General features: G+C 44.1%; 1 protein-coding gene across 1 annotated transcript; it reads left to right on the forward strand.

Moving 5' to 3' along the window:
• Window positions 1-49,844: 49,844 nt before the first annotated feature.
• LOC147730525 (gamma-crystallin-1-like) lies at window positions 49,845-55,101 on the forward strand. Its single transcript, XM_086955336.1, has 3 exons — window positions 49,845-49,886; window positions 52,444-52,686; window positions 54,766-55,101. The coding sequence occupies exons 1-3, from the start codon at window positions 49,845-49,847 to the stop codon at window positions 55,036-55,038; spliced, it is 558 nt and encodes a 185-aa protein (XP_086811462.1). The 3' UTR covers window positions 55,039-55,101.
• The last annotated feature ends 9,874 nt before the right edge of the window (window positions 55,102-64,975 follow it).

The raw sequence follows: 64,975 nt of genomic DNA on the forward strand, positions 1-64,975 counted from the left end.
CCCCCCCCTTCGTCTTCTTGAGCAGCACGGTATAGTCTGGAGAGCAGTTTAACTCTGTCTGTCGTGGTGTAGATTAATTGCAAAGCGCTCAGTGCTAAGGGTTCCTCCGGATATGTAGGATATAAGGAGTGTATGGCCGCACGGAGTCTAACATAAATAAAGGTAGCCATGACCACATTCGTGGATTGCTCCGTCACAGTTTGCAATGGAAGGAACTTGGCCCCTGGGAAGAGATCCCCCATAGTGTGGAGACCAGCACCCTGAAGGACCTGTAAACCACCAATTTCACTCGGCACCGAGATATCCGAATGATACAACAGCGGCATGCTAGGAGCGTAGAGCGGCAACCTGCCAGCCCTCCTACCGAGCTCATGCCAGGCATTCGCAGTGGAACGGACTGTATCCACCTCACCCTTGTCGAACACCGAGTGAGTGTTACCCACCATAGCTCTCAACGGGTACGGCAGAGTAGCGCTGGCCTCAAGTGCCACGTGAGGAGTGTACGGGGGCGCATACACCCAATAGGCCTCAAAGTACGCCTGTGCGCACAAGTAATATAGCTTCATATCCGGCATGGCAAAACCACCCAGTGCGTAGGGCTTAGTCAGCACATCCCACGTCACTCGCGGCTTCTTGCCAGCCCAGGTTAAGGTAGTCAGCAAAGAGCGCAGCTGCGCAAAGAAATGTGAGGTCAGTCGAAGTGGTATGTTTACAAAAAGATACAAAAATTTCGGGAGGACGACCATCTTGATTAAAGACACGCGGTCAGCCAAGGTGAGAGGGAGCTTAATCCACCGAGATACCTGATCCTCCAGTTTGGAGACAGCCACGCCATAATTGGCTCTAATTACCTCCTGACTATCCCGATGAATCTGGATCCCTAGGTAGCGCACCGGATCCACAGCCCACTCCAGTGGAAATTCCAGAGGGAACGGAACTGTGACGTCTGTGAGAGGCAGCATAACAGATTTATCCCAGTTGATAGTCAAACCAGAATGCCGGCCAAACCGGATGAACTCCCGAAGGATAGGTTCAAGATGGCGTGCAGGCTCGCGCACATAAAGCACCATGTCATCGGCATACATGGACACAGCCAACGAACGAAGGGGGAATTTCAGAGCCGCGTCTGTATACCTTTGTCTCAGAACAAAGGCCAGTGGCTCCATCACTATAGCAAATAATAAAGGTGAGAGAGGGCAACCCTGCCGAGTGCCTCTCCGCACCGGGAACGAGTTCGAGACATGGCCGTTGACCCGCACACGGGCCACCGGGTCAGTGTAAAGAAGAGTCACCAACGATGTAAAAAAGAAGGGCACCCCCATGCGATGTAAAATAGCTATCATATACCGCCATGCCACCGAGTCGAATGCCTTCGCGGCATCAAGCATAACAGCCACTGCAGCCAGTTCCGGTTTGAGTAGATGTAATACAGCAAAAAGAGCCCTGAGATTGTGGGTGGTAGAGCGAAGCGGTATGAACCCCGACTGATCAGGCAGCACCATCACCGGGAGCAGCAGCCGCAGGCGAGTTGCAAGCACCTTAGCTATAATCTTAACGTCAGTGTTCATTAGTGAGAGGGGACGATACGACTCACAGTGGTCTGGAGGCTTCCCGGGCTTCGGCAATGCAACTAGCAGTGCCTCCCTCATTGTGGTCGGGACTGGCCCCGTTCCACAGACTCCTCCAGTACCATCGCTAAGTGTGGAAGCAAAAGATCAATATACTCCTTATAGAATTCGGCAGGCAAGCCGTCCGTACCAGCAGCTTTCCCATTAGGAAGAGCAGCAATCGCCTCCCGAAACTCCTCCTCGGTGATGTGGTGCATTAGAAATTCTTGCTGACCTCTCGAAAGCCAAACCAAGGCTATATCATCAAAGTACTGAGCTATTTCTTCCTCCGTCGCCGTCTCCTGATACTCATACATACCCTCATAATATCTTGCAAAGCAACTCAGGATGCCCGGCGTGTCAGTCACGACCTCCCCTCCGTCCACAATTTCCTGCACCGCACAATGCTTGGCCCATGGTTCCCTTATGCGATCCGCCAGCCCTTTCCCCGGTCTGCCCCCCTCCCCGTAATAGTGCGCCCTGGTGTGCTTGGATAAGAACTTCACCTCCTGATCGGCCAGCTCGTTGTATTCGGAAACCTTTGATCTAATGTCGGCTAGCAGAGCTTCCCCAGGGCAGTCCTCCAACTGCCGCTCCAACACCAGCAACTCCCTTTCCAACCTAGACATGGAGTCTCTCAGTGATGTCAGGACTCCGGATTGAAGGCCAATACACGCCCCACGAATAGTCACTTTAAAGGCCTCCCACACTGTGCACATACTATCAACCGTGCCGACATTTTTCTCAAAGAACTCTACAATGATAGTTCTGAGTCGCTCGCGGAGCACCAAATCGGTCAAGGTTCCCGGAGATAAGCGCCAAGTGAACGGAGCAGGCGTACACGACGGCACCTGCAGCAGCAAGCGAACCGGCACGTGGTCAGAGAGCGAGCGCGGCAAATGGTCAACCTCCAACACCCATCCACTCACATCCCGAGTCACCAACCAGTAATCCAATCGCGACCAGGTGTCGTGTGCTGAAGTATAACAAGTTCCCTCCCTCCTTCCCGGGTGCTTCAAACGCCATACATCAACCAATCCCAGTCCCTGCATACCCTCATGAACCTCAGCAGCCGCTTTCTTCCGTACCCAGGGCTTGTCCTGTTTCCTGTCCATTTCCCCATCCAAGATCACATTAAAATCCCCACTGCAAATTACAGCCGACTGTGGCAACATGTATACCTTATTCCAAAGTGCAACATAGAAATCGGGGTCATCCACATTAGGTCCATACACATTAATGAGCGTGACAGGGGAACCGCATAAAGTACCATGCACAATAATATAGCGCCCTTCCTTATCAATGTCTTCATGTATCGTAACAAATGGCACAGACTTTTTAATCAATATCATCACACCACGTGCATATGAGGAGTAGGTCGACGTCAGTCTAACCCCCGCCCATCTCCGACCCACAGTTTCCGCAGCTTTGCCCCATAGATGTGTCTCCTGTAAGAAAGCGATATGCGTACCATGCCTGTTTAGAAACGCCAACATTTGTCTAGTCTTTTGAGGGCGGTTCAACCCCCTCACATTCCAAGTAACACATGCAATTTTACCCCCTCCCGGCCATCCACCCAAAGTTGACAGGTATCCCTAAACCAGCAGGGCCACCCCCCCTGTCTAGAAGGAGCACAATGCATAGAGCCCAGCAACCTCCGAGACCCAGTAAGGTGAGTCACCCTGATCAGGTAACACAAGGCCCAGTCACTGTAGAGAGGTGTGGCTCACTGGTTAGAGGCGGCAGACCCGGAGGCTGAGAACGGCCCGGGACCAGGGTTCGATTCCCGACGCGGCAGGGTCGAGGACCAGGGTCAGCGGACTGATAATTCTCGCCTCGGTGCCCACTTTGGGCAGTGATCACACTCGGTAACTCTGGGCATTAAGCTTGCCTCATCTCTACAACGGCCCCCCACAGACGCCGGGGATGCCTGGCTTCACCTTGGAGATACCCAGCATGGGACCATCTCACAGGGAAAGCCAGGACGGGTTCCCGAGCGGTCATCCGCGCCAGGATACTCCGGTAGTAATTGAGCGCGCTACAAAACACCTTACACTTACACTTACACTGCCCAACCCCGGTCCAGCCCCTACATACCTCCCATCATATTCAATGCAATACTGTGACCACGTCCAGGATCGAAACATACCCCCCAACCCCCTGCCACCCACTTCAGCATCCCCAACCTGCCAAAGCCAACCCCAGCCCCCCTCCCCCAACAGCCCCAACTGTATGTTCAGAAATGTGTGGGGATCTCCCATATGTGGGGACGCAGTGGCGCACAGCTCCCGCCAGAAATCTGACGAGAGAGCGGACCGCGTAAGCTATAATGAATTCCCGCTCCCCCCCAACACTCAGAGCATTAAGGATCCCTGCATAGCATGTCCACCCAGCAAGTGCATCAGAGCAATCGGCTCTCTCGCCGGGATCACATCAAGTAGAAAATGAGCCCACTAAGCAAATATCAAAGGCCATATGAGTAATAACATACTAGTCGCACATCACCCTATGCATCGTCACAGTGGGGCACAATCCATAAGTCGATTTAAACACAGAATTTACAAGCCAATCCTCCTCAGCCCCACAAATGAGTCACAATGCAATATTAGTAGGAGTACCGTAGACAACCAGCAATAGCAGAGGCTCGCCGAATAAAACAGGGTGAAGAGCACAGCAAGCCAGAGATGGACATTGTACCAAGTTGTCTCGCAGCCAGTAGGGTTAACTCCGCCAGTTGAAAATCGCCTATTCTACATCCTCCATCCTTCCCCTTCCTGCTGTCCATTAGAGTCCCTTTTACGTTTTTTCTGTTTCTTCGCGTAGTCCATGGCCGCCTTAGGGGTAGCAAAGATTTTGTTGTCCGATGGAGGTCCAATTCGAAGACGCGCCGGGTACAACATGGGGTATGGAATGTTCTCGTCTCGCAGCAGTTGCTTCACTGGAGCGAACTCCTTGCGCGCTGTTTGCACCGCCACAGTAAAGTCAGGGAAGAACTCCAGCTTATTTCCCTGGTACTCAATGGTGCCCTTTTCCCTGGCCAGCCGAAGTATAACATCTCGGTCCCTGTAATTAAGAATACGAGCGATAACAGGGCGCGGGTTGGCTCCAGGCACAGGCCGCTTTGCCAGGGAACGGTGCGCCCGCTCCACGATGAAGACCTTCGATAACTTATCCGAGCCAAAAATTTCCACTAACATTCTCTCCATAAAGTCTTCCATCCGACCCACGTTGGTGGACTCCGGAAGGCCCGTGACGCGAATGTTGTTTCGTCTGGACCTTCCTTCCAACTCCTCGTTCTTCGCCTGAATCACAGCCAGCACTCTCTCCATGTTGAACACCTTAGTGGTCACCGTGGCCAGTCCATCCTCTGTAGCGGACACTCTCTGCTCCACCTCGCCCATTCGCTCGTTCTGCCGATCGAACTGTGTCGCCATATGGTCGAGCCTATGATTTACCGCCTCCATGGTGCATTCAATGGATTGCAGCGTTTTTTGCATCGTCACCAACGTGGTCTCCAGATTCGGGGCGCCGCCAACCGCCCCCGAAGTTTCAGCGTCCGGCGGTGATTGTGAGGAGGACGTCGCCGTTTTCTTCGCCTCAAAGTTGAGCTTGGGCTGATTACGCTCCGGCCTACCCATGGCGCCTCCACAACGCTTAACCTGGCCCAGGGATAGCAACCCACGCGGTCACGGGCCAAGTCCGTTCTCACCCCGGCAGTCGCAGTGCAGGGCTTAACAGTGTACTCAAAGCGGTAGGCCAAGAGCCGCAGGAGCTTCAGTAATCCTCTCAATCACATAGATTTGCAGCGCAAAGGGTCTTCCAATCACACCGGATAGGAGCACACCTCCAACTATCAGCCGCTGTATGTATTGTATGTATGTATTGGCATTTATATAGCGCACTACTTACCCGTAGGGTCCCAAGGCGCTTCGACCGCTGCGAAACCCTTCCTGGCTTCCCTGAGAGATGGTCCCTTAAGGGGTATCTCCAGGGTGAGACCAGGCATCCCCGGCGGTCTGGTGGGGCCGTTAGTGAAGATGAGGCAAGCTAATGCCCAGAGTTGCCGAGTGTGATCGCTAATCAGAGTGGGCACCGAGGCGAGAGAATTATCGAGTCCGCTGACCCTAGTCCAGAAACCTGCCGCGCCGGGAATCGAACCCTGGTCCCGGGCCGTCCTCTAACCAGTGAGCCACACTACTTCACTAGCTTTGTCCAACGCCGTTGCGTACCCCAGCCTGGCGAAGCTCGCTCGGCGAGGCCTAGCGCGGCCTAGCGCGGCCTAGCGCCCCCTCCGCAGCCCCGGTCTCACGTAGGCCAACGCCTCACTCACCTCCACCAGCGGGGCAGGATTCAAAGTCGCTCGGGCTCCAGGCACCAGGACGCCGTCCACCGAGCTCCGTCCACGCCCGCGGCTCAGATCACAGGACACCAGCCGGAGTGGCCGTACAGGCAGAGCGGATCTCAACCTCCAAGCCGGTGGGCGGACCATGCAACCAGCACAGGCGCCTCCGGTCGTCCGGCAGCCAGCCAACGGCAAGTCCGAGAACTCGGGCCAAACGACCCTCTCAGCCAGGGGAGAGCACCTCACTCGAGTCCCAGGCACTTCAGGTGAGTGTTGCCATCGAGTCGGGGGGAAAAAGCAGCAGAATATACAGGATTTTACAGCAAATTATGGACGGTCCCGGCTGAGCCTCACATACGTGCGGCCATCTTGCTCGGCGCCCTCTAGCGCCCCCACCTCCTCAAGTGCTCCTTAAAGATCAATTCAAGCAAAAAGGGATGTGCACCAGAAGGCAAGCGGTGCTTGCCTGCCTGAATCCGTCAAACACCAAACTAAATTGCAGATTTGTGAAATTTCAGATGGTGGTCAAACAGAGAATGCCAAAAAAGGTGAAAAATGCTCTACAAGATCTACAGACCAAGGCTGACTAGCAGATGGACAATAAGGCTTAGCGACACCTTAATAAATATATCCATTTAGCACAAGGGGGACAATTTTGTGTAAGCAGAGTCCACGTGGTAAGCATAGCTTATGGTTGAACTGGATGAGAGCAAGTGAAAACGGGGTCAGCACTTTCCAGCAGCTAGTGTACAAATGAGGGTCTTAATCAGTTTTATTGAACTATCATGTTAAACTGTAATACATTTCTTACTTCTTGATTTTTCTTAACGGTTTTAAACAATGATGTTTTAAGAATCTTGTAATATTTATTGCAATGGTTTTAATTAACAATGCAAAATAAAAGTAAACTTAAACTTAAAATATCAGTTCCATGCACCTCATCTTGAGGGCCTCCTGATCCTCTCACAGGCGCTCACTTCATCACTGTCCTCCATTGGATCCTCCACTTCATACCTTCTTGAATCATAGGGCACCCCATCCCCTACCACCCTCCCTTGCTCTGTGTGGGTCCCTCTACTTTACTGCCTGTCCTGTATCCTCTTCCTTGTTGTCAATGCCAAAGTGACCAAGTCTCTTTAAATCAGAATCCTTAAATGACATCAGGTGCACTTTCTTCTGGAGGTGCCTGCCTCGTTAGCGTATCAAAATTCAATAGGGCAACCCAATATTCCCAAGGAACTGGGTATATTCAATAACAAAAAAGAGACAATGTTCCTTAGGCGAATTATTTGGACTTGACTTCACAGTTAAAGACTTGTCACTCCAGTGAACATGAATTGTATAGTATTCAAGAGAGATACAAACAATATATCAATTGCTTTTATTCGATCATATTCATCTCAACTCATAAAAATATGTATATATCAATCCACTTGCGGCAACAGAACGGTATACTGTTTACACAGTTTTTCAGAATGTACAGTACCATATGACACTTTTGTAATGAATATGGATAGTATTCACATATCTCCCATATATACATAATATAATTTAGCAAAACTATATACAAAATTACAATTCAGTCAATGCTGATACTATTTACAAAGAAGTGTTGTTGCGTCGATGTTTCGGTCTCACACAATACAATATAGCGAGACCATCATCAGCACATGTGTTGCACCATGGACCTATAGTAAAACAATATACATAGAATCATAACTCTGTCTGTAAATACTCTTGAAAACACAGTCAAGATTGTCTGCCCACACCGAAACAAATGGTGAACATATAAATAAATAAAAGTGCAAACATTATGTGCCAAATGACTAAAATATCCTATTTACATTTATATATATATATGGTGGCCATGTCCCAAAACAACATGCACCCACACCTATAGTGACATCGTGGAACAAAAAACAAATCCGGAAAGATACTCACAGAAAATCAATGAGGGTATCTCTAATCCTATTTGGTATTGAACGAAACAACAATAAGTCTAAGAAATGTCCGAATTAGTTGTAGCCTACATACATAGCAGTAGTCACATAATTGTGTAAGTCAGGTTAATTCAAAAATTACCATAGAATAACAAAATCGTACCTTAAGGCTTTTTTTAAATGAGCGCTAGATTCAGGGACAATTCGTAAAGCTATTCAATCAGCTACGTCGCATCTGTACGGAGACAGAATCACGAGGAACAATAAGGCACTAGTGGCTCTCACTTGCTATGATGTCACCTTCATCCTGGGGCCTGGCTGTTCCTGCCAGTCTTGTCTCCATCTTCGTTTTAGTCATCCCTATTTATGTTGTGCATGTGCTCATTCTTCCCAGCATGAATCTTCATCTGTGCTGGGGACCCACCCCTGTGGTCCTTGTTCCTTCAATGGTGCTGTTAAACTCAACCTACTTATGTTGAAGAAAATGTGGCCCCTTGACTCGAAGACCCACTCTTCCCCCTCATTTCCTGATGTGCATCACCTAATGAAGACCATGGCCTCTCTGTAGCTGGGATCAGTGGCTCCATATTATTCTCATGAAGCTCCCCTGCTGTGGATTCTGGTGGTCCTCCACTCCTCCCCTCCTGGGAGGGCTGAGAGGAGAACACACATGGCATAACAACTGCAGTCACTGGCACTGATGCCGCCCTCTGAAATCTCCTGTTCTACCCTGGCACCAGGGAGAATCGACTGTCAACCATTGCCCACTGCCTGAGGCTCTTAGAACCACTTAGGCAGGCTGAACTGCCTCTTCAAAAGGAATGGCATTTGTGGCTGCCACACTCTGCCACACTCTTCATTGCACTGATGAGATTAGTAAATCAGTTCTGTGCATGTGCCCTTTAGCACTGAGGTGTGACCCCAATGTCACCCACCTGCACCATCACTTTAGAACATCCAAATGACCCTGCTCAGAGCGGGCAGTACCCTCTCCTCCATGCTAGGCCCACCTTGCTTACACATGCAGCATGAATAGTCTCTGCCTATGTATGACTGTTCTCAATCTTAGAGCATGGGTTTGGCTTTCTCGAACTTGCAGGCCTGAACCCTACTTTTGATCCTCTTTTTTCTTTCCCATAACAAAATATTATTGAACAACGTGTTGTAAACAAAATGCACATTTGTTTTAACTTATTGCTAGACCTGTCAGTCTTATGGTGGTCTTCACTCAAACGTTTTGCCTTGCTCCTCCATTTTTTCTGATCTAATTTTTTGTTGGATTTAGGACTCTGTGCACTTTGCTACTGCTATCCCAGGCTAAAGTGTGGCTCTGCTCTCTTCTTTAAACATGCTGAAATTGGCTTATAACCAATTGCCACATTTTTTCACTTGTGATTCCCTGGAAAGTGGCACCAAATGTAACCAGGGCCTGTAAATTAAATGCTACTACAGGGCCTGCAACACTGATTGTGCCACATACTTAAGTAACCTTTAAGCATGTCACAGGTCTGCCATTGCAGCCTGAAGGCAGATGGAAGATTTAAACTGCTATTTCGACATGGCAAAATAAAAATAATTCTAGGCCTAAACCATCCTTTCTAATACATATGTCACCCCTAAGCTAGGCCTAAACAGCCCATGGGCAGGGTGCAGTTTATTTAAAATGGTGGACATGTACTTTTAAAGCTTACGTTCCCTGGAAGTCAAAAACTCTTACATTCGAGTTTCACTACAGCAAGACCAGCCTCTCCAATAGAATAACATTTGGAGAACCTATTACATTTAATAAGTGATAACGTTTGTGAGAAATTAGGTTGTTGGTAGAATGGGGGTGACTTCTGTACAAGCAACAGCCACAATCACAGTAAATGGGAACAACAAAAAGTCACTAAATTAATCTGTGCTTAACCCTCTGGTAGGTTGGCACAAAAGCAGTCAGGTTTAACTTAGAGGCAATGCGATAATAATTTATGCAGCACTGAAACATTAATAAAATGAGAACAAAACACAAAAACAATCACACACCAATTTTGAAAAATTTTGTACATTTTAATAAACTATTTGTCATTTAGTCATGCAAAACTAGGTCAAGGTTGGAAAATACTGCAGACTGTGAGAGAGCATGAGTCAGATACAAACAGTTCGAATGGCTCTTACCTTCGGATTTAGAAACATTTTCTCAGAAGGTAAGGTTCAGCAGGGCAAGGCTGCAGGCAGTATCCAAGGAGGAAGTGTCATCGTTAGGGAGCCATTGGCAGATTTCTTTGTTCAGCATTAGTCTCGTTTTGAAAGTTTGAAAATCTCCAGCTGGACGAGGCTGGAGGCTGTAGAGTTCAAGAGATCCATGAGGCCGAATACCCCTTTGGTGTAGGACTGATGAGTCAGGCTGACCGGGGATGCACATTGGGTGGATAGACAAGCAGGTTGGTGTTGGTCTTCTTTTGGTGTTCAGAGCTGTTTTTTACCAAACATTTTTAAAGTCCCAAGTTTTGGATTTTAGCTTTCTTGGCACCTTTACCACCACCACAAAGGGTCCACGACTGGAAGGGCACCACTTGGGGGCTTAGGACTCACTCAGGCTGGGTCTAGGTTTGGGTTCAAGGTGGTTGGAGCCTTTTCTCTCCTTGAGGATCTGAGCAGGAGGCCATCCAACTAGCCCTCTCTGGTAATGCTGAGTTAAAGGGATGAAACCGGGCTCAAGTAGCAGGACAAAAGTCTGAGGGTTTCATGTCAGGTTCCAGACAGGAAAGTAGTACTTTCAGGTGCAGCAAAGCAGTTTTGTGGAGCACACAGCAGGCCACATCAGCAGTCAGTCCTCCAAGAGTCCTTTCGCAGGTCCAGAAAGTGAACTGAAGAGTGGGTCTCAGCATCCGATTTGTATATCTGGTGCCTTCTTTGAAGTAGGAGAAGTTTTTAGAGAATTTGCTTTGAACTTCTTGCCATTTCTAGACTATCCTTCCCTGGCAGGGAACAATGCAGGGTAACAAGTTCTTTGTGTGAAGGCAGAACACAGCCTATTCCGTTACAAGTGGGGCTGTGTCCAGTTCCGTCTCCCCATTATGCCAGTTGACAGCCCATCCAGGCACATCTAATCCCTCTTTTGTGTGGCTGTCTGGATGAAATAAACAAATCTCAACTGCACCTACACCCACTCATGTCTCCCAGGTACAGGCTGCAGGCACCAAAGGCTTAGGGCCAAAAAATGCTAACTTTCTCAACATAAATCCTTAAAATAGGATTTTACCATTGAAGATTATTTTTAATTACAATTTCTCGTACACCAAACATGAAATGCTCACCTAGTTAGCACTTAATAAATGGAATAATGCAACCCATGTAAATCATCAGTAAGAGGTAGGCCTCACAGTAGTGTAAAACTAATTTAGGGGTTATTCACTACCAGGACATGTAAAACTTAAAAGTACATGTAAAACCTTTTAATTATAAGGCACCTTGCCCTCTAGGCTATCTAGGGCTTACCATAGGGGTGATGCAGGCGCAATAAAAGGAAAGTTTAAGGCTTGGCAAGGGGCTCTATTGTCAAGTGGAATTGACTGTTTAAAACTGCATTCAGGCTGCAATGACAGGCCTGGGACATGATTTAAGTGGCTACTTAAGTAGGGGGCACAATAACTGATGCAGACCGACTAGTAGCTTTAATTTACAGGCCTTGGGCATATGGCATACCACTCTACAAGAGACGTATAAAGATGCCAATCAAGTGTAAGCCAAATTTTCATGTTTAAAGGAGAGCATGCACGACTTTAGCAATCCGAAAGGTAACAACAACGAATTTCAGCAAAAAGTGGAGGGTAAAGACAAAGCATTTGGGGGAAAACCACCCTAAGGCTGATAGGTCTAACAGCTTTCAATTGGCAGCAGGTAGGAATTTTGAGCTGTTGTTTTTGCATTTGTTACCCCGAGTGGGATGGATATGCTCAGACGTGAGTCCCATGCTCTCCACACAACTGGAGACAAGCTATCCTGGCTGAAGTCGGCTGATAGCCAGAAACCGGTCCTAGGATGCTTGATTCCGTTCCAGGAAAGACATGGCTTGGCAGTTCGGGCTGGACTGTTCCCATGAGGCACAGGGTCAAGGCTGATTTGCATATGGTCATGTCTGAACTGGGGTGGTGTGGAGTGCAAAAAAACGATGGATGTAGGCCCTGATCTCTCTACTGGGGTGAATGTATGACATTGTTCTGCATTCTGTCCATCAGCTGTTGTTTTTGCATTTGTTACCCCGAGTGGGATGGGTATGCTCAGACGTGAGTCGCATGCTCTCCACACCACTTGAGTCAAGCTATCCTGACTGAAGACGGCTGATAGCCAGAAACCGGTCCTATGATGCTTGATTCCGGTCCAGGAAAGACATGGCTTGGCAGTTCAGACTGGACTGTTCCCATGAGGAACAGGGTCAAGGCTGATTTGCATACGGTCATGTCTGAACTGGGGTGGTGTGGAGTGCAAAAATCGATGGATTTAGGCCCAGATCTCTGTCGTGGGGTGAATGTGTGACATTGTTCAGCATTCTGTCCATCATCTGTTGTTTTTGCACTTTTAGAAACTTGGCATTTTCTTGTCTCAACCATGTGGCGCCTGTTGCCTGCATCCTGGATCACATGGTTAGATATAGCTATAAGTTGGAGTTTATGCCTGCTTCCAGACATTGAGACAAAGTGGGAATCGGTGTTGTAAGGATGGGCCATTTTTTACTTGATGAGGGAGAGGAGCTGTCAGCTGCCACTCTTGCACATCACAAAGGCCTTACCCAGCACACTCAAAGGGTTCTGACACTAGTCTTTTGTGTCCCCAGACAAGCCGGGCAGGGAGGCAGGGAATTCTAAATACCTCAGAGGGTGGAACACTAAAGAACCTTCTCCTACTTCAAAGTGGGCTCCAGGTATAAATAGTGGACCATTTGACCCAACTCTTCAGTACACCTCTGGACATGTGGAGTGAAAGGATTGGACATGTATCTTGAACCCAGGACCACAAGAAGGACTCAAAGTGCTAGGTGGCTGGCCTCCCGATCAGAGCCTCAGGGAGAGAAAATTCTACAACCACCTTGAACCCATCACCTTGACTCTGTCTGCTGTAAGTCATACCCATCAAAATGGTGTCAACACAGTCCTGGATCCTTGAAAGTTGGTCTGAAGGTGCTCTGTCAGCCTACCTGTGGTCCTGTGGGAAGAACCAATGCAGCGTGACATGCCTCCTTGGAGCACTGCTACAAAATTGGTGCTGCGTGATGCATCCTCTTTGCAGAGCTTCACATCGCAAGTCCTCGTTGATGGCATTCTCAAAGACAAAAGCTGGACATTGTGTCACAGCTCCACAGCTTCTTTGGAGCTGCTTCAAAGTTACTTGCATCAAACAAGGGCTCCCTGTTTACTTACATAAAACATATACCCCTAGGTCAGGGAAATCGACACTGGAAGGTAACAACCTAGGCGGGGATTTTTATACAATTGCCTACCCAATGGACACAGGACAAAAATGAAGAAAAGTACAGTTTCCAATAAACGTTATACTATTTAAATATATACTGAATAAATTTTATTTTTAAACAAAACAATATAAAATATACATAAATTTCAATAAAATTGCAATTCATAAACAACAATTTAACAATAAAAAGATCACATAATGTTTTCTTTTACAAATTACGAGAAATGGTGTGTCTAGTTGTATGTCAACGCGTTTCGGCGTCCAGCGCCTTTATCAAGACAGGAGACACTTTTCTGAAAATGAAAACATATTTTAGTACGAGATATAGACAGAATAAAAAGACCTTTCCTATTCAAATTTCAACCATTTTCATGTTATTACAAATAAAAGTTATTTTTACAATAAAAACAAGGGAAACTGTACGGAAGCTGGTTATTTTGTCCTGTTGATAAAGGCAATATTCACACCTCGAGGATGAAGGCAGAAGATAACATTAGCCTCTACTTCAACTCACGAATTTATATTTTCATAGCTTGTGGATAGAAAATTATTCAGGATTTCTGATGTATTAAATTAAGAAACCGTTATAACATGTCCATTTAGGTACACTTCTTCAAATGACCTTTAGTGCTGTTTGCCTCTGAATTTTAGAAGTCGCATGTATAAATAAACAATAGGTATAGTATACCAAAAGGGATAACAGATTATCTAAAAAGGGTGAAGACACATATTTCTATTGATCTTCAAATGGATCTCTAAATAGGCTCTAGCTGTTATATGCCTTTTAGTCTTTAGTTTGTTGTTCATACCAATCTAGAAAACACACAGTATTGAATGTATCTCAGTTAATAAGTATTTAACGTAAACCTATATCACATATAATACAGGCAAGAATAATTAAGTCTCAAATGCATATCACATTGTTTACATATTGTTTAGTGAGTTTATGGCATTGAAATGATAAAATAAATTACTGACTGATCCCCGGATGAGCAACACAGTAGTTTCGGTAAAAAAGAACAATCAAACAAATATTCAGATATAGTCATTAGGAAATTCATGATGGCAGAGTTGATTTAGGAGAATTAATCAGACTCTCTAAAAAAAACAGCACATTAGCCTTCAGAATAGAAAAAGAAGGAGAATTCCATTATAATAACGTTAATTAAGAAATGTAATAGGCTCTCTAATTTAGGTTTTACCTCATATCTATTTATGTATATTGAAAGAAACTTTTCTTAGAGGCTGTGAATTTTATATCTAATGAAAACCCTTTTTAAACACAAAACCATTCAATAGATCTTTTAATTTTATTATTTTTTGGTTCTTCTTACCTGCAAATGTACGCTTCTGAAAGCGAATTAAAAAAGGATTGGTGACACTTAATTCTGATTTGATTCTTTAGGTTGATTTTAGGAAACCTGCAAGGTTGTCAGGGGGTTTCCGCTTAATTATATCTGCTTTATGGCTTGATAAAACCTTCAGGAGACAAGAAGATGTTTTTATATTTAGACGTTATTTCAGTTTCTGTTTGCTCACTCGATTTCCTAAACAATTTACTTGATTTACCTGATTTTAAAACAACCCGTGTTCTACCGCCTCCACAGGAGATAATAAGTCTTATTGGATGAAACGTTCGAATTTTCAATAGCACCTATATGGGATTTGTATATAAAACAATGCATATCAGTCTTATGTATGTGGATCAGTTACGTCATGTTATCAGAATATATCTGGCTCTTCTTACCAAGTTGTGTAACTTTTTCTGATGGCATATGTGATGCTTAATTGTTTTTCGCGCTGTTATTTCGGAAGCCGGGATGTCATATTCCCGTTTCTGGAAATGCCAGCTCTAAATAAAGGGATAAACATAGTTTAGCGCTGGTGCCTTTAAATCTGAAAACGGTGCCGATGTTACTAATGTGAAGCGGTCATAGTTCAATATTGACATACCTCACTGGCACAATGATACACTCTTTAATTCTTTTTGCGGGAATCAGCGCTGTCCTGTTTATGATGTACGCCGTTAAAATAATTGCAGTCTGCGCTTCGGATTTCACGCGGTTTACTAATGACAAGCGCAGAGAAAATAGATCTTAGATTCTGTCTATGCCACAAACATAATTTAAATAAGAAATGGCTTGGCAATGCGCCAACACTGGTTCTTCTCACGTTTACATACCGATATTCTTATTTTCACTTTAACGGCGTAGCTTCGCTTGTCGGCAATGGCTGAACGTAGAGTTGTTTAAGTTTAATCTATATCCCAAACATAAAGAGGGAAGTTAGAATTTCAATCATTTCCGTCCGTTTTCGGCCTGCAAACTATCTAGTTTCTGACTGTATTTACGTACCGGTGGTATTAATCCGTGTTGTGCGTGGAAGCGGCAGTCTTCAACGGGCGGGTTTCCAAAGGTATATGAAACCTGAGTTGAAACTCGCGCCTTTTTTAAAAGCGGGTGTGGCCAATTAGGAAGCTGAACAATGAAGGTACGTGAAGAAAGGTGTTGAAGGGGGTGGAGACTTTTAGCGGCGAAGCCGATTCAGTTTTCCGAATATCTAGATAATGGAAGGCAAAAAAAGACTGTGCGGATTATAATTCTAAAAAGCGAAAAGAAATGTCTAAGCGTGCATTTACAACGCTTAAAACATTAGATTTTTCGGAGTGTATGATGGGGAGTATAGGGGGTGGATTACAAAAGAGGGAAACTTATATGGCTATGTAAGTAACTATGGGGGAACTACTCTTATATATTTTAACAGGAGATGTTTATGGAGCATGCAGTTAGTAATTTAAATAATTGCATTTTCCCACGGTATTTCACTATTAAGGCCCTCGTGGAACGTATTCAAAGAAAAAATCCAAAAAACTTCACGTTTTTTTCGGATGGCTTCTCCTCCTTTTTCATCTGGTGTATTAATTTTTTCTAGAATGCGCCAAGTGAAGTCATTTGGTCCATGTCCTTTGTCCAGAAAGTGTTTTACAAGGGGTGCTGCTACTTTCTTAGTCCGCACCGCCGAACGATGTTCAGACAGTCGTATATGTATGGCTCGCGAAGTTTCTCCGACGTAACCAAGTTGGCATGGGCATTTTAAAAAATATATAGCATTTGTCGTTTTGCAGTTAGACATGCCTTTAGCGGTTGTTGTATAACCGTTGTGAGTGAATGTGGCTCCTTTGTGAATGCTATCACAAGACTTACAGCTGGAGCAAGGAAACGTACCTAAGAGAGGGTGCTCTCCAGTCAAAGTTTTCTGCACAAAGGTATTATGATCCGATGATTTCTTTATTCTCGAGCGCACAATGTAATCTTTTATATTCTTGTTGCGCTTATGTGCGAAGAGCGGTTTATCTAGTTTCTCTGTGCCAATTACAATTTAAGATGTGCCAAGAGGAGTTGATGACCTGTTTTATTTTTGCATCGACTGTCGAATGCCGTGTGACACACACTAGTTTGTTAGTGTTTTCTTTTATCTTTTCTCTTAAGAGGGCATCTCTGTCGTAGTAACGTGCTCTCTTGTAAGATTCTCGCACTAATCTATGCGGGTAACCTCTTTCCAGAAATTTCCTCTTCATCTCTATGGCTTGTGTGTCAAAATCTTGAAGATTTGTACAGTTCCTCCTGACACGAAGAAATTGGGAAAATGGTATGCTTTGTTTCTGATTTCTGGGATGAAAACTTCGAAAATGTAAGAGAGTGTTTCTCGCTGTTGGTTTCACATAAAGATCCACCTTTAGCTTGCCTTCGTCGTGAACAATCCAGATGTCTAAAAATTCCAATTTGTGAGTGCTCACATGTGAAGTAAATCTTAAGTTGCAATCACATGCATTGAGCCATGCCAAAAATTCCTCCAGAGTCTGTCTCCCATCGGTCCAGATAAAAAAGATGTCATCAATATATCTGGACCAATGAGAGACAGACTCGAAAAAGGGTGCCATTTCATTGTATATATGGCGAGCCTCAAATTCAGCCATATAAATGTTAGCTACAGAGGGTGCCACAGAAGCCCCCATGCTGACGCCTTTAATTTGACGAAAAAGTTTATGTCCAAATTCAAAGATGTTTTCTTTCAGTACCATTTGGAGGCATTGTAGTAAGAAGAACTTTGGGCATGGTACATTATAAAGATCAATGAACCAGTCAACTGCCTTTATTGCCTCATTTAAGGGGATGTTACTATAAAGAGACTCAACGTCTAACGTTACCAATATGTCTCTCAGGGGATCGAAGCTGATATTTTCCACTTTGTTTATCATAGCACTGGTATCTTTTATATAAGATGGAATATTTGGTATAAAAGGGCACAAAAAAGAGTCAACGTATTTCGAGAGGGCCTCGGTTGGAGTCCCGATGGTGGACACAATTGGTCTGTATGGAGGATTTTTCTCATCTTTATGAATTTTGGGAAGGCCGTAAATACAGGCTGTTTTGCCTGCATTGCTGTTTAAAAAATCATATTCATTTTTATTTATTATTTTAACGGCGTACATCATAAACAGGACAGCGCTGATTCCCGCAAAAAGAATTAAAGAGTGTATCATTGTGCCAGTGAGGTATGTCAATATTGAACTATGACCGCTTCACATTAGTAACATCGGCACCGTTTTCAGATTTAAAGGCACCAGCGCTAAACTATGTTTATCCCTTTATTTAGAGCTGGCATTTCCAGAAACGGGAATATGACATCCCGGCTTCCGAAATAACAGCGCGAAAAACAATTAAGCATCACATATGCCATCAGAAAAAGTTACACAACTTGGTAAGAAGAGCCAGATATATTCTGATAACATGACGTAACTGATCCACATACATAAGACTGATATGCATTGTTTTATATACAAATCCCATATAGGTGCTATTGAAAATTCGAACGTTTCATCCAATAAGACTTATTATCTCCTGTGGAGGCGGTAGAACACGGGTTGTTTTAAAATCAGGTAAATCAAGTAAATTGTTTAGGAAATCGAGTGAGCAAACAGAAACTGAAATAACGTCTAAATATAAAAACATCTTCTTGTCTCCTGAAGGTTTTATCAAGCCATAAAGCAGATATAATTAAGCGGAAACCCCCTGACAACCTTGCAGGTTTCCTAAAATCAACCTAAAGAATCAAATCAGAATTAAGTGTCACCAATCCTTTTTTAATTCGCTTTCAGAAGCGTACATTTGCAGGTAAGAAGAACCAAAAAATAATAAAATTAAAAGATCTATTGAATGGTTTTGTGTTTAAAAAGGGTTTTCATTAGATATAAAATTCACAGCCTCTAAGAAAAGTTTCTTTCAATATACATAAATAGATATGAGGTAAAACCTAAATTAGAGAGCCTATTACATTTCTTAATTAACGTTATTATAATGGAATTCTCCTTCTTTTTCTATTCTGAAGGCTAATGTGCTGTTTTTTTTAGAGAGTCTGATTAATTCTCCTAAATCAACTCTGCCATCATGAATTTCCTAATGACTATATCTGAATATTTGTTTGATTGTTCTTTTTTACCGAAACTACTGTGTTGCTCATCCGGGGATCAGTCAGTAATTTATTTTATCATTTCAATGCCATAAACTCACTAAACAATATGTAAACAATGTGATATGCATTTGAGACTTAATTATTCTTGCCTGTATTATATGTGATATAGGTTTACGTTAAATACTTATTAACTGAGATACATTCAATACTGTGTGTTTTCTAGATTGGTATGAACAACAAACTAAAGACTAAAAGGCATATAACAGCTAGAGCCTATTTAGAGATCCATTTGAAGATCAATAGAAATATGTGTCTTCACCCTTTTTAGATAATCTGTTATCCCTTTTGGTATACTATACCTATTGTTTATTTATACATGCGACTTCTAAAATTCAGAGGCAAACAGCACTAAAGGTCATTTGAAGAAGTGTACCTAAATGGACATGTTATAACGGTTTCTTAATTTAATACATCAGAAATCCTGAATAATTTTCTATCCACAAGCTATGAAAATATAAATTCGTGAGTTGAAGTAGAGGCTAATGTTATCTTCTGCCTTCATCCTCGAGGTGTGAATATTGCCTTTATCAACAGGACAAAATAACCAGCTTCCGTACAGTTTCCCTTGTTTTTATTGTAAAAATAACTTTTATTTGTAATAACATGAAAATGGTTGAAATTTGAATAGGAAAGGTCTTTTTATTCTGTCTATATCTCGTACTAAAATATGTTTTCATTTTCAGAAAAGTGTCTCCTGTCTTGATAAAGGCGCTGGACGCCGAAACGCGTTGACATACAACTAGACACACCATTTCTCGTAATTTGTAAAAGAAAACATTATGTGATCTTTTTATTGTTAAATTGTTGTTTATGAATTGCAATTTTATTGAAATTTATGTATATTTTATATTGTTTTGTTTAAAAATAAAATTTATTCAGTATATATTTAAATAGTATAACGTTTATTGGAAACTGTACTTTTCTTCATTTTTGTCCTGTGTCCATTGGGTAGGCAATTGTATAAAAATCCCCGCCTAGGTTGTTACCTTCCAGTGCTGCTTCAAAGTTATACATCATCGAAACAGGATTTCGCATCACAAACCCCTTGTAAATGACATCCTTGGAGATGGTGCAAGAATCCACATCACGATTCAGAAAAGGGGGTGGGAATGAACAGAGTGTCTGAATTAAGCAGACCACTCTTACCCAGTCCAAAGATCAGGGCTTGATCCATCACGTTTTTTAGCTCACTGCACCATCCCAGCTCAGAACCTGGCTACATGCAAATTAGTCTTTCCCTGGCCCAGTGCATCATGGGAACAGGGCAGACCAGACTACCAAGCCAATGCTTATACTGGGAAGGAAACAAGCTTCCGGGGACCGGTTTCTGGCATTTCAGCCGTCTTCGGCCCAGCTTGCTTGAATCCTGATGGTGCAATGAGCAAGGGACTCACATCTGAGTATACCCTTCCACGCTTATGGTGGACAAAATGATTCAGAAAAGGGGGTGGTGATGAACAGAGTGTCTGAATTAAGCAGACCACTCTTACCCAGTCCAAAGATCAGGGCTTGATCCATCACCGTTTTTTAGCTCACTGCACCATCCCAGCTCAGAACCTGGCTATATGCAAATTAGTCATGTATTGTGTTTTCACTTCATAAAATTTGAAGTGTTGCATAGATACTCTACACTTTGTCTCTAAATGAAGTCAGACTGCTTTTGTACCAAGCTAGTGAGGGCTATGCACAGGTTAAGTTTGGGTCTGTTTGTGGTTGACCTTGACAGCGAGTGTGGCGGCTGCTTGTGTAGGGTCTCACCCCTCTCAACCAGCAACCCAATTTCCAACACTTATTTTAATAACAAAAGAAGAGATGAAATTCACTGGCAAGAGTTTAACTAGACTCAACAAAGGCACAGCACAGAACTATCAAAATATGCTTGTGATACCAATAAGCATAGACTGTTTCAATTTGGATGTGATTGAACATTTCTGCATTAGGAAACACAGATTTGAGTGAACCGACCTTTGGTTTGCTTCTGAATTATTTTATACTCACACATTTGAAAACTGAAACATTGAGATGACTGCCTACCTTTTAACCTTCTTTTAAACAAAGTTGTTGATTATTCTCAATCAAGGCTCTCTCTAAATGGAAGTGAAACTCAGATTTCAAAAATTAGTTGCAACATCCCCATATACCAAAGGCTCATCATGTTATATGAGTTTGCCCAATGCATTTAATGTTTTTGTTCCACACTCACTCCTAGAGTCCTCTGAAAATGCACTGTTTCCACTGCTGCTACTATACCTCATATTGAGCAGGAAATGCCAAGCGGGGATTTTTTTAGATCATGTCCGTAGCAGTGCAAATGTTGCCCAATCCATTGCAGGCCCGCTTCAAGGGCTCTCTATTCTGAAGGGGCTGGTGACAAAGGGTCCATCTACTCATAGGCTCTTTGATGCAAAGTAGAGTAAGAATGATGGGAAAGTATAATGTTACAGTTCAGGACTGGAATCGGGCAATTTTTCTGATAAGGGGCAATTAAATATTCTAACAGCAATAGTTTTCTGCAAAATCCTGTGCTTGCCGATGAGAATTAGGGCCTCATTACCATCTCACCGACCAACATCGTAGGTTTACAGTCTGACTGCTTAATTACAATTTAGGCGGTTAGAGTGTAAACCAGCCGGTCGGACCGACTGGCTTCTGATGGGCTCAACGAGCCCATCGGCCAGTCGGAACCGCAAGGTAATCCCTTCCAGACGGTGTTTCCGCCATCAAGAAAACTGTTGACCTCTGAGGCGGAAGCCGGAGGTGTTTGCTCACTCATTTTTAAAAATTGTGAACTGTGTTTATTTTGTATTTTAAAAGCCACTGTGCACCTACCCTGAGCACTTTCCCTGTATTTTCGCCAACCATTCACCCTGCTACAGCGCATCCTAGCGCTGTGTCAGGGAAAGATTCCACTGCCGCCATCGCGGCTCGAACGCTGGGACAAGCCCACTCGAGAGGCCACGCCCACCCCAAACCCTGATAAAGCGCTGACTGATAGCGCGCCAAATGAAAACTGTTGACCTCTGAGGCGGAAGCCGGAGGTGTTTGCTCGCTCATTTTTAAAAATTGTGAACTGTGTTTATTTTGTATTTTAAAAGCCACTGTGCACCTACCCTGAGCACTTTCCCTGTATTTTCGCCAACCAGTCACCCTGCTGCAGCGGATCCTAGCGCTGTGTCAGGGAAAGATTCCACTGCCGCCATCGCGGCTCGAACGCTGGGACACGCCCACTCGAGAGGCCACGCCCACCCCAAACCCTGATAAAGCACTGACTGATAGCGCGCCAAATAAAAACTGTTGACCTCTGAGGCGGAAGCCAGAGGTGTTTGCTCGCTCATTTTTTAAAATTGTGAACTGTGTTTATTTCGTATTTTAAAAGCCACTGTGCACCTACCCTGAGCACTTTCCCTGTATTTTCGCCAACCAGTCACCCTGCTACGGCGGATCCTAGCGCTGTGTCAGGGAAAGATTCCACTGCCGCCATCGCGGCTCGAACGCTTGGGCACGCCCACTCGAGAGGCCACGCCCACCCCAAACCCTGATAAAGCGCTGACTGATAACGCGCCAAATGAAAACTGTTGACCTCTGAGGCGGAAGCCGGAGGTGTTTGCTCGCTCATTTTTAAAAATTGTGAACTGTGTTTATTTTGTATTTTAAAAGCCACTGTGCACCTACCCTGAGCACTTTCCCTGTATTTTCGCCAACCAGTCACCCTGCTACAGCAGATCCTAGCGCTGTGTCAGGGAAAGATTCCACTGCCGCCATCGCGGCTCGAACGCTGGGACATGCCCACTCGAGAGGCCACGCCCACCCCAAACCCTGATAAAGCGCTGACTGATAGCGCGCCAAATTGAAAACTGTTGACCTCTGAGGCGGAAGCCGGAGGTGTTTGCTCGCTCATTTTTAAAAATTGTGAACTGTGTTTATTTTGTATTTTAAAAGCCACTGTGCACCTACCCTGAGCACTTTCCCTGTATTTTCGCCAACCAGTCACCCTGCTACAGCGGATCCTAGCGCTGTGTCAGGGAAAGATTCCACTGCCGCCATCGCGGCTCGAACGCTGAGACACGCCCACTCGAGAGGCCACGCCCACTCCTTTTTCTATAAATGTGCCTTTCACGCAAGCGCAGCGGACGAGCGCCTAAGGCAAGCCCGTCTGCGCCCGTCCGCGATCGTACGCGGTCCAGGGCCATACTCCGGGAGAACCATATACGGTGGAGTAAGCAAGAACTGCTAGCATTCCGCCCTAGCACTGCTGAGTCCTGTAAGGACAATCTACGAGTGGAGGATAACATAGGCTGCGAACACTGTCACTTCTCCTATGATCCTGGTAGGAGTATGGTCACCACGGACTATTCTATACAATGTGGACTGATTAATGTCCGATCTTTACGTAAACACAAGTTAGATCTATACGATCTACTCACTGAAAAACATTGGGATTTGGTATTTCTCACGGAAACATGGCTAGATGACGAATCCACGCCTGATGCCCTAGAGGCACTCCCAGAGGGATATACAATACATAGACAGGACAGACCCATAGGTAGAGGAGGGGGCATTGCAATTGTTGCCCAGGAAAGTCTACGATGCCAACTAGACCACTCGCCTATCCTGGACAGTGAGGCAGGGAGTTTCATGATTAAAGTGAATAACAACTGCACACTGAAAGGCATGTTAATCTACAGACCCCCTGGCCCCTCAGCCAGGTTTGAGGAGAGTCTGGTTGAAAGCATTATAGAGACCACCTTATGCAAAGATAAATTTATGGTACTCTGAGACCTTAATTTACATCTTAACAACCCTTAGGATAACACTAGCAGGAACTTTTGTCAAGTATTGGGAGCTTTACAACTGAATCAAATCGTAAGTGGTCCCACCCATCAGTTAGGAAACCTGCTAGATCCCATATTCGTCAACTGGGGGGGAGTAGAAGCGACGAGTCCCATCCCCATTCCCTGGTCGGATCACTATTTGGTACCTTTCACCATCCAAATTCCTGAAGGTAGATCTCTGCAACCCACAGCAATGTATCATCTTAGGCGAAAATGGGCTACCTTCTCCCAGTCTAAGTTTTGTGAGGAACTGACTAGAGGAGGTGACCCCGGGGGGGACGATGCAGACACCGCTAACTTCTATCTCTGTAAGCGCATCAACGATGCACAAGATCTTACAGCTCCTTTATCTAAAACCAAATCAGGTGGCCGTGTTCAAAAAACGGCACCATGGTTCAGTAATGAACTGCGAGACGCAAAAAGTGTATTGAAGAGAGCCGAAAGGCAATGGCGTAGGGCTCTCTCTAAAGATACCAGAGATGCCTACTTGTCAGAGAGGCGACTCTACCATGGCTTGATCAGAAAGTCAAAAGCTATATATTACGCGACCAGGATCAACAAAGCTGGTAATTCAACGAAGGAGCTGTTTCTGCTTTACAAAACTCTTTCTAGTGGAAAATCAGCCACTGTCCCTCATGACTGCTCGCCCGAGTCCTGCGACAGAATCGCAGATTTTTTCACCGAAAAAGTATCTAAAATTTACTCGGCTTTCCCAACTCAACCCACGGATGGGATAGAGTTTGTGGAAAGCCCAAGGGAATGGGGAGACTCACTTAGACTGACCAATTTTGTCACCCCGCCCCCAGAGGCTCTCTTAAAAATCTGCAGATCTGTGAAGTCGGGTTCTCCACGGGACCATACTACACCTAAACGTCTAGTGGATAGCCTAGGGGTTTTGGAGCCCTATATTAGGCATCTACTGGACGTGTCCTTCAGTACAAAGACAGTGCCCAAAGAATGGAAAAAGGCGGTGGTCCTTCCTCTCAGGAAGAAACCCACTATTAGTTTTGATAAATTAGACAACCTACGGCCTATCTCTCTCCTACCTTATCTGGCCAAGGTGGCCGAAAAAACGGTTAATCTTCAACTTATGGATTTCGTGGACAAAGCTGCCTTATTGCACGACACCCAATTTGGCTTCCGCCCCCGCCATTCAACGGAATCGACATTACTGATGGCTGTGGAGTCCCTACGGCAGGGGGTGGATGAGGGTCATACTATGGCCCTTATCCTATTGGACCTGAGTGCGGCATTCAACACTGTAGCTCATTCCACCTTGCTACAGTGTCTGAATAATGGAGGTATATCTGGAGCCGCACTCCAATGGATCCAATCCTTCCTGACTGGGAGAAGTTTCCAGGTACGCCAAGGTGACCATTACTCAAGAGACATAGGACTGGGTCAGGGCGTTCCACAGGGATCGTCCCTGAGCCCAACCCTTTTCAATCTTTATGTCTCCCCAGTGGCTCCGATTGCTATGGGGCATGGACTGCGAATTGTATCCTATGCCGACGACACACAGCTGGTTGTCTCCCTCTCGCATGCACCCAGCCTTGCCATGGACAGTTTCAGGGCAACCTGGATGTCCACAAATTGCCTGAAATTAAATGGCAACAAGACCGAGGTGCTCGTGGTGGGAGGGAACCCATCTGTCTGGTCGTCGGCATGGTGGCCACCATGTCTAGGTGAGGCCCCTACACCTCGGCAAGAAGTCAGAAACCTTGGGGTCTGGCTTGATTCTGACCTGTCGTTCGGACCCCAGATAGACAAGGTGACGGGCATGTGCTTCAGCATTTTAAAAAATCGACGGAAGGTCCTAGCTCTCCTCCCTACCGCTGCCCGCAGAATGCTGGTGCACGCCCTTGTCACATCACGCCTGGACTTTGGCAACCTACTCTATCTGGGAGCTACCTGTAAGGCAATTAATCGACTTCAGGTGCTACAGAATGCTGCAGCTCGCCTCATACTAAAACTCCCTAAAAGATCGGACTCTAAAGCTGCCCTTCAGTCCCTCCACTGGTTACCAGTAAGGAGCAGAGTTGAATTTAAATCCCTCTGCACCTGCCATCGTATCCTTGCTGAGAAGGCGCCAGCACCACTCCAGAACCTGGTCACCAGGTATGTACCATCTCGCGCTCTGCGCTCCTCGCAAGGAGGCCTACTTAAGGTCCCGAGGGTGAAAAGGGCTCGCATGGGAGGAAGATCCTTCGGCTACCTGGTGGCTAAGAGCTGGAATGCTCTACCTCTTAATCTCCGTCTGGATCCTTCTGAATCCAGTTTCAGGAGGAAATTGAAAACACACCTATTTTCAAAATAGCTGGGCTCCATCCCCCACTGCTTCTCCTGAGTGCTTCAGTTAGCGCGGGGACACGCTTTTAGCGTAATCATGCGCTCTACAAAACTCCCTTAATAATAATAATAATAAAGATTACAATGTTGGTTTCAGTCAGGTGTAGTATTGTGATATAGTATCATTATTGTAGTTTATATTTTCTTTATGGACCGGCAAAAATTCAATGCTGGTGTTGTCGGAGGGGAAGGTCCTTCTTGATACAGTGTCTGTCAATCACTGAAAAAGCACCAAAAAGAAAAAATTATTCCAAAAGGATTTATAACACTGTAATCTACCACACCATAATGCAAGTAACGTTTCCAGTGGCAGTTTATTGGCCATCAATATGTATGTGCCATATAATAAAAGTAACAGTATTGCATTCAGGCGTATTTGAGTCAGTTGGTATTGTATGTCTGTTATACATACGATTGTTGCCTAAACACTGCAAGGTCTACCCTGTTCTCTGTGTGTTGTTCAGGTGTTCTAGATTGCTCCTCAATAGGCATGCATGTTCATGGGGATAAATTATGAAACAATAGATAGTGGATATTTATTGTGCAATGGACATCTCAGACAGTTGATGGCTAATGATCAGGGCATTTAATATCCCCAGAGTATTTATTTTAAGGAATGTGGCCACAGACAATGAAAAGATTCATCAGGTTGGTGACAATGATATTTTGTCAGTGTTTGCATTACAACAGTATATTGATCACCAAGAGAGTGTGTTTATGTGAGATAGTATTTGTATATGTGAATGTGTGTGCATGTGTAAGTGTGTGTGATCAAAAGTGAAAGTCAAAGGGAGTGTAATGCCACTACCACTACCTATGGCATTTTGGTGAATAAACGTCTCATGCATAGCTAAACCAGTTTTCACAATGTCTCTGTGTTTTAAATTAGGTCTCTAAGTTGGCAGAAGTATGCACCCTGTCCAAGAACGGACCTCAATCCTAGTCAGGGTAAGACAGGTATGTTGTATTTCTATCTAGGACCCTAATTCGATATTCCTGATTCATGCCCTTATGTGGTTATAATAAATAATATCCTTATAAAGGCATAAGAATCATATCCATTTTTAGTAAAAGCCCATGCAGTCCAAAGCACGGCAAGGCTACTCCCATAGACTCCTAGAAAGCACAACGCGTTCTTTAAACAAACCAAGCCTCCAGCAGCCCGGGAAAACCCCCTGCTTTTGTTTTGATTTGCACAACAACTCCTGGAGTCCAGAAAGAACTATTAGTTCTTAGTGACGTCTTATGTCTAACCTTACGTCAAACCCCGCACATTTCAGGTATAAATATACCAACGTTGCCTTAAGCAAACACACAGTGGTGGGGAGCAGAGCGACGTTCTACTTGTCCGAGAGCCCAGCTGTTGCCAGATCCGAAGGAAGCCGCCCCTCCCTTTTTGACACAATGGAGAAGCTGCCTTTTCTCACGCCGAGAAATCAAGCTCCGGTGTTCTCGAGTTACCCTCGCGGGTTGCTGGGAGATTGAGTCCTGAGAAGCGAGATACAAGACCTCCTTCATTCTATAACCAAGGTACGGAGCTGATTAAAAACCTAGAGAGAATTCTTGATTCCGATCCTTGGCAAACACCTAACTCTTACTGAAAACTGCTACTTACTTACTCCTTCCCACGTATTAGGCTTAGTTCAGGTACACTGGGGTAGGCGTATCCTAGAAGCATCAGTTGAGTCTGTTAGTCAATGTTTTTATGTATGAATATATTTTATCCATTTTAAAGTATCATATGGCTAAGAAACCATATCAATGCTTTTACAGTATTATTTCATAATACTACTTTTACTGTATGCACTTTACTTTATAATAAGTATTGCAATTGTGGCAATTCATTTCTCTCGCATGAGAAAGAAGACTGTTCAATAAAATAACACCTTTTTATTGAAAACGCCTGTCTCTCTATTTCTCTGCATTCAGGTGGAACTAAGCATGCACGATTGACTGAGTGAAATAGCTGTCTATTGTTTTCACACGACTCTAGAGATACACTCTTTATTCTGAGGGAGCAAAGTTGTCATGTTTATGCGGTTGTCAGAAACTAATCCCTTCTTTTCTAAATCACGACGGTTAACTCTTTCTTGAACATTCGAGAAAGCTTCTAGTGACCTCTGAGCTAGCTGGCAAAACTAATTAAGTCTAACATAGTCAGTAGAGACCTAGATGACCTCAGTCCTACGTCTACACTGCTGTTTATGTTATTCCAATGCGCAGAGCCTATTGGAAATATATAGGAACTACACTACAGGTACACACCATAAATTAACCTGTGCTCACCGTCTGGCAGCTTGGCTCAGATCATAAAGGCTTAACTTGGGAGGAAATGTTTAAAGTTTTCATGCAACACTACACACAGTAACCCAATGAAAACACCACAAAAAGATTACACACCAGGTTACAAAAATAGATATGATTTTTATAATAAACCAAGACAAAAATGACAAACATCCAATGAGTAGAAGTCAAGATATGAATTTTTAAAGATTAAATGAAAAGCATAGAAGCAATAGGCTAATATAGAGGTTATCTGGTCATGTTGGAGCAGGGCAAAGTCAAGAGTACAGGCTAACTACCATAGAGCATGGGCTGGACAATGGAACCACACAAGGCCTGATGAACCAAATACCTTGATGCATCGGTGTCGATCCTGCAGTCAATATGATGTGCCCATTTTCTTCACACAACAATGCCACAGTTCCAAAGATGATGCACCAAGCTGACAGGCATTAGTCCCTTAGATGATGCACCTGATTTCTCCACACAGTCGAGGGGATGCTTTGATCTTCCCACACTGCAGTGTGATTGATGCGTTGGTTTAAAAGCATTGGTTCTTTAAGGCAATGTGCTGGTTTCCGGTGCGATGTACCGATTTGGCTACCACAAAAGCAACAATGATTCAGTTATGCTACACATAGACAGGAGATGCATTGGTTTGACTGGAGCAAGCACCTGGGTCCATTACCAATGGACCAGGCACAGGAGCACGTTGTGAGACTTTGATACATCTGAGTCTCAAACATAGGAGGCAAGCCAATAAGCCCTTGGAGATCACTCTGGGTTTGCTGCAGAGTCCAGCTCTTTCTCAGCAATGTCGGAAGGCAGGCGGCAGCAGGGCTACAGAGCTGAAAATGTTATCCTCCTGAGTAACAGTATCGCAGAGTGACAGTCCTTGTAGCAGCAGAGCAGTCCTCTGACAGAGTTTCTTTACAAGTCCAGATGTGACTGAGTTGTCCTTTGTGGTGCACTTCTTTGAAGTGCACAGAAATCCTTTCTTCCTAGTCCTGGCTCCTGGTTCAGTTCAGGGGGTAATCAACCCTGTATGTGGGGACAGGTCAATGCCTATTAAGGTGTGTTAGCTCCTCCCTCCCATCCTGCCCAGGATGATCCATCAGGATGGAGATGGGCTCTCAGGTACACCTAGCCTTGCTTTGTGTGTGGTTGTCTAGAGGGAATGCACAAAGCCAAGGTGTCCCCACCCCAGACGTGTTTTGGAGACAGGCTGCAGGTATGCTGAGTTCTAAGAGCAGAGAAATGGCAACATTCTAAAAGTAATATTTCAAAAATAGTAATGTTAAATCAAAATTTACCTGTAAAGATGACCCCCGGAGACAGGACTTTATACATTCAATTTAGATTAGGCACAATTCCAGTTGCCGAATTTACTATGAATGGCGCTCCGGTAATCAGACCACTAAAGAATGCCCGTCCTGTGGGAATACCAGTGAGATTATTGCACACCTTATGTGTGCCTGCCCTGCTTACTCCCGTATTAGATCGAGTTGGCTAGTGCCGATTTGCAAGCAGCTACGCACTTCTAATCATTGTGATGCTCTCCGTATATTGAGAACAGATCTTAGAACCTTGTATGTTTGTGCTGTTGCAAAGTTTCTGGGACGAGCCTGGACAATTAGGCACAGGGCTACACGAAGGGTTCCCTAAAACTGACTTGGCGTCAAAATGCCTGCGCATTGTAAGATTGAAGTTGACATGCTGCCTTTTGATTTAGATAATGAATTTCTTCATTTTATATTGACCTCCCTGTTTTAAATTCTCTTTTAACCATATTGCCTATTTATATAACCGTCACAAGCTTTACATTTTATTGATTCAGTGAGAATTGTGCTGCATGTTTTTCTCTATTTGACATTTTTGTTTTAACATGCTCCAAATTTAACTGAAGAAGAGAGATCTTTGTTATACCCTTTTATCTATTTATGTATCTCTGGATCTACATTGAATTTGTCACTGCTTTTAAGATATTTATATCTAAATAAAGCTTGATTGATTGATTGATTCATTTATCATTACCATTCCAAATGATATAAATCATGACAGAGCTACTCCTCAATCGGGAATCACAGCTTCAAAGTGTAATAAGTAATTCCCAATGTTAACCTATGAAAGAGGTGTGCCTCACAGTAGTGACAAACTAATTTAGATGTTTTTCCCTACAACAGCACATTGCCCTATGGGCTATCTAGGGCCTTCCTTAGGCATGGCTTATGTGAAATAAAAAAGGAGTTTACGGCTTGGAAAGTTGGTTTAAATGCCAAGATGGCATGGCAGGCTTGAGACATGTTTAAAGGACTATTTGTGTGGGTGGCACAATCAGTTCTGCCAGCCCACTAGTCTAGAACTATGTTATTAAGAGGCCCTGGGCACAGACAATGCTCTCTACTAGGGACTTAATATTAGAAATGGGGTTTCTAGTTGGCAGAGGTATGCACCCTGTCCAAGTAAGGACCACTACTCTTAGTAAGGTTAAGTCAGATACACACTAGAATACAACTTGTGCTCTGGTAGGTTGGCAGGCTTATCTAAATAGGCAATGTGTAATGTATTTGTGCAACACACATTAAGTAAAACAATGAAAATACCACACATATGCCATGCTGGTTTAAACAAATAGACAATAATTTTATAAATAAATCAAGACCAAAATTACAAAAATCAAATAAGTAGAAGTTGAGTTATGAGTTTTTAAAGACTAAAAGAGTTTTAGTGCTTAAAAGCAACAAGTGTCTGGGGGGGGGTTTATCTGGTCCTGCTGGACCGGGGAAAAGTCAACAGTTCAAGCCGACCGTGATGGAGCGTGGGCCGGGAACAGGAGCTGCGCAGACCCGGTGAACAGAGTACATTGATCCTGGTCACAACAGAAAGATGCGGGCTGTAGATGAACAATGTGATGATGTCAAACCCAGAGTGCAGGTGATGTGTTAATTTTGTTCACGCAGTGACGGCGATGCGTCGCAACCATTGAGCAAAGCATTGATTCCAAGTTCAACAGTTCTGAAGGCGATGCACTTGATTAATTCATGCTTCAGGGGAGATGCGTCGATCTTCTCCACGCAGTGTGGCAATGCGTTAGGTCTGAAATGGCAGTTCTGGATGTAATGCAGTGGTTCTGAGAGAGATGCACCAATTTTACTCCTGCAACAGGGTTGATGCACTGTGTTGGACTTGTTTCTTTGGCAGGGTTATCCCCAAGTTTTCTGCTTCTTCCCTCTATTTACTCTGGGCACTTTACCACTGCTGATCATTGCTAAAGTGCATATTGTCTCTGTATAAAATGTGTTTCCATGATAGGCATATTCAATTTACTGATAAGTCCCTAGTAAGGTGCACTGAGTGTGCCAGGGCATGTAAATCAAATGCTACTAGTGGGCCTGCAGCACTGATTGTGCCACCCACATGAGAAGCCCTGAAAAGATATCTCGGGCCTGACACTGCCGTGTCGGTGCACAGTTTTAAATTGCCATGTCAACCTGGCAAGTGAACCCACTTGCCTGGCCCTAATCTTCCCTTTTCTTACATGTAAGACACCACTCTGGTAGATCCAAGGTACCCCCATGGGCAGGGTGCAGTGTATTTGAAAGGTAGGACTGGTGTGCGTGACATGTCCTGATAGTTAAATACTGCCAATTTCGTTTTTTACTATTGAAAGGCAATCTGCCCTCTATGATGGGAAATACTTTCTAGTATCTTAAAAGTATAACTTCCCATTGAGACAAGATAGAAAAATAAAGCTTAGGCTCTCCAAACTCATATTATAATACCACATCTTTTAGTAAAGATGGTTTTCAAATTGTGTGTTTGAAAATGTCACACTTTGTGTGCGTCTGCCTGTTTGTGGGTTGACTGTCTGGTTTTAGAGTGACTATGGCTGGGGTTGTGCATTTACTGTAGACAGCGGCTGGTGGGTTTGAGGTGTGCCTGGCCCTTACTGGATGACCCAGAACTGAGCTGAATAGAGTTTGGCTGCATTTAGAGTAGTGGGAGGAGTTTTCTCTGCACCTGAATAGGGACTCTCTCCCTTGCACAATGCTGTTTCCCCCCTGTGGTCACACAGCACCAGTGAGGACAGAACTGGTTTGGACTGGGCTCAGAGACGCTTGCGCAAAGATAACAAAGGCAAAATGGGGTATGAATAGTAGACTTTAAACACCAGAACTTTAGATCACTTTTAGACTCAAAAGGAGCCTTTTCCAAGGAGAAGAGCTGAAGATCTGTCAGGAGGAGTGCCGTCCCTCTGTTGTGTGCTGTGTGTGGTTTGCCTCCAGTAGCTGTTTTTGCCAAGGAAAGGACAATAACTGGAACTTTGCTGTGAACCTGCTTGAAGAAGAATCTCCAAGGGCCTGGGTAAGCTGGCCTCCTGTTTTGAAGTCTCATGGACACAAAGACTTCACCCTTTCTCCTCTGAACTCTGCTGTTGAGAGGAGGTGCCTGTTCCAGCTCTTGGCCTCTAAAGATTGTTCATGCTGTTGGGAGCTAGAAGAAACCTGAAGAATGGAGAAAATCGATTCATCACTCTTCTTGTGGCTGTTTTTCATAACGCAGCTCCGCTGTGCGAGAAGAATCTCCATGCATCGCTGAGCTACTGCTGAGAGGACCCAGCGCCTGTTGGGGCTGTAAGATCAGAAGCATTGTGAGATCACTGCTGAAGGAACTGACACAGGACTGCTTTTTGCTGCTGAATCGATTGCTGACGCATCTAGGATTTCCACGCATTGCACCTGTACTGCTAGTTTTCCTGACACATTAGCCGCGGTCCAGAACCATCTTGGAGTCAGCACATCCCTTCGCCCTACAGTCCGGATTCGGCGCATCACTTCTCTTGCATGCAGCAGGACTGTCTTATCGCCTCCCCAAGGACTCAGGAACTGATGCATCTCTTTGTTTCTCGACACTTCTCTTCTCTGCCGCTGTTTGACCTTGTGAATTGTGATGCATCTATAGGTACTTTGTGTAGAATCGCTTATCCATGGTTTTCCATGGACCCAGTTACTTGAAACTTTTGAAAGGTCATATTCCTATTACATTTATGTTGGATTTTTTGGTCTACTTGAGTTTAGATAGAGATAATTTATTTTTCTAACCTGGTGTGGTGTCCACTTGTGGTGTTATCACTGTATTACTGAACTATAAAAGATCCTTCAACGGATTTACTCAGTCTGCACTCAGCCCCCGATCACCTTCCTCAACAGCTCTCTTGCACAAGGGGTTGTAATTCCTGCCCTAAAATCGGCCTCTATCGTACCTATTTTAAAAAAACCTGGTGTTGACCCATCCTCCCCAACCAACTATCGGCCCATCTCCTTGCTACCCTATTTAGGCAAGGTGCTTGAGCGATATATCACGTCGGTACTCAGTGCTCACGTGGAAGCAACTGGCGGCTTGGCATCTTGTCAAGCGGGATTTCGGCCCAGGCATTCGACTGAAGCCGTTGTGGTGTCGGTCCAGGACGAACTCAGGAAGGGCTTGGACCAGGGCAAACACCAGGCTCTCGTACTCCTCGACCTTTCCGCCGCGTTTGATACGGTGGACCATTCCATCTTGCTTTCACGTATCAGAGCGGCGGGAATCGGGGGCTCAGCCCTGGTCTGGCTCTCGTCCTTCCTGCGGGACCGCACCCAGGCAGTCCGGCTGGGGGATTTCACATCAACTCCCCTTAAGATCACCTGTGGTGTTCCCCAGGGTTCCTCTCTATCCCCTCTTTTGTTTAACCTGTATATCTACCCTCTCATTTTTGCACTCCAGCAGCTGGAGGTCACTGTATATAATTATGCAGATGACCTCCAGCTCGTCTTTAATCTTTCTTCCTCTCCTCACTCTATCTCTAATTTTCAAACAGTTATGATTTTCATCAGGGATTGGATGAGCCACAACCATTTGAAGTTGAACCCAGATAAAACCGAGCTGGTTCTCACGGGTGGCTCCTCCAGTCCCTGGACTTCTTCCTTTTGGCCCTCTTCCTTTGGTCCCTCTCCCACTCCCTCCCCTACAGTCAAGACCCTTGGCATAAGAATGAATAACCTCCTCACCCTTCATTCACAAGTTAGCTCTGTCGTCTCTTCTTGTTTTTTCACCCTTCGCACTATCCGCACCGTCTCTCGTTTCTTTTCCCCTCTGGCACTAAAACTAATCATGTCTGCCCTTGTGATCTCCCGGTTGGACTATGCCAATGCCCTATATAACGGTATCCCGGCCTACAGTCTAAGGAAACTCCAGCTAGTGCAAAATCAGGCGGCTCGGCTAGTCTATGGCCTCTCCCGCTCTCATCACTCCACGCCACTTCTAAAGGCTCTACACTGGCTGCCTATCCGGCAACGCTCTCTTTTTAAGATGGGCTGTATGGTCTTTCAGTCACGCCAGGGAACTGCCCCTGCTTTTATCTCCGCCCTGTTAAAGGAATATGTTCCCACTAGGGAGCTCCGGTCCTCGTCCCAAGCTCTCCTACAGGTTCCCCGTTTTAAGAGAAAAAAATGGGGTGGGTCCAAATTTTCATTTCTGGCACCCACCTTTTGGAATTCCCTCCCTGCCCATTTACGACTGGCCAAAGATTATTCTTTCTTTCGTAAGGGCCTGAAGACTTTTTTGTTCAGCCAAGCCTTTCCATTGTGAATTCACTTTTGAATCTATTTCTGTTTATCTCTCTGCCTCTGCACTCCATGTTCCTAAAGCGCCAAGAAACCGTCTGGTGAACGTCGCGCTATAGAAATATTTTAAATTCAAATTCAAATTCACAACAATGGCTAAAGAAAGGCTAACAAGAGAAAAGTTACACAACTATAAATACACATAACACACTTATTCTTCTATACACATTTTTAGAAGAAAACAAAACAAGTGAATCAGGACGATCACAAAATAAAGAAGCTAATGGTACGTGCGAGGAGTCTGCCGAGCTCTAAAGCTCCTAACCAGAGGTTCAACAGAAGACAAGACCCCTTCAACAATACCAGGAGAAACACCACGAGAACTGCTTGAACTCAACGGAGATTGTCTTGAACTGACATCATGTTTAGCAGACACCTCAAGACAGCACTTAGCAGACTGAGAAGTCCAACCATCACATTTAGGTACTTTGACAACTCTAGCAGTGTTCCACCAATTGCGACCTTGGACCTTTACGGCATTACCGCAACCTTTGTCAATAATAAAAGGATCAGGAGACTTGTCAAGCAGTTCTCGTGGTGTTTCTCCTGGTGTCTCCAAAAAAGATGGAGGTAGATTTACTGATTGCATAATGCAATTTGTGCCACACACAAAAAAGACATAAACGCAAGAAAAAGATATTTTGTAAAAGCCTCAAGTAACAGACCTGTAAAACAAAAAAAAATGAATATTTTTTTCAAAATAGTATGAATAGCCAAACAGTATTGACTGATTAATCTAGTCGTAAAACTACTGAATCCACCTCTCTATAGAAATAAAAAAAGAAATGCCTGAAGCGTAGACACTAGAATAGGTCCAATGACATAAGATGGCCGCCAGTGTTGCCCAACTCTTTAATTCAAATAGGTACTTCCATTAGTGAGCTTTGATGATGTACTATACCTAAGAGGCCCGCTTTGTTTTTGCCGCTTATTAAAAAGCCAGTTGGGCATTTCTAGCTCATATGGGTGTTAGATACGACTGCACAAACTCTCCCCTCTTGGCCAGGATGAGTGCTCCGCCTCCCTCAGTCGCCCTCCAATCACCTTGAATTAAAAGCGGCATACACAGAAAAAAACTGACCTTGCTTTCATCCTCTCGCTCTCCCCAGTGTTCACGTTTGAAGCTCCAGACCACTTGTGTGTCTTCACTAACTGCAAATCATGTCTGCTCTCCACTCAGCACCTCGGAAAGCAGAAAGGCAGACACAGTGAGCTGTGACGATGCGTAACGGCACTCCAACACTGCTCCTGAAGTCACGATGCACTGTGAATCACCAATTCTACGTCCGACAGCAAATCAGACACCAAGGCGATCGGGTGAGTGCCAACGCTCAATGAACACTTGTAGCATGCTGTTTGTCTCTCTGGGGTACTCAGGTCCAGCTCGTCGCCACATGAAATAAGTGGCAGACAACGTCGTGAGAAGAAGACGTGTTTATTTAGTCCAAGAATAGTACCCGCGTCCGCTTGAGGCCAGCAACACTTGAGAGAACCGCTACTCCTTTGAATTTACTCACACCAAGTTGGTAGAAAGACATGAAGAAAGACAATACTGCGCCCGGGTCCCTATTTGGACAAAGGTACCTAACTGCCAAGTAGAGACCTCCATTTCTAACATTGGTGGTCCGCGGTGACGATTTGAACTTGCATTTGTACTTGACCCACAGTGATTGGTGTACATCACTAGCTTAGTGTAGACCACGATGCAACCCCATACTGTGTTTTATTTTTGGTTCGATTCTTGATCTGACCCTTGAAGTATCCCACACACCATGTCTCTAAATTGTAAGCCTGAAGGTGAGGCTGCAGAATTGGAGTTTGATGTTGAAATTTTAAGTAGTTACATAGTAGATAAACTCAAGCAGTTCTGCAAGAGGTTTGGATGTCCAATGAGGAGTAACTCTAGGAAAGAGGAGCTACAGAAGGTCTTAGGGACCTGGTGGGAGGCCAGAGAAGATTGGGAGACAGATGATGCAGATGTGGATTGGGGTTAGCCAGAGGACAGCTGCAGATCCCAGGATTTGCCTGTTGAGAGAGTAGCTTCTCTTGCTGGCACCAACCATTCTTCCAGAAATTTTTCTCCAGAGGATTTGGAGGAAATGGAAAGGGCCAGAGATCATGAGTTGGCAGTCATGAGGCTCCAGGCAAAGGCAGAGGAGAGAAAGAATGCTTATGCCTTGTAACAGAAGAAATTGCTCTTGGCACATGAGCTGAGAATGAGAGAGCTTGACGAGGAGCTCAAAAGGCTTGAGGCTATGAGTGTCTTAGCCAAGAAAAAGGAAATGTGGGTAGCTCAGGAAGTTAGCTCTGCTGAGTTGAGGTGACAGCTAGGAGGGCGGAGACCAGCTCAGATGGTGGCAGCAAAGATGTAGTCTCTGGTGCTGAGGGAGAAGTACACACCCACGTATGTGGAACCGTACCTGAAGGAAAGGGTTGACATACACCTAGGGGTTCAGGGTTATGACATAGCTCCAGGTGGATTGGGGAACTGGCACAGGAGTTCATATTCCTAGTGGTGGGCGGGACACTCTACTCACTCTAAAAGATAGGTGCAGGGAGATGGGTTGAGTAACAGAGACAGCCATACACTGTCTTGACAATTTCAGGAAAGTAATATGAGGTACTTGTGTGAGGTACTGGCTGGTGAGGCAAAGAGTAGCTTGGGTAGCACTTGTGTGAGGCTGTGTGATTCAATTATTGGAGAGCATATTTTTAGTCCCTGTTTCCAGAGCTCTGCCAACACTCAGTGGAATGAGAGCTCTCTGGCCACAGGGAACATGAGCTGGAGGTAGACCTTTTGGTGGATTCTAGAGGGTCTGAAGAAGCTTTTGGTAGTGATCCTGAAGAAAGTGGCTCAGGTTTTCCCCAGCCAGGTAAGGTAGGGGAGGTTGATAGTGACCCTGATAGGGCCCAGTGTAGTGGGATAGGTGAGGGGTCCCATGTCCTGTCTCTGAGTAGAGGGAACAGGAGTGTGCTGAGTCCCAGGGTGCCAATCTAGTCCAGAGCCTGGTTGGTTCTATGAGTGAACGCCAGGAGGGGGGCCTAGTCTGTACCGGGAGGCCATTTCCTAAAGGGGGGATCCCATGGTATCAGTTGAGCTGGGGGAGACTGCTGTAACCAGCATCCCACCAGCTCTGATGTCTGGCAGCACCTCTCCAGTTGGGAGAGTGCATGAGTCTAGAGAAAAGGGTGAGGGGAGGATGCAGTCCCCAGTGAAAGGACCAGTGGGTCAGTGCCCCTACTAGGTTGTCTTCTGGGGCTACCGATCCGGGTGGGAGGGTGCAGAGCCACAGAAGGGGGACAGGGAGAGGGCAGCCTCACACCTGACCCCTATCCAGCCTAAGGGTACAGGCCCTAGGCTAGTGTACCAGTTGCAGGATAACACCCCTGAACTGGTGGAGGAATTGTGTGGGTGCCATGACAATTCTGGATTCTGGCGGTACCACTCCAGGTGAGAGGGTTCAGATCCCCAGTGAGGAGGACAGGGTGTGGTAGAGCCCACACCAGTCTCTTGCCCAGCCATAGGGTAAAGACCCTAGGCTGGTGGGCTAGTGTCAGGATGACATACCTGACTTGGCAGGAGGGAGAGTGGACAATGGGTGCCAGTCACCCGAGGCTACCGCCCCCACACTCTCTGACATCACAAAGGTTAGAGGCCTGAGGCTTGGTTCTCATCACTGACATTTGTCAGAGGCCACTGTGGCATGCTTTCCTGGTGGACAGAGGTGCCCCTGGGAGGGGGACAGGAGTTGCACCCCGGGACGGGACTGGGCCACACCACTGTGTTGGCCATGTGGGTGCTATCTGCCTGTTGGGACACATCTGTGAGCAAAGCAAATTTAGGCACTAAACAGATGGGGTCCACAGGTGAGGAGAAGGGTTCCCCATGGTTCAGCTTAGTGGGCCCTGAGAGTATGAATAGAGGGATCCAACTAGGTTCAGGAAGGCGTAGAACAGGAATAGACCCCTGCTGTTGCCGGCCAGGTGCCATGTTCTATCATCCCAAGCAGGGAAACCCTTTGATGTTTGGATTGGTCTACTCTTGCTTTATGCTGGAAGCGGGTTGTGATGAACTTGGCCCTATTTGCAGGGTCATCCCCAAACATTTTGATTCTTCCTCCTATTTGTTCCTGAACTGTGTGTGTTGGCTATAGGACTCTGATCATTTTACCACTGTTGATCAGTGCTAAAGTGCATATGCTCTCTGTATAAATGGTATTTATGGATTGGTGTTTCCATGATTGGCATATTTGATTTACTTGTAAGTCCCTAATAAGGTGCACTGAGTGTGCCAAGGCCTGTAAATCAAATGCTACTAGTGGGCCTGCAGCACTGATTGTGCCACCCACATGAGTAGCTCTGAAAAGGTATCTCAGACCTGCCACTGCAGTGTCTGTGCGCATGTTTAAATGGCAAGTGAACCCACTTTCCAGGCTCTAACCTTCCCTTTTCTTACATGTAAGACACCCATCAGGTAGGCTGTAACAATGAAAGAATCCATAGGAAAATGTAGAGTAGTTGAAGATAGGTTTATTCAATAAGATAGTAAACTTCACCCGATGCGCGATGCTTCCGCTCACAGGCAAACCCCAAGGGTGACTGACCACACGTTGAAGGCAACCACCGAGAGGACACATCGCGCATGGATGCATAATCAAATGATAACACGTTGCATGCGACCACATCGCGCGTGGATGCATAATCAAATCATAACATATTGAATGCGTGCACATCGCGCGACACACCGCGCAATGAGCACGAGTAAGTAAGCAACTACTACACCACCTTCCCCCTTACAACAATAGAAAAAGAAATATAAATACAAATGATCTACATCAGAAAGGACCATCAACTTCAATATCTGACAAAACCATTGAACTTCCTAGGTGCTCTGATGACTCTGCCATGAGATGAAATAACCTGTGAAGAGGAAGCATTGGAAGATTGAACACAAACATTGGAAGGTTGAACATGTGTATCAACAGTTTCGTTCACATTAACAGGAGTATTCAACCAATGGCTCCAATCAAGATCCTCAACAGGTTCATTCCTCTTATCTCTAATGATGTTTGCTTGATGATGAGAAACTTTTACAAGGTGACGTTTGTTCCACCTACCCTTACCATCGATGAAAGCAGCACCCTTGCTAACTCTAAGAACTTTTAAGGGTTGAAAGAACTTAGACTCCCCTTTTTTAACCTTGACAGGGTTTTTTTATCAAAACCCAGTCACCCATGGAAATGTCAACAGGAATAGCATTACACTCTGAATCAAAACTCTTTCTCATATGCATTTGTTTGGCATCCACTCTTTTGCGAATAGCGCCCAGATCAATTTCCTTGTTTCCGGATAAATCCTGAAGCCAGGAAGGAAACAAATTAGAATGAGAACCTATGTTTCTCAACAAAGTAAAAGGAGAGACTCCTGTAGTACAGTGTGGAGAAGTGTTGTAGTGCCATACTTTTTCTCTAATGAAATGAATCACATTCATTCCACAAGACAACGCCGTTTGAATGCCCTCCTTAATCACTTTATTCCCTCTTTCTACTAAACCATTAGAAGATGGGAAATATAAAGCAACCTTAAGTTGTTTAATGTCTAAATCACTAAGAAACTTCCTCATCTTATCAGAAACGAAATGAGTGCCATTGTCGCTGACAAGTAACTTAGGGGCACCTTCAACATCAAAAATTCTTTAAAAAAATGAAATAGTAGAGTCGGAATCGGGTGTTTTAACAAACTCATGATACATCCACTTAGAATAATAATCAACCAATAAAATGACATATTTGCACTCCTGGTCCAAAACAGAATAAGGACCTGAAAAATCAATACCGACTTTTTCCCACGCTACATGTGGAAATTCAGTTGGAGACCAAGGGACTTTCATTGTATGCCAATGTTTATCAGAGACAAGGCATTCTGGACAAGAATCAATTAATTTCCTGACCTGCACATCAAAAGAGGGCCACCAGTAGTGTTCCTTAATCCTCATAATGGTTTTGGTAATCCCTATATGACCTTTGTGGGCTTCACCTATGATGAAAGGGCGTAATTTGAATGGAGGAATAAATTTGTCGAACAATATTATTCTCAACTGAGAGCTCATCAGAAACCTGCGAAAACCTACGTAATTCACCCTCCAAACACCTAGGCTCCGGCCATCTAAGAGTTGAATAGTGGATAACCTTTTGAAGTACTGGATCACCCTCACATGCAGACTTCCAATCATTCTCAGAAAAAACAGGGGTTAACTCACTAACAGCATCTACCATGGTGACACATTCGATATCCTCAGCAGAGATATCCTCATCATCATCCTTCACCATGGAAAGTCTCGAAAGACAGTCAGCCCTAACATTTTTGCCACCACTAATGTGTTTGACATCAAAATGAAATTCCTGCAACTTAGAAACCAACCTCATCAATCTAGCCGACATGCATGAAGAATTGACCTTGTTAAAAATATAGATGAGGGGCTTATGGTCGGTAACTAGCTCAAATTTCCGACCCCAAATAAACGTTCTAAATTTCTGGACTGCCCATACACAAGCCAACGCCTCCCTTTCAATGGTGCTATACCTAGTCTCGAACGTCTTAAGCGAACGCGAAGCAAAAGCCACTGTCTGTTCGTTGCCACCTACTTTCTGAGTTAATACTGCACCCAAGCCAGTAATACTTGCATTAACTGTTATGACAGAAAGACAATCATCCCTGAAAGCGTGAAGAGCTTTAGCGGATACGATCAATTTTTTAACTTCACTAAAAACTTTATCTAAATCAGGGGACCAAGCAAAGTTGCAACCTTTCCTCAATAAGCCGCGAAGGAGTTCAACTAATTGGGAATAAGCAGGAACGAATCTAGATGGGTACTCTGCCAGACCGAGAAAAGATCTGAGAGAATCCTTATCAGATGGAGGTTTGGCATCTTCTATGGCTCTAATCACTGAGAACTTTGGTTTAATCCCCTCAGAGGATATGGTATGACCCAAATAATCTAGCTCTTTAACAGCAAATTTACACTTGTCCCCGCGTACAGTCATCTTTTTAGACATTAAAATGGTGAGAACAAGTCTCAAAATTGCATTACGCTCTTCTAAAGACTTAGCATAAATCAAAATGTCATCCAGGTAAGCCTGAACTCCAACCACCACACTGAAAAGGGAATCCATAAGTTTCTGGAAGACACTTTCCGCCAAAGCTAAACCAAAAGGAAGGCGTAAAAATTTAAACGCTCCGAACGGGGTGATAAAAGTAGTCAACTCCTGAGATTCTTTTGATAATGCGACCTGATGATATTTTAAGTCGATCAATGAGAACCACCTAGCCCCACCAACATTAGCAAGTAGTTCATGGATCTTTGGTAGAGGGTGGCAATCAACGATAATATTTTTGTTTAAACCACGTAAATCCGCACAGAGCCTAATTTCGCCGGTCTTTTTGCGAGCGACCACGATTGGAGCCACCCACTGTGAGGAATCAACTTGCTGAATGATCCCTTGCTCACACAATTCTTTTAAAGAACTTTCTAATTCTACACGTACACTCAAAGGGACAGATCGAACTTTATGAGCTACAGGTTGAGCACCAGGAACCAATCTTATCCTATGCTCAAAACCCTCTACACTCCCTACTTTGTCACTGAACACGGGTTTAAACTCCTCCATAATCTGTTTTGAATCAAAAGTTTGACCATCAGACATGCACTCCACACTTGGCACAGGAAGATCCCCAACCTTAACTGGATTGTCATCCCCGGGAACCAAATATAGACCCATAAGGGCAAAATCCTTCCAGCCAACTATATTTTTGCCTTTCTCAGCAACATACATTTTGGTAACTGTTTCTCTACCTAAACATTGTACTAAACCCTCAAAATACCCAATCATGTTGATGTCCTTTTCCCCAAAGGCTTTCGGGTTTACATCTGAACGCAATAATTCTACTTTTCTTTTCCATAAATCATAGAAGGTAGAATCTCTCAAAATAGTGAAAGGAGAACCAAAGTCCGCCATTACCTGTAAAGGAATGCCATCAATTATAGCAGAGCATAAAGGACCCTTTATGCCACTAACTTGACCATTATCATCTAATGTGACAACAATATTATTAAAAGAGTTAGTACAATAATCAACATCATCAGATTCTACATAGTTAACTGTAGGTGTTTTCTTCAAATTTCTACAAACACCTTGAAAATGGCCGATCTTTTTGCAAATAACACAACGCCTGTTATTAGCAGGACACCCCTGAAAGTTCCCAAAGTGGTTCTTTGATCCACAACTGTAACAAAAATTAGATTGCTTCTTCTGAACAAATTTCACATTTTTGTTTTTAACATTCACAGAACACACAGAACTGTCTTGACATGAGTCAGTAATGTTAACTGAATTGACTCCACCTTTTGAAGCGTCAGCCATCACTTTACTCGTAAGAGCAGAACGCTCAATGCTTAAAGAAAGGTCGATTACTTCATTCAGAGATGGGTTTTTGCAACCAAGAATCCTCTGTTTAATCTTCCGTGAAGAACAGTTGAAGACAAATTGGTCCCTGATATAGTTATCGCAAAGAGGACCAAAATCACATGTGGTTGCCAAAACTCTAAGGGCAGAAATGTATTCTTCGACCTTTTCATCTTCTCTCTGTTTCCTAGCATAAAAATTATGTCTTCCTAACATAATATTCGGCTCTTCAGCAAATTGTTTCTTTAAGCGAGCCACTGCCTCAAGATATACATTCCAATGACGGTCACCACTTTGAGCAGGTGGAGGAATTGGAGGAATACGTTGTGCTGCTTGGCCAAGACACCCAAAAAGGATTGCAAATTTGCGTTCAGAGGAACAATCCATAGCATCTATAGCAATAAGAAGGTTTTCAAATAAAGCAAACCATTCTTTCCAAATTATTTCAGGGCTTCCAGGTTTACTCAAAAAAGGAGGGGGTTGAGTGATTTGCTGTAAATGTAAATTAGCCATAGTAACATAAAAAGTACAAAGCACCCACTCTGTGTTAAAAATACCTCCTTTAAATGTAGAAATAAACATCAATACAAACAGTAATGAATATTGAGTGACCAAAACAAAAACGCTGGTAATTGTAATAAATGAACGAGGAATAGCGTGCGCGTCGCTGTAGCAACGCGCTGATAGACACAATAAATGAATCCCAATCTACTGTATTAACGTGCTGGTAATTATAATAATTGAACGAGGAAAAGCGTGCGCGTCGCTATAGCAACGCGCTGGTAGTCACAATAAATGAATCTCCAAAGCGTGCGCGTCGCTGTGAAAATGCGCTGTAATAAGGAAATCCATAAAGCGTGCGTGTCGCTGAGATGACGCACCGGTGACAAATTCAATTTGAACATTTTACAAGGATACAAATGAGAAAGCGTGTGCGTCGCTGTAGCAACGCACAGATGTCCATCAAATTGACATCTCAACAATGCTTGTGACGCCCAGAAAACCTTCGTGAAAAACAGGAACCATTAATAATTGAATATATGCAACGGGCAAATCACAGCTGAGTCACAGGTAGTAAACTGGCCAATAGACGATCTCAGTCTCAGTCTCTTATGGCCAATCCTCACGCTTGTGAGATAAAGCTTTAAGCCAATCGCGCATACTGAAGAAAGATATTCGACATACCTTGTTCCTCTGTGAAAATTATTTGAAGTCTCATCAGAATGTTTCACGGAGTGAAACCAACGATAGAACTGGTCAGGTACGTCCTTAGTTAAACATCAAGGATTTGGTGAAAAATTCTTGCGTGGGTATGGGTGAAGTTTAAATCCCGATCGTCACCAAATGTAACAATGAAAGGATCCACAGGAAAACGTAGAGTAGTTGAAGATAGGTTTATTCCATAAGATAGTAAACTTCACCCGATGCGCGATGCTTCCGCTCACAGGCGAACCCCAACGGTGACTGACCACACGTTGAAGGCAACCACCGAGCGGACACATCGTGCGTGGATGCATAATCAAATGATAACACGTTGCATGCGACCACATTGCGCGTGGATGCATAGTCAAATCATAACATATTGAATGCATGCACATCGCGCGACACACCGCACGATAAGCACGAGTAAGTAAGCAACCACTACATAGGCCCAGGGTACCCCATGGGGAGGGTGCAGTGTCATTCTTCATAGACTAGATGAAAAGAGACCCTCAATGCATTTCGGGCTGTCAAGGTGCTCTTCGTCAGTGGAGACTCTAAACAGAAACACATGTACAGTGCTTCATATTATGCACTATATAACTAACAGTGTAAACAAGGTGACTAGACAACCTAGTATCGAGAGGGACATTCATCAATATAACACAATACCAACAACTATCAATGAAAAGAAAGATGAGAAATAGGGGATACATGATAGAAAGTTATGTAATGCTTAGTCTAAATGTGAAAACAGTGAATAGAGGTTGGCACAAGCAGACAGACTGCATCCCAGTGGATGAGCAGATGTTATCTAAAGTGTGTATTCCTCTTACCCTGGCTAGTAGAAAGGGTCCATTTGAACCAAGATACCTACCTTTGCCACCCAGAGACCCCAATTTCTAACAGAAGTGTTGCTGTCAAACCCAACCCTAAACCTGCTGCTGTTCTTTGGATCCACTCTTGACTGGTCCTAATTTCTATTAATTGCATTTTGGTATTGTCATGCTTACCACAATCTGACATCTTTGAAGCTGCCATTTACCTAACTAAAACACATTTATCAGTGAATTGATAATAACTAAGGGCCTGATTTAGATCTTGGTGGACGGGTTACTCTGTCACAACAGTGATGGCTATCCCGTCCGCAGAAATATTTCATTATCTTCTATGGGATTTATATTTTGGTGAAGGGATATCCGTCACCGTTGTGATGAAGTAACCCGTCTGCCAAGATCTAAATCAGGCCCTAAATCTTCAGAGTGGAGATCCTACAATGGTAGCATGCCCTCCCTCCGACCAGAGGATCTGATGTCATGTCACACTGAATCGTGCCAAAACAGTTAAAAGGAGGATGCGATTCGGATCAGTTGAGCAGTAACCAAAAGATCACTTTTCATCTTACTCTCTGAATTGATGTGAGGTATATGCTGCAGCACTGAAAAATGATTTTGAATCTGCACAGACTGCAAAACCAAGTAGTCAGACCTTGTCTCAATGTAAAAAAATCATCTCACATCACATCAGCCCTACAAAACTGCTTTGGCTTCCATTCCATACACAGAATAAAGTTAAAAAATAAAGTTCAAAATTCACTACACCTGTTTACTGCCCAGTGGAATGCTTGACCAGGATATATGTTCTAATCCTTAGATATAGACTGAATCGCAGCCTTAGATCCTCTGAGGACGATGGCCTCATGCCGGCCGGTGGAAACTGAGAGTCTCATTTTTTTTGTTTACATTTCTTTATAGGCATTTTCTGCATTTGTAGAAATAAAATTGTCATCATAAACAGTCACAACATTTCCAAATATATATATATTGTGTACAATACAAAAACAGCAGAAAATGCATACTTTTCCAATTCTTAGTTATGAGGCGCTTTGCAGTAATTAAGCCTAGATCATGAAATCTTATGGCAACTTTGTTCTTTTTAGATCTAGCATAGAGACCTAGGAGGCAGGCATCCCTTGACATTGGCAGCTGCATGTCTGTGCAGGAGTTCAGAGTAGTAACAACTTCTCGCCAGTAATGCTGAAGAGATGTGCAGGCCCACAGCATATGGAGCTGGTCCGCACCTAATTGTTGGCAATGTGCACTTGCAGAAGCAGCAGTGTTAAAGTACCTGTTTGTCATGTCCGGTGAGAGGTATGCCCTTTTTATGATATATGTTTGTATGAGCTTAAATCTGGAGTTTCTCAGTATGTTCCTGGCTCCTGCTAATATGGCAACCCATTCCTTATCTGTCAAAGGTTGGCCTCAATCCGTCTCCCATTGTACGCGGAGGTGCTGCATAGACTTCATTGTGTGTAAAAGCAACGCCTCCACTAGCCAGTGTACTACATGCAATCCCGCCCCCATAACATGCAAATATTGCAGCACTAGATGTGTCAGTGGTTCAGTTGCCAGGTCTCCCCATACAGTTGATAGAGCCTTCAAAAGAGAGGTATGTAAAAGGAACTGGCCTGCTGGCAGCCCAGACTCTTCGATTAACTCCTCAAATGTTAGCATTACCCCGTCTCTGTATAAATCACCCGGAGTGTGTAAGTCTGCCGCATGACAAGTTGTCAATGCTGCCTCCGATATGCCCAACCTCCCTCTGGGCGTCCCCAATAATGGCAATATCGGGGCGTAAGGGATTGTCGTGCACGTGAGCTACAGGCACCGTTTGTAGCATTTATGGGCCAGACATACATGGAATTGTACTGGCCTCGGGCGTGTAGAAATGTGGTGGAACAGATGGTAAACTTGAGGGTGCCTCCAGGGCTGTTGTACTGTTGCGGTATCCTCCAAAGTTCTGCTATCCAACCATTTCGGCACACACTGGAGCTGGAACTCCATATAAGGGACGACTAGTCCGCCCTGGCCATTAGGGGTGTACATCTTCCAGAAAGCAACTTGTGGTCTGCCCTTACTCCATATGAGGTCTTGAAACAATTGTTCCAGTTCCCGAAAAATCCTAGGCTGGACATAAAGAGGGAGATTTGAAAAATAATAGAGCAACTTGGGAAGTACTATCATTTTCAATGGGGCTATATGGCTCGGTACATTCAGTGGCAGCGTTTTCCAAAATTGCACTTGGGCTCGTATGGCTGAGATAGCCCGCAACAGATTACTTTCTAATAAATCGTCAGGCGACTGATATATAAATATGCCAAGGTATCTAAAAGTGGTAGGAGTCCACATTAGAAGCGATCCATTCAGAACTATATCTTCCTCTACTATGCCAGCATTAAATTAATAGATCCCTGATTTAGTCCAATTGATCCTGAGACCTGATTTCTCCTCGGAAACTGAGAGTCTCATAGTGTAAAATTAATCTGCTGCAGGAGCCTAGCTCTGGAAGTCTCAGTCCCCATATCATGTGACAGGAATATCATAGGAATCAATCTAATTTGGCATGAAACCTATTCAAAGAAACTTTCTCACACATCCTTCAGCAGTACCCGTCCCACCCAGAGGTACTGGATCCCTCAATGCGCCGTTTGAGCCCATCAAGAATTTAAGTTGATTCATCTACATTCAGGAACTCGCCCGAAAAACTATCTTTGATCGATCATCAATGACCGAGAGTGGATGGGGACAGGAACTGCCGCCTAAACTATTATCAGCGTTTGCACTTCAGATTTTAATTACCTGAGTAAAGTATAGTTTATGTACTACTTAAAATATCCTGTAATTTACTGAATTGCGAGGCACCCCCCGCGCCTAGGGGAGGGGGGCCTTTAGTGGGCATTCCGGGCCTGAAGGAAGAGTTTTGTTTCTGCTGAATTAGTCATGGGGAGGGTCGCAAGGTAATGCGAGACGAAAGGGAGGTTCGTCTGCGATCCCTCCCCGAAGGCAATAAGAATGCTGGTCTCGAGGGAGTAGCCCTCTTTGTCCGCTTGCCTCTGGGGGTCGCCGGAAAGGTGCAGTCAGAGCAGTTGCCCACCCACCCATCCCTACCTTTTAAAAGTAGAATTGGCGGGGTCCCGGACAAGAGGAAAAGGCCGGGGACTCTTTTTTGGGCGGAAACTGGATGGCCCTGCAGCAGAGAGGCAGTCATTGGAGCTCTGGGCTGGCGGGAGAGGGGGCCGTCCTGCTGGTGGTCCTGGACTCTCTGGCTCTACCCTAGTAAGGATTGGAGGCTCTGTTGGCCACGTCTAAAGGTTAGACGACAGATTGTTACCTCAAATGGAAACAGTGGAAAAGGGGTTGTGTTGTGTCCTGCTGGTACAAGACGCCTCAAGAGATGCTGAATTGTAAATACATGGTTTACCTATGGCGCGTATGTATGAAGAGCATCAATATGAATATGTGTGGATTAATAAAATGATCAATGTTGAAAGTTTTAGCAACAAATAAAGATGGTGTTTTGCATAAGTAATAAAAGCTACGCAGTGGACACCATTCACTTGTAAAGTCTCTTTGTGGGGAAGGGTGAACAAAGTGTGGAAGACGAATGGCACGTGATATCCCCACTAATAATATGTTCTCAATTCCTTAATTAAATGCAACTAGGTTTATAGCACGTTCCACCAATGACACAAACTATAGTATCAAGAATAAACATCATCGTGAACAAAAAACATTCACAGATTTGCTGCCTAGACAAGTTGTCCTCCAAATGAAAGAGGACCCTGCATTTTTAGACTATTTTAGCTCATTTTTAAACAAAAGATTAACAATTACTCATGGGTAAAGGAGTAATGAAATTCTACTGATATAATTTCACTTTTACTAAGTGTAAATCCACCACATCCTTCCAAAAGCGGCTAGGACACAGCTTCACTTTTCTTCTGGCCCAAGGCAAGTCAAAAACCGCATGTGAGGAAGACGAACCTACTGTGTTGCATAGATTTATTAATGGTTTGCTTCAACGAAAGCGCCACCACTGTGTTACCTGCTACCCGTGCATTAATGGCTTAGTCCAAACCTGACACAAATGTTGCCAGCAAATAATGCACAATAGCACGTCTGGCCGGCCCCTGTACTGGAGTGCAGGTTTCGTCTGACAACGTCATTGAACCACCACCCCACCCCCATTATTAACACAAACAAAACCAACACATTCAAAGCACAAACGTCCCCTAGCACAATTCAGGATGAATAGGGGCCGGCATTCTCCGTAGTGGGCAGAAATGCAAACCCTGTTGAGCTTGCATTCCTGGTGTGAGTGTGTGTGTATATAAAGGCGTCGTCTATGGGCAGCGAGGTACCACATCCAACAGCCAACATGGGAAAGGTAAGACTGAGGTTGGGTGTGTGTGCATGTAAGGGGAATTAAGTATAAGGGGAAACGTGTATAAGGGGAAACCTGATTATAAAAGCACACGTGACAAGTTGAATTTATTTTTCTACATGTTGTGGCTAATAAAAAGTAAGTATTAAAAAAGGAGTTTATGTATAAAAAAAATAGCACCGCTCCTGGAGCAAATCTGTGACCATGGAAACTCAATTTAATTTACCAAAAATTACTAAAACGTCATCAGGTTTTGAGACCAACAGCAGCAAATCGAAATATGCAGTAAACATATTGTCGCCTAATCGACTAAAATGATATATCTTAAAATGCACAGTTAAAAATTAGCACAATTGTTAAATTCATAATGTCCTGAAAAGGAAATATGGTGTAAAATGATTGGGACACATTTTTCTGATTGTCCACCTGTAAATAGAGGCTTTTATAATGTTCAGATTTGGGTTGAAAGTAATTAAAAAGCAGAAATATAGTGGGAGAAAAAAAAGAATTATGATTTATAAAGCTAAATAGCATGCAGCTAGTTTAGAACCGTTAAAGTCATATATCGATTTTTCATATTTGTGTTAGCAAAGGGATAAAAAAAAAAAGTCATGCGATCATCCTTTTTAGGTTGTCCTAGACGAAGATACCTAAATACGAAAAATCGTGAATTATTCAATGTAAACGTCAAAACGGTTGAGTAAACGAACACACATAGATTAAACAGATAATAAATGAAAGAATGTAAGAACAAGAGCACAAATTGATAGATGAGGGTAACAAGTGCTTTCGGGCTTTAAACAGTGGTGAAATACTAATGTTCAGAAAGGGCTTTTCTAGAGTTTATTTCCAAATAGCAAGTAGTCGCTGTTTGTTGAAAATGGTGTTTCTGGTTGGCTAGGGTATGAACATACGCCAAGCTGCACCCACCACTCTAGTCAGCATAAGGGAGTTACATTTCTAACATTGTTGCTGTTCACAAGAAGTACTGGCAAAACTGGGGCGTTTAACTGCATATGAGCCGGATCTTTCAGGGTACAACATAAACGCGTACTGGGATGGCTGAGGAAGTTTGTTGCTTTACCCTGGACTCATGTTTGTGTCAGGCAAAGGGCTAAGAAGGTCTCACGGGCTTTGGTCTGTAGTAGAGTCAATTCGCAGCCAGTGTGATGGACTGCTGGATAATCTTAATAGTTTATTGAATTCCAGGCCACATTGGCAAGAGTTTTGATCTGCTGGGTTGGTGAGGTACATATATGGGGCCTCATTTACGAGGCTGTGAGTCACTTTTACGCCGCCGGTGCGTCCCTTTTTGTGACGCACCAGTGGCGTAAAAAATGTGCCTTGTTGCGCCATATTTACAAAGTGATGCATCTAGGTAGATGCGTCACTTTGTAAACCCCTCCGCCACATTATACCTGCGCCAGGTATAATGTATGCAAGGGGGGCGTATTGACGCAAGGAAGGGTCGTAGAAGTGACGCAGTGAGATCTATGAGATTTCACTGCGTCACTTTTAGGATGCCGTTGCGTCAAAATCTTGCACCTGCCTCACAGCAGGCGTAAGACTGACGCAGGCCCTTTCACATGGGGCTTGCCCCATGTGAAAGGACACATTGTTGGAGTTGCGTCACTTTTGTGACACACTCCAGCAATGCGTCACTTTTGCGCTTACAGATACGTCAGAAATACTGACCTATTTGTAACTCCTTGCGACATTATGCGTCATACATTAAATATGACGCATCAGGAATGTCGCAAGGAGTGAGCACTGAGAAGTGACGCATCACTGCTTTCACGCAGCGATGCGACATTTCTCATAAATGAGGCCCATGGTTCTAGTGCTTTCTTTTACTGCTTGTCCATCTTAGCTTCTGCTAATGATAAAGTCAATGCACAAAAGGGAGACACGGTTTAAGGAAATTTACAGCAGAATCACAGCAGCTACTTGGTATTACCGCAGAGGGCATTTACACACTAGCAGTAGTGCGCAGGAAAACATGTTCTGTCCCTGATTACCAGGGGGCTTTAGAGAGTTATGGGATTTACCACACCCCATCTATCCTATTTCCCTGGGTGAGGCACTTACTGGGTGTTATACCTCCTAATCCGAGTTTTCACTTACAGAATCGGTATTTAAAGCACCAGCCAACTCCTATTTTGCCTATGCTCCGAGTATATTTCGTCAGCTTGGACCTGCTGAAATGTGTCAGTGGAAAACAGAAGTCTTGTGATAATTATCACAACTCAGAACTCTGACCACTGTGTAAGCATTCTGCAGACACTCTTGAGGATTGTGGTGGTGCTCGGCAACTTTGAAGTAGTTGTAATGTATAAGCGGGGTCTATCGCCCCTTATCTTATGGAGCTCTAAGTAATATATTGTTTCAAAACCAGTAAGGCAGACATGTGCAATATGAAATTAACTTCATGGTGAGAATTTGGATCAGAACCAGCAAATAACCTTCCAATTTCTGACTGTGAACACCACTCTTGCCTGATGAAGCGAGCGATCTGTGATGCAACTAATGCTCCAAATCCAACTATCAATTTCTCCTGCAGATCATCTTCTACGAGGACCGTAACTTTGGTGGACGCTGCTATGAGTGCAGCTCTGACTGTTCTGACCTGCACTCCTACTTCAGCCGCTGTAACTCCATCAGAGTACAAAACGGTTGCTGGATGCTCTATGAGCACCCCAACTACAAGGGGCATCAATACCACTTAAGAAAGGGCGAGTACCCCGATTACCAGCGGTGGAATGGCTACAATGACTCCATCAGGTCTACCCGGATGATCCCAGAAGTAAGTTTAGATTTTATGCCATTAAATGATTTACTATTTCTTGATTGTGTGTCCCATCAATATCAGGGAAATGATTTTCTTATGCAGTAATTTCTGCACAATTGCAATTGGCAGATCCTATTTTGAGCGGAAACACTGAGCTGTGATCATATTCATTTTTCTTGAAAGGTAGGGCACTACTTTATTAACTGCCCAGCACAAAACACATAGTAAAACCATTTTGTACTTGTTTTCCTAGTGAGTGCTTTATACAAAAACCACACCAAATTTCTAAATGAAACAAAATGAGAATTTCTGAACAGACAATAGTCGAGAGGCAAAGATATTTACCAGGGGCACAAGCACACTCCAGTGCACATTGAGAGAATATGTGTCAAGGACTTGTTACCAAGGCGCATGTGATAATCTATCTTGCTAAATTGTGCAAAATTGTGCACCTGATCTATCCATTTGGGATTCCACCTGCCGCACAGTTGAACTAAGCACAGCTATCTTAATGTACTCTGTAGCAAAGAGGGCATCTGTAATGATGAGATGTCCACAAGAGATGATGTATTTCAGAGATGCTTTATTCCAAGTTATAAAGAGAGACCCCACCAGGAGCATCCAGCAAGGTGCTCAGCCCAGCCAACTGTAATCCATATGCTATGTAGTTGACATAGGGCTCACAATTACATCATCTAAAATACCAAACTAATGAGTAATGTATTTCTGCACATTTGTAATTGATAATGATAAGTTACTTAATGCATCAAATCTCAGATGAAAATCTTTGTATTCTTCTGCTGACGCTTGCATAACAATAAAAGTATTATCTTTTTATGCAATGGAACGAACCAAAATATACGTGGTCTTTTTTTGTGTGAACCATACACACTGCTAGGCCTTGCTCTCAACCCCTCTGTAGGTGCCCATCCAGGCCCTGTGCCTAATTCATCAGTGGGCGGCCAACTCACTGCCAGTATGCAGCTTTTTAGGCCCTGCACCCAACCCCTCTGTAGGCACCCAACTCCCTTCAACTGTTTACAGTGTTTGGTTGCACACAGGGCCAGCCTACAGCCAGGACCTGGGACAAAACCCCCATGGCCACCCCCACCCCACACACATGGAGTTGACTGCAGAACCTAGCATGAGGCTAGACGCTGCACCCAACCCGCCCCATAACCCCACAGATGACCAACCTCAGATCCCGCATGGCCTTTGTCAGTGTGCTTCTCCGTGTCCTTATATTTATTATGTTTTTCATCAACCAAAACTATTAGTGATTCATTCATATACCTATAGTATGTTATTTAACTTGTTGATAAATAACTGAATTTGATGGGTTTTCACAATTTCATTCAAAGTATCCGTGACATGTTTCCGAGTCATGAGTCCATTCCATACTCCTCCTACGTGCATCTGGCCAATGGGGGCTATCAGATGATATGGTGCCATTAATCACGGTCCGCATTATTCGTCTCTCTACTAACATTCTAATCTGGTCATATAAAGTCTTGTGTCGTTTCTTATTGCATGCTTGAATTCAATTCCATATATAGTGCTTGCGATAGATCCATGTCCCTCAACATCACCTTATCAATCGTGTGGAGGAGCGACTGATTCCTAAACTCAGTGACTGATACCTAAACTCATCAGGGTTCTGTGTATATTAAGCGAGGAGCACATCACCACCTGGTACATTCGCCTATCCGAATGTGTCCATGAAATATGGAAGATAAGGACATGCTGTCCTTGCTTCAGACCTGTTTTCGTCTTAACCACACCAGTTAATAAATCTCATTCATTTTCAGTATGTGCTTTCAATTTTAAGTCTTCAGTTAATATGTCATCCATTTCTGTGTACGAATGTCCCCAATGGTAGAGGAAGGGGCTTGACAGAGGCCACATGTGACCTTCAAAGGAGTTTAGACTACAACATACAGTAGGGCAGTTGGGGGGGAATGAGGATGACAATATCAGAGATATTAAAACAGGACACCAGAAGAAATAAGGTGATGAAATTAATATCATGATAGTTTCCAAAGTCCAGCAATAGATCAATTTAAAAGGTATTTTCTTGTTCATTTCTTTCCACAGTATCGGGGTTCATTCAAAATCAGGCTTTATGAGAGAGACAACTTCGGGGGTCAGATGATGGACTTCACAGATGACTGCCCAAATGTTTATGAGCAGTTCAACTTCAATGACATCCACTCCTGCAATGTGCAAGAAGGACACTGGATTTTTTATGAAGAGCCCAACTATAGAGGACGTCAATACTACCTGAGACCTGGGGAGTACAAGAGATACAGCGACTGGGGAGCCATGAGCCCCAGGGTTGGTTCTTTCAGAAAAGCAGATTATATCTAAAGTGCTAAATGCCTCTGTTGTAATTTCATTAAGAAATAATTAATAAAATATTTTAATAAAGAAGTAGTCTTTTTTATGTTTCAAAAAGTATGGTTCTTTGAAATATTTTAAAATATACATTTATGTTTATTCTTATATTAGACAATGATTAGATTAAGTAATTGAAAATCTCCATTTATGGGTGTCATTAACCCCCCCCCCCCCCTCCCTCCTACTTAAGCAGTGCCTCAGGGTAATTCTGTGTAACCTTAAACACCTAAGTTCTCATTTATGGCCTCTTCAACTTAGGTTCAAGACTCAGATCTCCATGAAACTATACAACCAACATCTTACAGTCGAAGGAGGGAGGTTGGAGAGATGTAGAGTAGGATGAGAGAGGATCGATGGATGCAGAGACGTTTGGATAGAGAGTTGGATGGAGGTATGGATCGAGAGGGGATGGAGGGATGGATAGATGCACAGGTAGATCGAGAGGGATGGAGGGGTAGATGGCGAGAAGGAAGGATGATGGGTCAATGGAGAGATGGATGACTGGAGAGAAGGGGGATGGAAAGAAAACATAGTAATATGGAAGGAAAAATGAAATAGAATATACATCAATGAGTGGATGGGTAGATAGCAAGAAGGATGGATGATGGATAAAAAAGGAAGGCAGGAAAAGACAAAGAAGGATGGAGATAAGGAGGGATGGATGAAAAAGACAGAAAGAAAGATGGATGGAAGGGTGGCTAGATGGGTGGAAGGATGAGTAACTAAATAATGGAAACAAGTACAGCATGGATGGAAAAATGGAGGGAAAGGGAAGATGGGAATAGACAGACGGATGGTGACAAGGAAGGTGAAACATCTCAAAAAGAGATAGAGCTCAGGAAGGAAGGACATTTTTTAGTAAATATGCTTCCTTTTGTCAGTGTGAATGACTACATAAGAACTGAAAGAAGCATCACAAAAAAGAAGACAACATGGGAAAGTCAAAACTGCAATTTGAGCACTGTGACATTTTTTATTATTGATTCTGATCCATCATTCTCTCAGTTATTCCGATACCAGATGCAGCTTACACTTAAAAGGGATTGGACATTAATGTGATTCGAAAATATACAACCAATATTTAGATGCTGCAATATTTCAAATATGCTAACATAATTAGGAATGGAAAATGAAATGTCCTCTACTGTACTGCAGTGACAGCTAGGAGCAGGCGGGATTTAAAATCTGATTGCTCTTTTCCTTAATAAAGAAGCAGAAAAGTGTATTTGCTTCATTTTTGCACAATAGAGTAGAATGCGTATTCTGTCTTGACATTTTGTGATAGGGATACTTTTGGAAATGGCCCTTTCGGCATGGTCAGCCCAAACCATTTAGCCTTCCACCTCTCTTTTTTTGCTGAATTTGTTTTTGTTGGCTTTAGGACAGTGGGAACTTTACCACTGCTAACCAGTGCTAAAGTGCAAGTGCAAGTGCTCTCTGCTTAAAACATGTAACATTGACTAACATTGGTTTATCCACAAGTGACATATTGAATGTAATTATAAGTCCTTAATAAAGTGTAATGCATTTGCCCAGGGCCTGTAAATGAAATGCTAATAACGGGCTTGCAAAACACACAAGATGATGGACGATATGTTGCACTTTGGCAAAACATTCACCCCCAGTCACAGATCTGGGTTTAATCCATCGTTATTTTGCTCACCATGCCACACCAGTTCAGACATGGCCATATGCATATCAGTCATGACCCTGTGCCTCATGGGAACAGTCCAGCTCGAACTGCCAAGCCATGTATTCCCTGGACCGGAATCCAGCATCCTAGGACCAGTTTCTGGCTACCAGCCATCATCAGACAGGATAGCTTGACTCCAGTGGCGTAGTGAGCATGGGACCCATGTCTGGGCATACCCTTCCCACATAGGGCGAACAGCAAAACACACAAGATGATGGACGCAATGTTGCACATTGGCAAAACATTCACCCCCAGTCACAGATCTGGGTTTAATCGCAAAAAAGACGATGGATTTAGGCCCAGATCTCTGTACTGGGGTGAATGTATGACATTATTCTGCATTCTGTCCATCAACTGTTGTTTTTGCAATAATGGGCTTGCAGCACTGATTGTGCCACCCACTGAGGTAGCCTTTTAAACATATCTTAGACCTGCCACTACAGGGTCGGTGTGTGCAGTTTTAAACTGCCATGTTGTCCTGGCAAGTTATCCCTCTTGCCAGACCCAAAAAATCCTTTTTAAGGCACATAAGTCAACTCTAAGGTAGGCCCTGGACAGCCCAAGGGCAGGGTGTAGTGTATGTAATAAGTAGGACATGTACTTTTAAGTTGTACATGTCCTGATAGGATAGTGAAAAACTCGTTTTTCACTACTGCAAGGCCTATGTCTCCAATCAAAACATTGGGATTACATTTTATAAGTGTAATTTACAATTGTGAAATGATTAGACCCCCATGTTTAGTGTCTCTGGAATCACAATTTATAGATTTCAAATTCTGAAAATGCAATTTTTAGAAAGTCAGCCTTTTCTTACTTTGGCCTTTTGGTACCTGCTGCCTGTCTCTAAATTCATGTCTGGGGTGGATGACAGCTGGGCTTTGTGCATTCGCACTAGACAGCCACACAAAATGGGAGCTTACATGTGACTTGACAGAACTTAAAGAGCCATTAGATGGCTTGATGCGGGGTGCAGCTGAACACTGACTCACTTACACCTGAACAGACTGCGTCCTGCGAAGACACACATGGCTGCACACCCTCCTATAGTGAGTTTGAAGCCAGGGGAGGAAGGGCAGGGACTCTGTGAACTTGAAAGCCCTCTCTATGATATCTTCCCAACTTCAAAGGCACAACTGGGTGTTAGACCTGCCCTTTTGACGGTTTTATCCCCAAACCTTCTGCCTCCTATTTCTCAGAGCCTGTTTTTGTTGGCTATAAAATTCTGGGCACTTTTCCACTGCTGACCAGTGCTAAAGTGCATATGGTCTCTGTATAAATTGTGACAATAATTGGTTATCCATGATTGACATATTTAATTTACTTGTAAGTCCCTAGTAAAGTACACGGTGTGTGCCAGGGTCTATAAATCAAATGCTATTAGTGAGCTTGCAGTACTGGTTGTGCTACCCTCATGACTATCCCTGTAAATGTATCTCAGACCTACCACTGTAGTGTCTGTGCGAGCAGTTAAAAACTGCCAAGTTGTCCTGACAGGTGCACACACTTGCTAGGCCCAAACCTTCCCTCTCCTTACAAGTAAGGCACCCCTAAGATAGGCCCAAGGTACCTCCATGGGAAGGGTACAGTGTATGTGAAAGGTAGGACATGTAGTAGTGCGTGTGACGTGTCCTAACAGTGAAATACATTGCAATTCGTTTTTCATGGCTGAAAGGCTTTCTGTCCCATAGGTTGCACTGTAACATTGTTACATGTGTAACTTGAAAAAGGGACAAGATGGAAAAATTAAGTTTAGACTCTCTGAAGGTGTTTTTTAAATCCTGTGTTTGAAAATGCCACTTCTATGAATTGGGCATTTTCTTACTTCATCATTCTGTGTGCCTCTAGCTGTTTGTGGATTCAGCGTCTGGTGTTTGAGTGACAGAAGCAGAGATGTGAATTCACTCTAGATAGTCTCTGAGGGGAGTTGAGGTGTGCCCTGCCTTGCCTGGGTAAATCATTGCAGGGCTGAAAAGACCTGGTCTGCATTTAGAGTGGTGGGAGTTTTGCTTACACCTGAATAGGCTGTGTCTGCTTTTGCACAACGCTGTCTCCGGCCCCTGTGGTTATGCTGCACCAGTGAGGGTAGAACTGGTGTGGACTGGGTTCAGAGACCCTAGCCACAAAGAGAACAATTCTAGGGTATAACTAGGACCCCTAAAACCACAGGACTTTAGATTGCTTCAAGGACCCTTCCAAGAACAAGAGCTGAAGAGCTGTGAGGAGGAGTACTACCCCTTTGCTGTGTGGGGTTGTTCTGCAGTTGCTGCTTTTTGTATAAGGTGGAGAAAAGGACTGACTCTTTTTGCCCATGATGTACCAGACACAAAGGCCCACCATGAAGAGTAGGGACGTCTCCTGCCCCGAGACCCGGCGAGGAGCTCCACTGCGGCGGTGGTGAGTCCCCAGGGCTCCTACAGCTGCACCGCATGACCACATGCAGCTGTTATGTGATCTACTTCTTGGTGGCATGGTTTTTCCTCAGCCGCTATTGTGGAGAAGCAGCACTTAACTAAAGTAGCTCTGTGTGATCGTGGGCTGCTGTATTGTGTGACACGTGGGGACCCAGTAAGGTCTACCCGCAGGAGGAGGCCATGTATTCGCACATTGTATTGCTGGTATCACAGGATAAACCTCAACGGAGGCTCCCATCCTTCCTTTAGAAACAGGAGGCGCACCAGAGGTCCTGGCCGGGATCAGTGTATACCGCATTTCTGGTAGTAAGCGGGCAGGTGGGCCAGAAGTCTACCAGGAAGGGGACTGTGCAATATGGCTCATGCTAACATCCTTGTGTCCGTCCTGACGTGATGTTGTTGCTAATACCTTGCAATTGTTAGGAATGGGCACCTAAGTGTCCAGTGATGGTGTTCATGCAATGTGTCTATGCTGTTTTGGTCACGGGTGCACCCTATGAGCACTAGTTCAGTGAACTACATGTGTTCTGACAATGGCCTTATGGCAGAGTAATTTATCAACAGGGAATTATGCATTCTTATGACCAGTGCCTAGTGGCACAATAATAAATGGAATTGTTCTCTTAGGTGACTTTTATGCATCTTTAAGACAAGCGCCTAGTGGTGCAGTGATTGATGTTTTGTGGTCTAATATGTTTTTATGTACAATACAAAGAATATTTTTGATATAACCTTGTGCGCAGTCTCTTTTGTGGTGCACTTAGTGTGTCAATGGTGTGTCTGCATGTGTGTTGCACATTGCCTCTGAGATAAGCCTGACTGCTCCGCCAAGCTACCAAGGGGATGAGCAGAGGTTATCTTAGGTGTGTAACTCACTTGCCTTGACTAGAGTACTGGGTTCTGCCTGGTGTACGTGCATACCCTAGCCAACCAGAAACCCCATTTCTAACAATGGGTATAAGTACTGGACCTCTGACACCACGAATACAGTACACCTCTGGACCTGTGAATGCTCAGCTAGGAAGAGTGACTGCTGTGCAGCTGAAAGGATTAACACTGTGCTGGATATTTTGCCTGCTGGACTCCTGCTCTGCTGGACACACCTACTGCACTCTTTCCTGGAAGTGAGAAGGACTTGGCCTCCAACCCACAATCTCTCCAACCCAGAACCAAAGTGCTTGTCTGCTTGCCTCTTGTTTTGAAGTCTCATGGAGATCAAAGACTTCCAACCTTCCCCCTACATCCTCTGTTCTCTGCCATCGGAAAACCTTACCCTACCAAGAGGTGTAAATCCAGTACTGTACCCTTAGTAGTGGGTATAAAGTGCTGTAACTGCTGAAATCCACACCGCTACGCCGATCCGAACCGGCGCAGCTCCCTCAATGCTGATGCATTGCTGCTGCTACACAGACCGTAGGCCTCACATCGCCAACTGTGTGGCACATCAATCATAACAATTGATTTCAGCACTACATAAATAAATATTGGCGTGATATATCAATTCACAATAAAATTGTCAAACAAAGAAAACAATGTCCAATTCCAGGATGTATTTTTCTTTATAAGATTTTCTTCTTTATTTTTCACAGATCCACTTTCTTTATATTCCGCATTTCATAGCCTCTTTGCCAACACGTTTCGTCTCCAACAAGAATTCTTCAGGGCTTAGGCGTATGGCATGTAATGTACTCCTATTGAAGATCATAGGGTTCAGATCCAGTAGTCTTGAGATATATATTAATAAAGCGCCTCACAAAATCGGCATAATAACCAGCCTCGGATGTCGTCAGTATAATTTTTTCGTGGCATATCAATTCAAGGTCCCAACGCATCCACAAGTTTGGGTGAGTCGGCTCTGACGCATTGCATCACCTTTGTGCTGCTCGCATTGCCTACAAACCAGTGGTTCCACACTAGTGCTTTACTTCGGTACTCCTCGCATCTCCACGCGTCTTTGATGTTGCACAGCTCAGGACCAATGCATCGCCTCCATCGGAAGGATCAGCTATGACGCTTCACCTCCCCTGCTCCTCCCATCATCTTCAACATCAACACATCCAAGGTACTGTTACAGCAGACGAAGGCTGGTCCCTGTATATGACCTGCACTCCATCACGGTTGGCCTAAACGTCTGGATTTTACCCGGTCTAGCGTGACTTGATAACCCCAGACGGTGCTTTATGCGTTCAAGCACCCCATTTAAACAATGACTGATGTACACGACTTTTCAACATCTAAAACCATTACGAGCTTTAACTCTCTTGTTTCTCTCATTTGGTCATTTTCCAAAATTCTGCTTCTCCTTCGCACATTGGTTCTCGCACCTGTAACACCTTGTCAGAATGGTAATGGGTCTCAACTGCCTGTCATCTTACACGATGAAGGAGCCGAGGAGTTCTACAAGGAGAGAGTGTTGACCATGAAGAAAGGGTCCCCTAGTCTGGACCTATGGCTTGCCCTACATGCATTTAGAGTCAGAACTGGTAGGAAGCACCCACAATAGACCATGAGAGTAACAACTCTGAGGAGGGGAACCCTGCTGAGCCTGAGTTACTCCTGACCTCAGAAGTATCCCAAGCGGGAAGCGACCCTGAGAAGGAGAAAGAGAAAAAATGACTGGACAAAGGCTCCAAGGCAGAGGTGGGATTACATAGAGAGGGAGGACTCTGCTTTGTCTAATTCAAGAAGCAGCATTGCATCCCAAAAGCTGTCTTCTGAGCACTTAAAGAGCAGATAGGGTGAGAGGGACCTGAGGCTGCCATTGGCCTAGCTGGCTGCAGAGGAGAGAAGAGCTGAGGGTGACAAAGCCCTGGAGGAGAATAGAAGGGCTGAGGCTGACAGAGCCTTGGCCAAGGAAAAACTTGCCACAGAGGCAGCTGAGGCTGAGAGAGCATCAGAAGGAAAAAAGATCTTACTGGCTCATGAACTGAGTCTCAAGGAGCTGCACCTGAAGGCTAAGCAGCTGCTAGAGTCTAGCAAAAATGGCAGCAGCAATACTACAGTGTTCATTGGTGAAGAAAAGATCCACAGACACATGGACTTTGTGTCTGACTTCAAGAGGGAGGGGATGAAATAGGCATGTTGTCATGTTCCCCCTAGTCTACAATGAAGCCCCGATGCCCATTGGGCCTCTGGAGGTCCAGTGGGATGTCAGTTATAAAAAAAACACCCACTGGCCATGCATCCATCAATTCTATGTTGATGGGTTTTGTGTATCACAGTCCCTGGCAAATGTGTACATGCCCCTCTGATTGCCCTTATGTGTTAAACTGATAATTGTGCATGCACATGCTCATCTTCTCAGGCATTTTAGTTATTGTAGTTGACGGATGGAACATTCAAAATGTGTCCCAAACCATTTAATCAACTATACAGCATACATTGTGAATTTCAAAAAACGGATATACCTTTTGTGTAGCAATACTCCCAAAAACACAAGGCAGTACCTACATGGAACTGCTAAATCACATTAAGCAACAGACAAACAACTACTATCATCAAAAAACATAATATTGACTTTGAGCAAGCCATGAACCAATCTATTCTAAAAATATACCCAAACACAGACATAAAGGAATGTTACTATCATTTTAATCAAAGTATATGGCGGCACCTACAAAAATCTGCAATAAGTGTGGAATACGCCACCAACATCCAATTTACCTTTTAAGTCAAAAATATGATAGCACTAGCCTATATTTCTATGACAGAAGTAGCCAACCATTACAAAATATTAATAGAACGTCCCTATTACTAAAATAATGAAGACAAACTTGCTCTCCTAATGGACTACTTTGAGGACACATTGGTAGGCAGACTACATAGGTCAGGCATAGACGCCATCCAAAATTCCAGATACTATGGTGGAAAGTCAATGACAGCACCTTGGCACAAGAGGCAAAAACAAATAACGCAGTGGAAGGATGGCATAATGTCTTCCAATCCACACTAGGCAACACTCAAATTACCAAAAGCCTTTCAAAAAGAGCAAAGCTACTAAGAACCTCTGTTGCAGAAATCTGCTCTAAACTAACCAAGCAAACAAGAAATATATATGAAATGCTACAGTTCAAAGTAAGAATATTTATAAACAACAAAGGACTAGACTATTTAGAAGTAATAGCCAAACCTATCCTTTAAACGGGACTTGGGTGGAGCTCGCAGAGTTAAACTCCTCAGAATTATGCGCAGTTGCTGAAAACTCTGCCAAATTCAATGGAGTTACATGAGCAGGCCAGCCCTATTGAAATCCACTTGGCTGCTGAAGGTTGTTGGGGGCCAAGGACCCCTATTGTTGCCGCAAGTAAGTCCCCCACAGCAGGATTATTAAGATGTCATCATATGCCCCACCCCCTTTCTCAACCACTCTGCAAAGGGTTCTCTTGGTGCACTACTGGTTGATAGATGAAGTCCCCTTGGTAGCTAGGGTTGCTGGGGGCCAAGAACCCCTATTATTGCCACAAGTAGGTCCTCCACAGCGGGATTGCTGAGATGTCTATGAGGCCCCGTCCCTTTCTCATCCACTTCGCAATGGGGCCTTCTTGTGCACTACTATGTTGGGGAATGAAGTCCCCTTGGCTGCTAAAGGTCGTTGGGGGCCAAGAACCCCGATTGTTGCCACAAGTAAGTCCCCACAGCAGGAATGCTGAGATGTCCTCAGAGGCCCTGCCCCCATTAAATGCAATGTAAGAAGCACCAAAAAAGTGCAATTTTGCCTTAAGGAATCGCTAATTACCACCAACTTCAAGTAGGTGGGAATTTGTGAATTCTTTGAAAAATTCACTTTTTTGCATTTTTCAAAGTGCCATGTGGTGCACATACATGCCCTTATGGCATGTATGTGTGCCCCATGTGCACCCATGCTTATTTCAGGGGTGCAACAGGGTGTCCTTTTGACACCCTTGCACCCTTGAAATTGCATTCTCAAATTACTATTCTCTAATTGCTAATCGCAAATTGAGAATGTCTTCCCATTCATTCCTATGGGGCTCTTGGCCCATAGGAATGAATGGTGAGGGTTTCCTTAATTGCAAATCGCAATTTGCGATTCGCAAATAAGGAATATGTAGGATTTGCAAATGTTTTTGCAAATCCTACATACATCTCGTTTTGCGATTCTCAAATAGCGATTCTAAAAAATTCGCTATTTGAGAATCGCAAAGCTCAACTTTGATACATATGGCCCTAAGACATATAACTTTTAGTACTTACCTAGGTAGCTTAGCAACAGATTTGCAACTGAGACGGATCCCTGAGGAAGGCAAAGCCGAAACCCGTGTATGGTGGGTATAATTGACCGCCAGTTCATTCATATGTTTCTGTGTGTTTTTCTATTTCCAAACTAATTCTATTGTTAACTAGGCTCAGATCAACTCAGTTCAGATATTGTATTGCAGAGAATAAGTACAACAACATTGATTGCACACTTGGTCAGCATTGTTATGTAAGCTTAACTCATGATTATCAATTCATGCCAAGAAATGTATTTTAAATATATACAGAAAAATGCCTCTATAAAATGTTAATGACTATTTTCTATAAATTAAATAATTGAATATCCAATCTCTTTATGTCATTGTTGTTTGTTGTGTATATTTTGTTAGTTGGTTTCTTTGTCATTATTAGCTCGAGTCCATTGCCTAGCCTTGTGCAACCCCTTTTTCCTTGTAACTTCTTCTAAGTCTAACATATTTTTTAAAGCAATATGCTGTTACATCTGCAGGATCCTTCAGGTTGTGGGGATATATTGGACTTGTAGGTTCACCAAGAACCTGAGGAACCCAGAGCCATTAACGGATCTGCT

The sequence above is a fragment of the Lissotriton vulgaris genome, chromosome 2_1 (assembly GCF_964263255.1).
Source record: "Lissotriton vulgaris chromosome 2_1, aLisVul1.2, whole genome shotgun sequence".
Lineage (NCBI taxonomy): Eukaryota > Metazoa > Chordata > Amphibia > Caudata > Salamandridae > Lissotriton > Lissotriton vulgaris.

Coding starts and splice junctions, on each gene's coding strand:
- LOC147730525 (XM_086955336.1), top strand. CDS start 49,845: ATGGGCAGCGAGGTACCACATCCAACAGCCAACATGGGAAAG. Junction 49,887..52,443: donor CAACAGCCAACATGGGAAAG/GTAAGACTGAGG, acceptor TTTCTCCTGCAG/ATCATCTTCTACGAGGACCG. Junction 52,687..54,765: donor CTACCCGGATGATCCCAGAA/GTAAGTTTAGAT, acceptor TTCTTTCCACAG/TATCGGGGTTCATTCAAAAT.